Here is a 72,089-nt window from a genome sequence, read left to right as displayed (position 1 = left end):
AAAGCATTTCCATACTTCGGTCGTATAAATATGCCCGTACCTTCTCCAAATTGTGGTGTACATGGGCGCGTGACACTTGGAAATGATGAAATCCCCCAACCACTTCATTATTCGGGCAACTTTTGTTCATGGGAGCCTCAAACGGGAGTCCAGCTGTTGGATACTCAGGAGCACGAGATCTAACCTCAGTATCTACAGAATCAGTGGAGTTCTCGTCGACACGGTTGTTGCTATCATCAATCACAACAGCTGATTTCACGTTTTTCCTTTTTTATAGCATCGACGACGACATGAACATCAACCTGCGATGAAACGATGGAGTATTTAATGGTATTGACCACTGAGCATGGTAAAAATCTCAGTCGAGAAGTTATGAAATTACTTACAGACGTTCCGGCATCAACAGGATCCGACTTATACCAGGCAGGAGATTTAACCGTCCGTTTAGGTCTCAAGCTACGAGAGGAATGCTGATTCTTTTCATTATCCTGCAATAAATTCTTTTCTTTTGATCAATCATCCTGATCGAGCAAAAGACAAAAGAAGAAATTTAACTCACCGAGATGGATACTTCCACAGCATGTTCGACATGAGATTCACTCCTGGAAGAAACACTGCTTCTAGACATGGTGACGAGAGTTAGGATTGTGATAAAAATTTCTTTTGATGATACACAAAGGCAGCAGATGGTAGACTGTTTAAATAAAACCCTAAGTCCAATATGGATGCTTATCCCCTAACGGAATCATATGCGTGACATATGGGAGAAGAGTAACAATGCTGGGGACTGACGGTTCGAACGTAATCAACATTACAACTAAGGATTGATCGTCTGGTAGGCCACGTGTTTTATAGACAGCTCATGTGATTGTATTCTGTGGGTAATTATTGTCTATGTGGACATTGGTCCATCCACTGGAGATGTGAGGAAAATTCAGAAAGGAGATACTACAAGGAATTACGGTTCAAAAAATAATAATAATATCTAAAGAAACATCTCTACATCCAAGCTGCTTAAACCAGAGAACATCTACTTAAATGGAAAATAAATAATCTCAGAGAGAATCCTCTTCGATTTCTTTATCAGAATCACTATCACGGCCGTTGATGAAGTCTGGGTGGATATTAGGATCATCTGAGTCCGAGTCATCCTCTACTTTGTACTCAGCTTTGAGTTCAGATTCAACCTGCTTCGCAATCTTTTGAAGTTCTCTGGTACGCCGGTATGGCTTAATCTCGTAATTCCGTACCACCCACACAGTTTCCTCTTCAAAAGCATTAGTTTCAGAGTCGGAGGGTACACCATCAAAAAATCGATGCCTCTCTTCAGCCGCCTGTATCCTGCGCTGGATTCGATCCTTTCTACGTCGACGATCCTCCATCTCATTATCCTGGGACTTTCTCTTCATGAGCTCTTCATAAGATATCCTTAGGTCATTAAGGGGTATGCTAGCTTTAGCTCCCTCAACATAATTCGTTTTAGCTCGTGATTTGGCTGTATAAGACTTGGAATCCTCATCAGAAGAGCTGGAGGAGTAATCGCTGTTGGTGCTGGTGGAAACCATCATTGTCTGGAACCAAATCAGAAGCACATAATTACAAACGACCTAATGATATCAGTTTCAACAACGAAAATGGTAATCCCCAACTCTTACCTACTTTACGATTTCACTAGACTTTAGTGATGACGCGAAACTTCGAAAACTTTCTCAATCCTTCAAACCTGCAAAGACGAGCAAAACTTATCTTTCTAGAGTCAACACTGACTTTTCACAAAACTATGAATAGTTCACATAACCTTTCATGTGAACATTCGCTGATTTTCTACATGTGTGCATATACTATAAAATTGCCAAACTCATACATACATTATGTCATCACGAATACAATTGTTTGCTTTCAGCAATTGCTCAAAAATCATAAATTGATTTTCATAAAACCGTGAACAACCCACGTAAATTTTTACTGAGTGAACATCCACTGGTTTTTCGAAAATTGGACAGACGTCTATTCTACAATTGCGAAAACTTACATACATATATTATTTCACCGTGAATAATTATCTATTGTCAATAGTTGTTCAAAATCAAAACATTGATTTTACAAAAATATATAACGTGAAACTCATGTAACTTTGAAAATATGTATTTTCTTGGTCCCTCTCGTCGTCATCCGTCTTTGAAACGAGAGTATATTTTCAAAAACAAAATTTTTCATGAAAGATCATAGACAAAATTTTATTATTAACAGACGCACGTCTATTCAAAAAAAAAAAACTTTTCTCTCGTACGAGCATCCACCTTTGAAATGAGGGTTTATACACTTTGTGAAATATCACATATTTAAAAAATAAAATTTTGGTTTTCATGAAAGCTCATAGACAAAATTTTATGTCATTAGACTCATGGTCTATTTTGTTTATTTCCTAAACTAACGAACGAACGTCTGTTCCTAAAACAAGGATTTTCTTTTTTGGGCTGAGCCCGTAAACGCTGAACTAACCAAAATTGGATTTTCAACCGACCAAATCAGCAGTGACTCATCTCTCCACGCTCACGGGATGACACTCTATCTCACTATCAGGGTTCTCAAATGTGCATTTGCTCGTACATGACATCATTGGGGTAAATCGAGGATTCTAAAACTACCTTTGTAGACTGAGTTCAACCACTGATCTCGTCGACTGAAAATCACCATTTAATGCTTACTGCGGAACATGACTGTTCCTCACTAAGCAGGGGATTTAATGTATATGGTGGATTTTCAACAAAGTTCAAAACCGTAAAATCATGATACTGCATGTTTCTGACACGACTTCAGGGATCCATGTGACGATTCGTGTTTTACGAAGTATGATGCATATGACGCTCGAAAGGCCTCTCCGGAGCGTTTGACACCAGATATTTCATCATAGCCTCTATGTAAAATAACGTAATTGGGCGGTTCTCCGTGATATTGAGAGCTTAACGCCTTCAGGATGCCGGTGACACTCACTGTTTCCTGACTACATAGAGGAATTTGCCTCTACATAGAAGAACAATTGGGCGGTTCTCCGTAAGATTGCGAGCAATAACGTCTTCAGGACGGTGATACTCACTGTTCCTGACTATGTAGAGAGACCCGTGTATAGACTCGGGCGGTCCTCCATACATGAAATGTTGAGAGGGCGAAACGTTCTCGGGCATTAGCAACACTCGCTGATTTACTGACTATACGCAAGAGATTAAATTCTAGGTCATATTCACCACTGAATTCCTAGAAGATAACCAATCTTATCTCATTACTCCTATTTCATGATCGAAATGGTAATGGATAAATGTATTACTCCGATTTTATGATCGAATCCACGGCTGATCTCATGAATTGGTAATAGATGTTACTCTGATTTCATGGTCGAATCCACGGTTGATCTCATGAAATGGTAATATCACCACTTATTTTATTACTCCGATTTCATGATCGAATCCACGACTGATCTCATGAAATGGTAATAGATATTATTCCGATTTCATAGTGGAATCACCACGGTCCCATGGAATGGTGATATCACCGCTCATTTCATTACTCCGATTTTATGGTCAAATCTGCGATTCCATGAGATGGTGATGAAATTATCATTTTATTATTCTGAATCCATAGTCCAATCCGCTGATGATTTTATGGATCGATAATAAAATAACTACTCATCTTATTACTCAGTTTCATGAATAATTCTCCACTGAATTTCATAAATCAGTAATAAATACCCAACAACCGGACATCTGGACCATCACTAAGTAAGCCCCACAAAAATGGTGCGAGCACGACTAAGTTCTCGGATGCACGAACGAGTGTCCAAAAATATGAAATAATGAGGAATCCTTCGCAAAACAGGAGAAAATAATGAATATTAATAAAATAATAAGAGGCGGCCAAGGCCGGGCCCACCAGCCGGCCGGCCGGCCGTTCCCTAGCCATGGTCGGTCCGTGCCTCTCCCATTATTTTCCTTATTTTTTGTTATTTCGTGAACTCACGGAAACTCCTTGGTTTTAGCAACTTTCCTTGTTTTTTGCAAAACTCGTGAATTCTCCATAACTTGGTGGATTCACGAAATAATATTATAAAATAAGGAAAGGTGTGCGGGACCGGGAAACCTAACCATCCGGCCATGCCTAAGCCGTGGCCGGTCCCATACCTCACAATCCTTAGATTTTTATAATTATTATTCCCTAATCTCATGAAACTCCTCCGTTTCAACAAAAACTTGTGGATTCTCCATAACTTCAAGGATTCTCCATAACATCAAGGATTCATGAAAAATAATAAAATAGGGAAAAGTGTGCGGGACCGGGCAACCTAGCCGGCCGGCCATGCCCTAGCCATGGTCGGTCCCACACCTTGCAATCCCTAATCTTGCATAATTATTATGTTTCTCAATTCATGAAACTCCTGGGTTTGAGAAAAATTCATGATTTCTCCATATTTTCTCAAATATTTCTCAAATCACGAAAATCCAAAAGCCAACATAGTCGCACGACTGGCTAGCCTCTCACGGCAATTTTAAATATTAAAAAAATTTTATTTTAATATTTACAAAATATTGATGAATTGAGCATACATGCTCATTCCAACAAAAATCGAGAATTCTCAGTCAAGATGAAACTCTTTTGAAATTTCAGTATGTTGCTCGAACGCGCATCAGAAAATACTGAAACTCTCAGTATGGAAACACAGACACCACGACAACACGTGCATGCCTCCATGACCGACCAAAGTCATTCCTAGGGCTTGCAGAAAGCCGGTCCCACATGTTTTCATAATTCTGACCTAATTTGTTCAATTGCTCATACTGGGCCCGAACTCTCTCCAACCAACTGGAGAATCCTTCAAATGACCAACAACTGGTCCCGTGACCACCAAGAGCTGGTCCCATGCTCTCTTGTTCGGTCCTCATCTCTCATACCTAGGTTTTGTCACCTAATGCTGAATCCAGCAATATTTCAATAAATGATGAAACCTGCATTTAATCATCGTTCTTTCACCAATTCTCAAACTGAGAACCCTGGTACGTGCTCACTCGAGCACTGGGCATCACATGGACGCTCATCATGCCATGTGGTCGGTCCCTCTTCACTCATGACCAATTTTCAGTAATTCACCAATTGTTGAAGGATTGATCAAAAAATTAGGGTTTCGAACAAACGCTCCACGAATCACCATTCTGAGCAAGTTCAAACACAAAATTATGTTGATTCAGCAATCAACATCCAAATTAATAATATTCGGTAATTCACCAATATTTTTGAATAATATTTTATTGGGTCACGGCACCAGTAAATAATTCTTTGAATTAAGAAATACTTGCTCAGTTGCTCGAATATTGATCCAACCATCAATATTCGGCAATTCATTAGTAGTTTGTTGAATTGAGCAACACTTACTCAATTGCACGTCAAATTATCAATATTCAGTGTTTTGGTGAATTGAGCAACACTTACTCAGTTACACACCAAATTATCAAATTCGTCAAATTGAGCAATACTTGCTCAGTTGCTCGGCAAACTCTCAATATTCGGCAATTCGTCGAGTTGTGCAATACTTGCTCAGTCTCTAGTCAGTAATTCATTGACATCTTAAAGAACTACATGTTCAATCCATGAATCGCCGAGCATTCACTACTTATGCCGAATTCAACAGAACTAGACTCACAGTCTAAATCAGTCAACAACTGACTAACTAATACACGTCTGCCTTGCAGACTCCACGATCGTGAAATATCAATCACGTCACAAATGGGGGGATAACACTTAGGGTTTTGGTCTGGCGGTCTATGGCACGTGGATTCATCCACAATGAGAAATGTGCGTAAGTCATGTAAACGGTTGAAGGAGTTAGCAAAGTAGTGGGTGCACGATCAGTCAAGTCTCCACACGAAGTGGAACTGACTTTACCACGATCTCCCACTTTCCCACTTTTTCACTCAAGAAACTGTCACACTTACAAGGATCAGTGGTGCATTATTCTTGCAAGATAAATAAGTCTAAATCGAGGACAACATAAGGATCAACAATATAATCAATCATCGATTATTATCATTATCCGTCAACAACTCGATATAAACTTATTCATAGAATTCAACTTCAGCAGTTCAGCAATATTGCAGAAACTTTCAACACACCCACAATCCTTGATCATCACTGATCCTACATAACTCTCAGCTTCCCTCCTACAGATCAACCCATCTCCCTCTTTGCGACCGAATTTACTCTGGAACGACCATTGTCTTGGTTTAGGCCGGACTCATACAGATTTATTTCCCGAATCTAAGCACCCCCTTTGCAGTGGTGCATCTGTGTAAGGATTAACATTTTTCCCAGCTGAGGAGTCTCGACAGCACGCTCGACTCTTCACTTTCCCAAAGAACCGGCGACTCGTTTTTCCCCATCTATATCAGGTATCCACCATTATTTCTATTTGGTACTGAAAATAATCCATAATTCTAAATACGCGTCTATATCTTTGTTTTATTGCAACACCTATTATCAGTATAGTTTCTCTAATATAACTTGCATCTCCTAAGTGTAACCCATCAAAGTCTTCCAAGCATGACCTATCAAATTATAATAGGAAGCAAATTATCAAAACTATGTATTTATAGATTTACGATTATTATTTTGCGTTTTCTAAGCATAACCCATCAAATGATTTAACCTAAGCATGGATTAGCAAATACTATAACAAATAAAATTACAAAACTAGATATTTAGGCAATTAGGCTATTGTATCGTACAAAACCGATGAAGCAACAACAACTTTTCTATATAAAATTAATAGAGCGTAAATATAGAATTATTCGAATCGATTCATAATTGCCTAAAACCAAATATTATCAATTTAATCATTGTCTATTGCTAGAAATGGTTTCCACCGAAGAACCCTAGCTACAAAGAAACTAGCAAACCATGGCTTTCTCAAAAGCCATAAACATATTAGAGAAAATCACAAGCTAATTGAAATGGAAATCAAAATATAAAATTGCAAACTCTTGTCTTCCACCTCCGTAGCCGCGCCTTTCTCTGTTCTTCTCTTTGCGGCTCAGTCGCCGACCTCCAAAACCGGTCTTTGGCTCTGTGGCCGCAGATTCCTCGTTGTCGGAACCCCCTTCCTGTTTGTTTATGTTCAACTTTATAGTTGTTGCGAGAGTCTAAAACTAAGACCTAGCAAATCTACAAATGCCAGTCCAACAACTGACCCAACATCCAAAGACTCATAATATTGTCACAGTCTGGTCATCGGCCATTCTGTCCGTCAAGCTTCCCTGCCCGGTCAAACGAACCCAACCATCTGAGCTCCAGTTTCTGTCTTCTGACCCTAGCCATCAACACCGATCATATTTCAGGTCACGGCATGCTTCTTCCTCCTACGAAACCTATCTTTGCTCATCATCAAACAGCCAACAAACATCTCCATTTCCTGTTCAAGTCATGCCCAAGATTGATCACAACATCAACTTCCAGTCGCATTAAATTCAATCACAGCAGCACTTTGCTCTTCATCTAGGCCAAATAACACAACACGAAATGGAATGAGTTCAGCTAACACAAAACTCCTCCATCTTCTCCTGCATCTTCAACAGCAAACCAATCTCTAGCATTCCCTGTTTTCTTCGTGACATAACTGCAAAACCACCGGCAAAGAGAGCACTCGATGCTATTTTCTCAGCACAATTTTCAGTTCACAAACAACCCCATGTCTACACTGATTCGAAGCCGCACTTCCTTGAAGTTCACAATTAATCACCGTCGTCGTCCATGCAGCCATCAAGAACTACTCCATTCTCATAAGCACTTTTATTGTTCGACAACATAAGCACGTTCTTTGTTCCTTTTCGTGACCACTGCCACCAACTCCAACCATCATCTCTCTCGAAATTCAGTTGCTATTGTCGATAGAATACTACTCATCACTCCACTGTTAAACCCATCTTTGCACCATCAGCCATCGTTGCACTGTTAATGTCAGCAGCCAAAACTCCATCTCCTGAAGTGTATTTCCATGCAACAACACCACCGACGAGTTGCTGCCGATTTCCTCTTCATCTAGTACCAACTATGAGACGAGCCACCGCTGTCTGCACCATTCCAACCTAGTAATGAAATAGAAGTAGAGAAAATGATGTCAGCTGCTTGTGAAGATGATCACAAAAATCCTCCACTGAAATTGAGCTCAGATCCCTGTTATCTTTGAATAGAATAACACCACCTGCTTGACTTCTGTTCGTAAAAGAATGACATTTGGTGATATTGAAACACCACAAAATAAACATGGTTACACGTCCAACGTTTCTCTTGGCCCATTAGTGGAATCACATGATCAAACAAAGAAAACTCTTCTTTGTCAACGCCTCCGGCGGTGCGACACTTGAGTTGGCTTTCCAGCCATCCAGCAAACTTTAATAAAATGCCAATTTAGCTTCTAGCTAAGCTAATTTTCCTCCAATGATCGAATCTCGTTGTGCTTTCTACAAAAGCACTAAAATCGTGTTATTAATCAAGATATTGAGTCCTAGCTAATATAAATATGGGTATAAAATGTAGCACATGCGTGCTTATCACGTACCCGTTTGCATAGTTGAGTAGTTAAAATTCTAGAATCGGTTTGTTCATGAACTAATACATTTATATAATAAGGAATGAAATTTTTTCAAACCGTGGCTATAATGTTCATGAATTGATTCGAGTGAATCAAACTGATTTTGCTTCAATTGTGTTCTTGTATACTTCAATGAGAATATAGCAATTTAACAACTCTTTGACTAGTTTCATTTGAGTCATTTGAACTAGTTGTGGTTAAGATGAATAAGGTTGATATGAAAGTGTTCATATAGCTAACTTTGGTTAACTACTGTTGAGCAAACCCGGTGTACACGTTTAGGTATGGTTACTCAAACATAAATGAAGGTACATTTTATTTGTGTATAACAAGCTAAGTTCGATCTAACGGTTGAAAGATATTAGCTTAAGTCTAATCATGTTTTCATCTAACGAGGAATATTGAATGCTTGGTTACCAAGGTAACTTAGATCGCAAACCTTGATTTGAAAACTATATAAGGGAGAACTCTAGCAACTGGGAAACCAAATCCCCACACCTTATGTGTGATACTAGTTGCGACTAGAGTCGATTCTCCTTTAACCTTAGGTTTTTCACGAAACCCTGTAGGTTAATGACTTGAAGACTTCATTGGGATTGTGAAGCTAGACCCAACTATTTTCTCTGTAGTTGTGTATTCTGATCTTGTGTATTTGCTCGAGAGTGATCTCCGATAGGCAAGATAAAAAGTAGTCACAAACATCTTCGCCTCATCGTTTGTGATTCCACAATATCTTGTTTCGCTTCCATACGATTAAGATTATTGTGAGGTGATTGATAATACTAGGATGTTCTTCGGGAATATAAGTCCGGTTTATCAATTGGTTCCTGTGCACCTTGATTTATCAAAAGACGGAACAAAACTCATAGATATTTCTGTGGGAGTCAGATTTATCTATTCCAATAGACTTTTCTGTGTGAGACAGATTTGTTTATCAAGTCTTCGACTTTGGGTCGTAGCAACTCTTATAGTTGTAGGTGAGATCATCTAAGGGAGTCAAGTGCGTAGAATCCTGCTGGGGTTCAGAGACGTAAGGAGCGCAACTGTACCTTGATCAGTGTGAGATTGATTAGGCCTCAACTACATTCCAGTTCGAAGTTCATTGAAAGTAGGCTAGTGTCTGTAGCGGCTTAATACAGTATAGTGTTCAAAGTTGGACTAGGTCTCAGGGTTTTTCTGCATTTGCGGTTTCCTCGTTAACAAAAATTCTAGTGTCTATGTTATTTCATTTCCGCATTATATTTTGTTATATAATAAAAATATCATAGGTTGTGTGTAAAGATCAATCAATTAGATAATCCAACCTTTGGTTGTCGATATAAATTGATTAAACATTGGTATTTGGTACCGTTCAAGTTATTTCTCTTATTCAATCGGGCTCGCAAATTCTTATTTGTTTGATTGCGGATTGAATTGAGAAATAGAGATATTGCTCTTTGATATACTTTTCTATAGATTGAGTCTGACTGTCTAGTTGATTCTCTTGAAAGTATATTGGAGTTTTTCTTCATAGATTTCCGAACGAAATATTGGGTGTGGTTGTTAGACCCCCGCTTTTTCAATTGGTATCAGAGCAGGCAAACATGTTAAAGACCTCATAAGCCCATGATTGTAGCAATCTGATTATTATGAACCAGTCTATCTCTAATAACGTACCAGGTCAGAAATTACCAGATGATTTTCAAAGCTTGAATTCACCTGAGAGAACTGTCACATCTAAGTCAATATCGAAACATTCTCTGAATGTAAAAATTGTTGATTGGGAAACACGCCTAGAAGAACAGTTGGATGAACTTTATGATGAAGATGATTCAGATATTGATAGAATTGTTGATGAGGAAGTCTTAGTGTATGTTAAGTTTTAGGATCCGTTGAAAATTAAGAAGATTACAACTTCTCATGTCACACCTCTTCTGACTCCTCTCTGTCGAGAAAACAAGAAATTGAAAAGGATTTACGGAGGTCCTTATGGTTGGAATCGCTCTTGCGAATCGGTCCTCAAAGATTCCAAGGAAAACCTGAGTAGAAAGTCACTTTAATGTGATAATGTTTATCAAAAATACTTCTTGTTTGAAGAGAATCTTGCAGAGACTGAAGCAAGGATTAAATCTCAGCAAACAAGTTTTGATGACAAAGAAAGCGCTTTTCTCGCTCGAGAAAAACGTCTTGAGGCTGATTTAGCTGCTGCTCTTGATAAAATCAAGATGTTGGAAGATGACTTGAAAAAGTTTAATACTAGTTCAAGCAAATTAACCACTATGCTAGGAACAAGTAAAAATCATCGTGATACACGAGGATTGGGCTATAAGGGAATAGATGCTCCAAGTATTAGCAAAGAGGTAAATTTTGACAAGGCTTCTCAACAAAAGGTTTCCACTGATGGAAAAAGTGAAATATCTTCACCGGCAGTTAAGGTTCAAAATAGAAAAGTATATCAACCTCCAAAGTCACCATACATGGATCGAGGTAAGAACATTCCTTATGTTTTCCACTATTGCGGAAATAAAGGTCACCTGGAAAGGAGATGTCATTCTCTTATAAGGAATGAGAAACTTCATGATGTTCTTGTCTTGGCATCACAAGAAGTTGTGAAACCAAGATCTTATGTTAAGGCCAACCTTTAGGCAAACAAAGGAATCAGTGCTGTGACAAACTTAGATTTGCCTATAAACGTCATACGAATCCTTTTCTTAATCGTAATGGTTATCAAAAGGATAAATTCGTAAATACGAATGTTTGTACCCAAAATAAATTCTAGGCACTAAACACGATGATTTGATGATGATTATATGAATTAGGACTAGAAGATGATAGAAAATAAATAAGAGACACACGAATTTAACGTGGTTCGGCAAGTTGTGCCTATATCCACGGAAGAATCCCATAAGGTGTGATTGTATTGATATGAGGTTACAATAATTGTGGTTAGATAACCTAGGATTCCATGTCCTTTGAGTTGGATTTTGACCTCTATTTATAGGCAAAAAACCCTAATCTGGTTCCATAATAACCCTAGATTTGTAGTTATCCAAAATAACTACCTGGACTTGTACTTATCCTTTAATATTTGTGTATATCCTTGAAGATCCATGTCTATCTTGAGAGATTCTTGTATATCTTCACATGATTTGAGTTTATCTTAAAAGATCTTTATATATTTTCATAAGATTTGTATCTATCTTGGAAGATTCTTATCTATCTCCCAAGATTTGTGTCTATCCCAAAATGACTACTACAATAAGTCATTTGGGATTCTATAATAAGCTAGATTGGGCTTCCATATTAAGCCATGTGGGTTTCCTCAATAAATCCATCGGTTTCCACAATAAACCTAAGCCATGTGGGTTTCCTCAATAAAACCACCGGTTTTCACAATAATTCGTATTGGCTTCAATAATAAGCCATGTGGGTTACCTCAATAAACCCACCGGTTTCCACAATAAACCGTATTGGGCTTCCATAATAATCCATGTGGGTTTCCTCAATAAACCCACGGGTTGGTTTCCTCAATAAACCACCAGACTTCCTTAATAAGTCCGGTTGGGCTTCCTCAATAAGCCATGTGGGCTTCTCAATATACCCACGGGTTGGTTTCCTCAATAAACCTCCGGACTTCCTTAATAAGTATGGTTGGGCTTCCTCAATAAGCCATGTGGGTTTCCTCAATAAACCCACGGTTTGATTTCCTCAATAAACCTTCGGACTTCCTCAATAAGTCCGGTTGGGCTTCCTCAATAAGCCATGTGGGTTTCCTCAATAAACCCAGGGGTTGGTTTCCTAAATAAACCTCTGGACTTCTTTAATAAGTTCGGTTGGGCTTCCTCAATAAGCCATGTGGGTTTTCTCAATAAACCCACGGGTTGGTTTCCTCAATAAACCTCCGGACTTCCTTAATAAGTCCGGTTGGGATTTCTCAATAATCCATGTGGGTTTCCTCAATAAACCCACATTTTACCAATATCAAATAGCTTGTGTGGTTCGCACGTACACTATTTTAATATGGTACAAATATCGCCCCCTCTTAATCTTCAACTTGTTGAAGAATTAAGAAGTGTATAATACCGACTATCCGTCTCAGCGTGCCTACGATGACCCCGTTACTTTTACGATCATCTTGCCGCGAATTTAGCGTTGCTAACTTTTCGAAGTGCGCCCGGGTTTATGTCAACATTTCTAAGTATAGCAATTACACTTAAAATTTCCATGCACCCTCGTACTGCAGGTACCATCTAAATACGAATCTAAAAAGAATTCCATCGTTGAGGGAAATGACCTTAATACTCTTTCGTGAAATGCTCTTGTCGGAAAGCTTAAAATTTTCGATCACGAACTGAAAACAAGAGATAAACATCATCTGTCTAGTAATCATGTTACTACGCCTGATGGAAAATCTCGTCGTCCTAAATTGATTGATAATAAAAATGAGAATGTCTTTATCTCTACGTTGTCTCTGTTTATACAACAATTTAAGAAAATACTTAGACGAAGTAAAAGAAAGTCTCAAAAAGGAGCTCAATCAATCGATAAAAAGGATAAGAAAGATCAGAAAAGCTATACTAGTGAAACTGGTCCCAAGTGCTATAGAAGTGTTCATTATATTTCTAAAGGTCCGGATACAGAAGTGAGTAAGATAACTAAAGCATGGATGAATACTCTTTATTATTGTCCTGAGGAAGTCTATGATTGTTCTCTTAATCTTTTTGCAGTAAATCACAACTGTGATTCTTATACGACATGTCGAATTACTCCGACTAAGTCTCATAAGCTGTGTCAGCAAACTTCGCCTAACAGTGTATTACTCCCTAGTCATCTTGACAACAAGAGTGATATAGAAAAACACAAGATACTACCAAATCTCTCGGTTCCCTTGTGTAAATATCAGGATCATCTTAGCACTAATAATCAAAAGCAGTCATGCTCTACTAAACATTGTGTGCAGAAGAAGAAAAAGAAATCTCCTATGAAATCCTTTTTTCCTCAAAAAATTATTTCTAGAACGGTGCAGGATTTGCGAAAATCAACAATCAAGTTATTCAGAATTGTGATTAAAAGGGAAAAGAATGATGTGCATAACTCTTCTTTCCTAAAGAATAAGCAAAAACTTGAATAAACAAATAATTCCTCCCCTCGCGAAAAACATCCCAGTCCTATATTGAATTGGAGTGATTATGATCTGTAATCTTATTGTTTACGATTCTTTTGTCTATCACTCTTAGGCAAGAATCATTATTTTCGAAAGGGTTGTGTTGGAATTTGTCTGTTAAATCTCTAGGAGTGTTTGGTTTTTGTTTATTCTCATCTAGTACCGTTTTTTTTCATGAACGGTTCCTGGTTCTTAAAGACTTTTTCTTGGTATTGATGGTGGTTTTTAGCTTAGGGTTCAAATCGTAAAACCGTACATCTGACATGACGTCACTATGACCATTAGCGCATTTATTGAACCAATCAGCATGCCTACATAAGAATTACCTAGATACCTTTTTTTTACATGTGTCATGTTCCACGGCAGAACCCTTAGCATTGACCGAAATCATCTATACCAAACCTTAATTCTCATGATACCGTGCCAATGGAAAACCATGTCATCCACGTCTCCGTGTCAAGGCATGCCAACCATGCCAGCCGCACCACCGTGCCAATGGAAAACCATGCTAGCCACGTCTCATCGCCAAGGCATACCAACCATGCCAGTCGCTCCACCGTGCCAGCCACATCTCCGCGCTAAGGCATGCCAACCATGCCAGCCGCGCCACCGTGCCAATGGCAAACCGTGCCAGCCACATCTCCGCGCCAAGGCATGCCAACCATACCAGCTGCACTACCGCGCCAATGGAAAACCATGCCAGCCACGTCTCCGCGCCAAGGCATGCCATCCATGTCTCCGCGCCAAGGCATGCCAACCATGCCAGCCGCATCACCGTGCCAATGGAAAACCATGCCAGCCACGTCTCCGCGCCAAGGCATGCCAACCATGCCAGTCGCATCATCGTGCCAATGGCAAACCATGTCAGCCACGTCTCTGCGCTAAGGCATGCCTACCATGCCAGCCGCATCACCGTGCCAATAGAAAACCATGCCAGCCACGTCTCCGCGCCAAGGCATGCCAACCATGCCATCCACACCACCGTGCCAATGCCAAACCATGCCAGCCAAGGCATGCCAACCATGCAAGCTGCACCGCCGCGCCAATGGAAAACCATGCCGGCCTTTCCTTTATGGCTGCCAGAACGAACGGTTCCAATGATCAACGGAACCCTTCCATCTGAGATGCAGATCTTATCCGTCCAAGGTAACCTTTGTCCCAATGCCAAAACCCTAATTTTGGACGCACCCAAACTATGCCAAAACCCTAGTTTTGGCCGCGCCCAAACCATGCCTATCCTGGCCGCGCCTAACACATGCCAAAGCCATGCACGACACTAGCTAGCAAAACGAAGGGTTGCGATAATCAAGGGCCACCCTTTAATCTGAGATGCATATCTTAGCCGTCCAAGGTCGTCATCCGACGCATGGTAACCTTTGGACAAGCCTAACACATGCCAAAGCCATGCTTTCATACCGCTGGCTACCAAGCGAAGGGTTGCAATAATCAACAGCTACCCTTCCTCTCAAGATGCAAAATCTCGACCGTCGAAGGGCACCACCGAGCCGGGAAGTCTCCCAATATCAACTTGCCAAACAGCAGCAACATGCTACATGTTTTCCACAGAAACACTAGAGATATCAACACATATCACAAACTGGGGGATGCTCATTGGGTATTGGTTTGGAGGCTTACAGCGTGCAGCGTACACTACGCCCGTTACAAGACAGTGTCATAAGGATGAGGTGGTTAGTAAATACAGGGAGTAATGGTGAAACGCTTTCCTTCATTATGGAACATCAATTCCAAGAGTTAACGGTTACCACCTCCTCCCATTTGCTTATCTGTTTTCCATTTCTTACGAGACCACAGTACGTTTCACTTCGACTTGTATAAATAGGTCTTACCTATTTCCACCAAAAGACAAGTTTTGGTCAGGAGCATACAACACTCATAAAACATTTTGTTAGCTTTCCCATATGTTAGCTTACGCTTTCTGATACAAGTCAAACAACTACTCTTCCAGAACCAACTATTCTGGTCTCAACACTCTCTTCGCTTCCCTCCCCAAAACCAACCCTTCTCCTTCACTTTGGGACCAAAGCAAGTATGGAACGACCATTTCTTGGTTTAGGCCGGATTTGTACAGATTCATCTCTCGAATCTAAAGTACTCCCTTGCAGTACATTGTTTAGGGTTTAGACTCGTTTCTCGCCCACAACACACGAAATTACCAAAACCAGCAGAAACTGTTTTCACCCTTAAACAATTGGTGACCACAGTGGGAGATTGATCTTTCGGTTACAATGTCAATTTTCAATCCTCGATCTCATATTTCGACCGAAACATCAGGATGGTAGAATCAAACGATCTTCTCAGGGATCGATGATTCAGCTACCTGACGGTCTGATTACCAGTCGTGACACAACAAGGGATGACTGGGGACTTGCGAGGGGTTAGAAGCAAACGATCCGCCCATGGATCGACGACTTATTTAGATGGCCTGATTACCAGTCATGGCACGACAATGGATGACTGGGTACTTTCCACAGTCACGGTGGTGTTTCCCACAAAACTCGGTCTTACACGCGGGAGATTCCTTTTTCATCAGGAGATCTGAAAAACCGAGTAAGTCTTGCTAGACAAAATACATGGTATACTGCTTCAAATCTTCACAGGGGAGATAAGAAACCGATAACCATATTGTTCCCGTGTTTCATGCTCTCTACTATCACACAACATTCACAATTCCATAACTTTCCTGTGTATTCATACCACTTATAGTCATAACCAAAAATATCATTATTCTAAAACAGTTCATTCCAAATAATAATAATCCAAAACCCTCATGGGTAACAATTGTCTGACAACCCAAAAATCCAAAAAATCAAAACCATAAACTAGGCGTTTCATTTTCCATCCGTAAAAAAAAACCTAAAATAAGAAGTTCAGAATACAGAAATGCATTCAAGAAAAGTTTTTCAACAATGGCCTGATCTTCTTAGCGAAAGCCTCCTTCGTGATTTGGAGAGCCCCCCGTTTCAACTTCAGCTTCCTGGACAACCTTTCGACTTCCGCTTCCTGCTGTTTGACCATATCCGCAGAAGGACCTTCGACTGTTTTGGCCAGCAACTTTTCAACCTCAGAGAAACCTTCAATGAACCAAGGAGCATTGAACTTGAAATTTATGCACGTGTCACGATGGAACCTCTATCTTGAGATTACATCCTCAGAAACGGTACAGCCAGTCACATTGAACATATCGTCAATTGAAGACAATGCTTCTTCCACACGCTTAACCAACGCAAATCGACTAGTAATTCTCTTGGTCGTGGCGATGTGTCCATAGCTTTCCCATATCTTAGTGTATAGTGTTGCATGCTTGGCTGGCACGCTAAATCCCCCGATCAACACATGATCTGGATGAGGTACCAGATATGGAGGATTTAAGATGGCGCCCGCAACTGCATCAGTGACCGGTAAGGGATTCCTAACGACAATTGCGCCAGCATTAACAGGAGTGATCTTCATTGTCTGAGTCGCAACAACACTTTCATCTTGATCAAACTCTGTTTCAAGGTCACCAGGTGCGGCTGCCATGGTTGGAAACAAAGCTGTACCTCCACCAGTCTCCGTCTCAGATCGACCAGAAGAAGATTCAGCACTACTGTTGGAAGAACTATTCTCGTCGTCACTAGACTCCGAAATTTCTTCCTTCTCGGGTTCCCCTTCACCACGGACAGGTTCAGCATCGCTACTTCCCATCTCAAGAAATGTTGTTTTCTAACTACTTGCAAGTTTGGTAAAGACGTTCACGCTGCTGAGACCCTGGGCAAGGAATAAATACAACCGCTTAGAAAAGAGACGAGGATATGTGCAATCCAACTAAAATCAAAGAGAAAATCATACGTACTCGCATATTAGAAGAATTGAAAGTCGAAAGAGATGTCGAATCCGAATGGAAACCATCTGAACGGCTTTTAGACCTTCGCTCCTTCGCTTGGGGACTGTCCGCGTCCGGGCTGACGGATTTTTTTTTTTGGTTCAAGAAGGATCCCTCAGCAACGGATGCTTTTATAAAATCGCAGCAGAAGCCTTACCACGGGTATTCTCCACTACAGCTTTCAAAAATTTATGGATGACAAGGAACTCACTCTGCCAGAATGTGTTATACTTGGAGGTAGTCGAAGGATTTATTTCCGAAAACAAGAAAGGGAGACTTTTACCCGGCTTGAGAACACTAGCATCAAGAACGGCTGGTAACGAGTCCTATGGAGCTACCGGCTGACGAACAAGAGGGACCCCTTGGTCGAAACCAATATGCCGAGCTGCCCGGTCAATATTGTAAGAAACTGTTTGACACGAGCCTCGAAAGAAAGATGGTATATAACCAGACGTACAACTTCGCATGAATACAATCTCCGACACCCATATTCTTTTCGTCAGAGAGCAAAGATATGTTTGGATCGGAATCAAAAGTGTTGACCTAAACTATGGATGTACACATCGGGGCAAATGTATGAAACTTGACCGCGTACGCATTGTCGAGGAAATCAACCAGGTTTGAACCAGGTCTTGGGAGCTTATTCGACCAGCGAAGTATCCTCGAACCACCAAAAGACTCGGGAAGTGAAGCCAATGGTTTAGGAGCGTATCTCTCGAAATTCTCCCAAATCCATGCCTGGAGGAAAGCGGCATGAACATACGAGTCCACTTTCATGTAACCATTTGAAGCGTGCATGTCCGCAACCAGATGATCCAAGTTTCTGTATAGAGAACCGAGAAACAAGCCTCCAATGGGGAGAACGACTCATTTCACTAATATTATAGCAAATTTCATAAGTTCTGGCCTTATATCCTTCTTACCAGAGCCATCATCGAAAATATCTCTGGATAACTAAAGAGCCAAGAATGCCGCGACGTGAAGCATACTATTCCTTTGATCCGATGCCAGTTCATCAGGAAACCATTGAGACACCCACCAGCTATACAAACACTTTGTCTCGTTTTCTTTCCGAACGAACCCTTTCAACTTCGCAACCAGAGCGGAACGAATTTCTTCTTCATCATCTGACAACTTGATGTTGAGGTTTCCTGTTATGGGAAGATTCAGCAGAACAACCGCACTTTCTAAGGAGATAGTCACTTCACCCCACCTGCATATGGCCTTGTGAGTATCTGGACACCATCTGGAGATGAAAGCGGCCAAAACCGGGATATCTTTCCTAATTTGAAGTGATGCAGAAGCCGCGACAACATCAATAATTTGCGCCTTGGTCAAGCTATCTCTTGCGCAGTCTTGACTTATCATGAATTGTATCCATTTATCAAAGGAACGCAATGGACTCACGGAGATTTTGAAGTCAACAGGAGAGGCGGAATACTCTTTCCTCTGAAGACAAAACCGCAGTACGTTCCCTGGCGGAACCGACCGATCCCGTCCCTCACTCTCCGGACCGGTCAGAAGAATCGGCACATGCTTAGGATGATTTCTCCTGGCAGAAAATATCATGAAGAATTCACCATACACGTTTATCTTAGAGTTGCTAACGTCCTTTGGTACGACAGTGCTTCCCTCAAGTGACATCCTAACAAAATTTTCTTACGCTGCTTTCGCTATCGATGGGACTACACTGAAAAAACAGAACGAAGAGAAGTTACTACAAAAGTACATGGACGCTATTTTATCAACCACAGAGGATCCATTTTGGACACAAGCCAATTTGTTGCAAAGTCATAACATGCATAGGCAAAGAAATGGGGACTGACAGACCCTGCGTCACCACCTCATGCCAAGGCCGTACCCTGTAACGGGAATTTCGCGCCCGACCGAGAAGGCGCGCCCCACCACGGAAACCATCCACACGTCCACACCAAGGAAAGGGAGGAAACCCTAGAAGCTAGGTTTTCACGGGGAAGGAATGGGCGACAATTACCTGCCCATGGATGCCTACTTTGCGTAATAATTGAGGCGGCCAACATTACTACGGTATTCACGCCGAAATGTTACTACAAATTCATGGAAAGTATACCTACGGCTAGGATTCATACCAACACAGAGGAACAATATTTCTACAAGTTCATGAAAAGGTACGCACTACGACTAGGGTTTGCACTAACACAATAAAACAAGAAAAACAACTTAAAGAGGAAATGCTGGAAGACATACCTGGGATATGCTTGCTCACTTTATTACTACCACGCGTCCCGAATGAAAGAACAAAGGTGTGAAATAAAGGGAGAGGCCGGCCCATTTTACAGGCGTGACAGTTTGGAGTTTGAATAAGGAAAGGACTTCCTATTTGAGTCAAGTAAGGAAAAGAGGCAATCGGGCCCGCAAAGACAAGCCACCACCATGCCAAGCAGTCCGCACCATGCCTTGCCTCGCCAAAACCGCGCCATGCCTTGCCCCACTGTGTCGCACCATGCCTTGACACATTGATACGCCTTCCAATCCCATTCCAACAACTCGCCAAGCCAGCACCTCAGCGTTCCCTAGCCCAGCCAAGACGACGCGTGACCAGACCAAGTTGACGGTCTACATCTCACCACTTCACGGTCTACGCCACAAATAGAATCTATGCAAGGCCGCCAAACACGAGAATCATGAACTCTCATTACCTTTCGAAAAAGGTTTGCCGGGTCTTCTTGACCATCTTCCGACGCCTTGTCATTTTGATCATTTCCCGTCACCATCTTATGCTTACCTCGCAACAAAGCTCACGTTCCGAGCTAAGAAAGGGACTTAATATTGATGGTGGTTTTTAGCTTAGGGTTCAAATCGTAAAATCGTACATATGACATGACGTCACTATGACCATTAACGCATTTATTGAACCAATCAGCATGCTTATATAAGAATTACCAGGGTACTCTTTTTTTTACATGTGTCATGTTCCACGGCAGAACCCTTAGCATTGACCGACATCATCTATACCAAACCCTAATTCTCATGCTACCGTGCCAATGGAAAACCATGCCAGCCATGTCTCCGCTCCAAGGCATGCCAACCATGCCAGCCGCACCACCGTGCCAATGGAAAATCATGCCAGCCACATCTCTGTGCCAAGGCATGCAAACCATGCCAACCGCGCCACCGTGCCAGACACATCTCCGCGCCAAGGCATGCCAACCACGCCAGCCGAACCACCGTGCCAGACACATCTCTGCGCCAAGGCATGCCAGCCACGTCTCCGCGCCAAGGCATGCCAACCATGCCAGCCGCACTACCGTGCCAATGGCAAGCCATGCCATCCAAGTCTCCACACCAAGGCATGCCAACCATTCCATCGCATCACCGTGCCAATGGTAAACCATGCCAGCCACGTCTCCACGCCAAGGCATGCCAACCATGCCAGCCGCATCACCGTGCCAATGGAAAACCATGCCAGCCACGTCTCCGCTCCAAGGCATTCCAACCATGTCAGCCACACTACCGTACCAATGGAAAACCATGTCAGCCACGTCTCCGCGCCAAGGCATGCCAACCCTGCCATCCGCATCACCGTGCCAATGGCAAACCATGCCAGCCACGAATCCGCGCCAAGGTATGCCAACCATGCCAGCCGCATCACCGTGCCAATGGCAAACCATGCCAGCCACGTCTCCGCGCCAAGGCATGCCAACCATGCCAGCCGCATCACCGTGCCAATGGAAAACCATGCCAGCCACGTCTCCGCTCCAAGGAATTCCAACCATGTCAGTCGCACTACCGTACCAATGGAAAACCATGCCAGCCACGTCTTCGCGCCAAGGCATGCCAACCCTGCCATCTGCATCATCGTGCCAATGGCAAACCATGCCAGCCACGAATCCGCGCCAAGGTATGCCAACCATGCCAGCCGCATCACCGTGCCAATGGCAAACCATGCCAGCCACGTCTCCGCGACAAGGCATGCCAACCATGCCAGCCGCACCACCGTACCAATGGCAAACCGTGCGATCCACGTCTCAGCGCCAAGGCATGTCAACCATGCCAGCCGCACCACCGTGCCAATGGCGAACCGTGCCATCCACGTCTCAGCGCCAAAGCATGCCAGCCGCACCACCGTGCCAATGGAAAACCATGCCAGCCACGTCTCCGTGCCAAGGCATGCCAGCCGCGTCACCGTGCCAATGGGGAACCATGCCATCCACGTCTCTGCTCCAAGGCATGCCAACCATGCCAGACGCACCACCGTGCCAATGGAAAACAGTGCCAGCCACGTCCCCGCACCAAGGCATGCCAACCATGCTAGCCGCACCGCCGTGCCAATGGCAAGCCTTTCCTTCACGGCTGCCAAAACGAAGGGTTGCAATGATCAACGGCCACCCATCGATCTGAGATGCAGATTTTAGCCGTCCAAGGTCGCCATCCGACGCATGGTAACCTTTGGCCCAACGCAAAAACCCTAATTTTGGCCGCGCCTAAACCATGCCTAGCCTGACCGCGCCTAACACATGCCAAAGCTATGCACGACGCTGGCTGACAAAACGAAGGGTTGCGATAATCAATGGACACACTTCCATCTGAGAAGCAGATCTTAGCCGTCAAGGTCGCCAGCCAACGCATGGTAACCTTTGGCCCAACGCCAAAACCCTAGTTTTGGCGGCGCCTAAACCATGCCTAGCCTGGCCGCACCTAACACATGCCAAAGCCATGCTTTCATACAGCTGGCTACCAAGCGAAGGGTTGCAATAATCAACGGCTACCCTTCTTCTCAATATGCAAAATCTCGACCGTCGAAGGTCACCACCGAGCCGGCGAGTCTCCCAAGATCAACTTTCCAAACAGCAGCAACATGCTCCATATTTTCCACAGAAACACTCGAGACATCAACACATATCACAAATTGGGGGATGCTCGTTGGGTATTGGTTTGGCGGCCTACAGCGTGCGGCGTACACTACGCCCGTTACAAGACAGTGTCTTAAGGATGAGGCGGTTAGTAAATACAGGGAGTAATGGTGAAACGCTTTCCTTCATTATGGAACATCAATTCCAGGCGTTACCGGTTACGAACTCCTCCCATTTACTCATCCGTTTTCCATTTCTTACGATACCAGGTATGTTTCACTTAAACTTGTATAAATAGGTCTTACCCGTTTCCACCAAAAGACAAGTTTTGGTCAGGAGCATACAAAACTCAAAACACATTTTGTTAGCTTTCCCATCTGTTATCTTACGCTTTCTGATACAAGTCAAACAACTACTCTTCCAAAACCAACTATTCTGGTCTCAACACTCTCTTCGCTTCCCTCCCCAAAACCAACCCTTCTCCTTCACTTTGTGACCGAAGAAAGTCTGGAATGGCCATTTCTTGGTTTAGGACGGATTTGTACAGATTGATCTCTCGAATCTAAAGTACTCCCTTGCAGTACATTTTTTAGGGTTTAGACTCGTTTCTCACCCACAACACACGAAATTACCAAAACCAGCAGAAACTGTTTTCACCCTCAAACACTTGGAGATAACCAAAATCTGTTAGGGTTTGGTAAAAGGTCTTTTTTGGAAATTCTCCATCTTCATTCCTTTAAAAATGAATTTTTTTCCTCTTCAACATGATCATTTCATTTATCCTCTCTATCATGTCTTCCTCTAGCCTTTCAAGCAAAGAAAGTGATGTGTGGACTAATCTGTTTCTCTCTAAGAAGATTTGTTTTGATTCCTCTGACAATGAGATGTGTTATGAAAAGCGTATCTCCTTTTCTGATGAGAATTCTTTTGTCCCACAGTTCGATAAGCTCTCGTTAACCATGAATCTTTTCTTGGAACAAGTACGTGCCCTGAAAATTGAACTCGAAGCTTCTTCCAAAAGACTTGAAGAAAAGATGGATAGTCTTGAATCTAGGATTGATCTAATCGAAGATGAGCTTGATGAATACAGGAAATATGAGAAGAACATTCAAAGTAAGTGAAATGCTTCATAGAGGTTTATTTGCCTAGTATGTCTTCTTTTTGGTTTAGTTGGAAGAATAACCAGTGTTTTGTATAGCAATGATTGTGACTACACATAGCTATTATTTGTTCATCTTCTTGTTTTTTAGGATTATTTGCTTTAAATTATAAAACTTTTTGGAGGATGATGTTTTGCAGTATTAATCTTTATGATTTGTTATATTGCAATTTGTTATGGGATATTGGTGTTTACGTCCGTGGACTATGTTTGTCCCATACTTTGTCAAAAGTAAAGTCGTTCGTGATCGGTATTCACGTATTGATAAAAGAATGAATGGAATTTTGACAAATACAAAAGTTAAGCCTATATTGTCAAATATTTGATGGAAGATAGTTTAAAATCTTTTGTTTTCAAGGATTATGTCTATTAATATCGTTATGCAAATAGTGGTGGAAAATTTAATGAATCCTTGTGTATTCTGCAGTATTGATCATCCCTGATCCATATTTTATGTATTACTGTGAGGCTCCGTAATGTATCTTATGTTGAGCACTATACAAACAAGTTGATTTTTTCAAGCTTAGTTGTTGTTCCGTGAGATATGTTATGACGAGCATATTGAACTAAATTAATCATCTTGTTTGGTTATTTAGTTATTTCTCCGTAAATTTATTTATGTTGAGCAAAACAAATGACAATTAAATTGATTACTTTTGTGATTAGTTTGGTTGTATATTCCGATTAGATTAATTATGTGTTCTCTTGTAATTAATCTAGTTGAGTATTTTCATGTCTCCAGAAGTTCTCTTATGTTGATCATAATCAATTGATTTGATCACTTTTTGTGTTTAATTTGATTGTGTATTCCGATTAAATTAATCATGGGTTTACTTGTGATTAATTTGATTGACTTTTTGGATATAGGAATTCATTCTCATGGTTTTTTGTGTCCAATGAAAAATCCTTCTTTTCTTTCGAAATTAAGGTCGCTCTTGTTGTTCTTTCGGGAATGACATCAAATGGGGGAGAGTTCTTTTGAACTTGTGCTTAATGGTCATATCTTGAGGGGTGTGCGGTTGTGGAATTTTAGAGGGGTTATCTTGTATCTTTAAACTCCTTGATGAATGCATTTAGCTTCGGCTTTATGATTGCATCTAAATTAGTTGGTATGTATTTTTTTACATTTGTCATGAAATGTCTCTCTCGGAAATTTCATTATGATCTCGTTCTTGTACCTTTGCCAATTTTATTGACAAAAAGGGGGAGAACTAATATGTAGTTCACACTACAAATACATATGGTTTTCGGATCATTGTGTAAGGGGGAGTGGTTTCCATGTGAGATGGACTATTGACTAAGGGGGAGTGATACATATCACTATAGTATTATTGTTGAAGTTGTGATACAATTGAACTTTGACGCTGTGTAATAATACTATGACACTGTATAACAATGATCGAGAACTACGTTTTCTCATTGTTATAGATACGGATCTTCAACATGGGTGATGCTAAAATGAATTACAACCTTTGGGATCATTGGAGTACTTGGAAGTGACGAAGATTTCGAGGAATGTTGAAGATTATACATGTGTAATAGGAGATACTAAAGTTTCTATATAATTTTTGTATTCCATATGTATTGATAGTTTTGTCACTAAAATTGACAAAGGGGGAGATTGTTAGAGAATTGCTCGATCGAACTCGCATGCGTTTCTATCTCAAGCATGTTTGTCAATGTTAGTATCAAAACTACAAGTCTTGATTTCTAGTCTATTATAGCTAAGTCTCGGACTAGGATAGAAAGTGTAGTTGAGCTCAAGGACTTCATGGCGATTCATCATACAAGTAGAAGAACTACTCAAGGAACCGGTGGAACTTCTCGACAAAAAGGTATGTGAAGACTTGAACTTATATATCACTCAAAAGTCTATCTACTCTATCTCCTACTCTTTGAGACAAGAAGTCATATGTTATATATATAGACTTTGATTATACACATTTGGTATTTCAAGCCGAGTATACCTCGCCTATTTATATCTCGAAATATGAGTTGGTAAGCTTTTCGCTTTAACCAAGTTTATCTTTACCATGTGACGAAAGTCATGATATGTTTCAATCATCTTGAAAATTTCTTTGACTAGAAATGGTGTAAAAACTATATAACGTCCTCTAAGAATGTTTCAATGATTTAAATGAGGGTTTAGATTACATAACCAATGGTGGACATAAGCATTGTTGTGGAAACACATTTATGTATAAGTCCTATTCCTTGAACCAAAGTTTGCGAACTTTGTTGATCATGAGAATCGGAAGAATGGCGTGAGCCAAGTCCGCGAACTCAGTCCGTGAACTGCCGAAGTTCTCGAACCCGAGAATTTATGATGGAGTTGACAAACTAGTTGCGTGAAACTAAGTCCGCGAACTCATTCCGCGAACCGGCGAAGTTCTCATTCCCGAGAATTTCTGCTGGAGTTTATAAACTCTGCCCGGTAACTTAAGTCCGCGAACCTAGTCTGCGAACTTGAGAAGGTTATCTATCTAAAGATGATTTTTGAACTTAAACTTAAAAAGACTAAGGAATGCTGTTTGCAAACCGTGGCTATAAAAGTTCATGAACCGATTCAAGTGAATCAAATCATCTTTGCTTCAATTGTATCTTGTGTAGTACATGAGATTTCCTTGCAATTTAACGACTCTCTAACTAGTTCATTTGAAATCATTTGAACTAGTTATGGTGAAGAAGAACGTGGTTGATATGGAATGCTCATATGGCTAACTATTTGGTTCACTATTGTTGAACCAACAAGTGCATACGTTTGGGTACGGTTAACAAACCTAGAAGCGTGCATTTTCAAGTGTGTGTAACAAGCTAATTTTTCGATCTACCGGTTGAGAAATATTAGCTTGAATCTAAATCAGGTTTTCATCTAACGGTGGATATTGATTACCTAATTGCAAACCCTGATTTGAAAGACTATATAAGGGGAACTCTAGTATCTGTGGAAAACTAATCCCTACACCTTACCTGTGATAATAGTTTGCATAATAGAGTCGGTTCTCCTTTAACCTTTGGTTTTCTTCTTATAAAAACAGGTTAACGACTTAAAGACTTCATTGGGATTGTGAAGCCAGACCGATACCATTTTTATCATAGTTGTGTGATCTGATCTTGCATTTTCTATCGTACGAGTACAATCAGATTAATTGGATTGAGATTAATATCTCTGATAGGCAAGATATAAAAAGTAATCACAAACATCTTCGTTTCATTTTTTGTGATTCCGCAACATCTTGTTTCACTACCATATGATTAAGATTTTTGTGAGGTGATTGATAACTCTAGGTTGTTCTTCGGGAATATAAGACCGGATTATCAATTGGTTCTTGTTAACCTTGATTATTATCAAAAGACGGAACAAAACCTTTTAGGGTTTATCTGTGGCAGACAGATTGATCCTTTAACAGACTTGTCTGTGTGAGACAGATTTTTTTATTGTTAAGTCTTCGACTTTGGGTCGTAGCAAGTCTTAGTTGTGGGTGAGATCAGCTAAGGGAATCAAGTGCGCAGTATCCTGCTGGGATCAGAGCCGTAGGGAGTACAACTGTACCTTGGATAAGTGGGAGACTTATTGGGGTTCAACTACAGTCAAGTCCAAAGTTAGCTTGGAGTAGGCTAATGTCTGTAGCGTCTTAATACAGTATGTATTCAATCTGGACTAGGTCCCGGGGTTTTTCTGCATTTGTGGTTTCCTCGTTAACAAAATTTCTGGTGTCTGTGTTATTTTTATTTCCGCATTATATTGTTTTAACTTTATGATTGAAATAATACAGTATGTGCGTTTAGATCATCAATTATAATAATCCAACCTTTGGTTATTGATTGTCATTGATTGATCCTTGGATATTGGTCTTTGGTACCATCCAAGTTATTCCTTGTATTTGATTAGAACTCGCAGTTCATTATTGAGTAAATCAAATCAAGAGAGAGATATAAACTTGTTGATATACTTTTAATTGATTGAGTCTTGTTGATTCTATTAAAATTATATTCGAGTTTGTCCATACAGATTGCTAAGCGAAATATTGGGTGGTGTTGTTAGACCCCCGCTTTTTCAACTATAAGTTTTGATTTCTAGTCTACTTATTGATGTCTCATACTTGGATAGATTGTGTAGTTGATCATTAGACTTCATGGAGTTCATCAATTAAAGACGAAGATCTACTAAGGAGAGCTTGTGGAACTTCGTCAAAAAAAGCGCTACACCACATCCTGGTTTTTGCGACGCCCGAGTTTTTAGTGTGCAACGGATATAAACGTTGCACACGGAGCAACTGGAATATACGTTGCACAATAAAATATCCGTTGCACCATTTATAATTTAACTCATAATAACTGAGAGTAATTTGTGCACTGTTGATATAGGTAGCGATCCAAGGGTTATTCTAAATTGGGTTATTTCAAGGATTTTTATTTATTTATGTGTTTTTGTTTCAACTTCAAAATATTTTATTTTGATTTGAGGAGTGAATAAAATCCTCGGATTTTTGCAGATCTCTTTTTCTTTTTCTTATCTTCCTCATAAACTCCCTTCGGAAAATCTCAGAGATCCGGTCTCAACTCTCACAAATCAAAGACTAATCCTAACCCCATCTCAAAGTATCAGATTTAAAAGAAAACCCCTCTTTATAACCCTGGATTTAACCAAAAAAAAACCCTCATCTCATTTCAGCGCACTTGTTTTCTGTATGAGAAGGAGATTTATAGCCTTCATATCCATACAACTCTCATCACCGAGTCAAACCTGCCTGATTTCAGAACCTAATCCCAACCGCATCTTTGATTTAAAACCCATCTCGTAATCAAAATTTTATATCCCCTAATTTTGTAACCCTATGTTTAGAAATCAAACATAATCTTCAATAATCCAATTTTTTAAAACCCTACATATCAGAAATCAAGGGTTTTATCTCAACAAAACCCCCATGTATTTCTTTCCCTACTCGATCTGTTTGTGGAGTTGCTGAGGATGATTGGTGGAATTGTCGATAAAGTCAGTGTGGAAGTCGTCGATGTTACTGGTGGTGGTGCTCTGTTTTTATTGGAGTTGATGGCGGATGTGTTAATGATAGAGGTGAACTCCGGTGTTAGTGATAGAGGTGAAATCTGTTGATTTGGTGGTGACGATGAGCATATTTGGTGGTGCTGGTAAGTGTGGGTAATAAGTAGACATAGTATTTGATAAATTGTCCTAGAGAAATTTCTAAGTTTCGTGATTTTACTCGTGTTGAGAAGAGAACTGCATTGAAATTTTCTGAATTTTAAAGTTTTGTTGTTGTTGCTTAGAAAGTAATGATGGGAAGATTCTCACATTGGGAAAAATAGAGATACATTCTGTGTCAAAGCCAGTGGAAGTGCCTGTAATGATAGACTGATTCTGCTGAATCTTCCAACAACACTCAGGTAATACCCCTTTTCTTTTCTTTTCTTTTCCATTTTTTTCCTTTTTGGACAACCTTTGTTTACAGTATTCTGATGATATTAAAGTTTTTGTCGATGTTTCTTTTTTGCATAGTCTAATAAGGAGAAAGAAATAGATTGGGGATCTGTTTTTAATACAATGCGGGAACTTGCAATTGATGATACTTCTACTTTGAAGGATAATGTTATTATCATCAGTGTGGTTGGAATGACATGTATTTATTACTTTATCTAATTGTTAAGGTTTGTTTTCGTTTTCAATGTGTAAATGTGATTTTTGGGTTATAGTTGGTGTGAATTCTTTGTATAGCTAGGTAGTAGGTAAACAATTTTTTATGGATTGCTTGGTTCGTCATACAAGGGCATTAAACATATGGAAATTGTTTGTCAATTTTGATCCAACAGTTGTAATTTTTTAGGTGGTTGGTACACCTTGTTCGAGCCCAGTTAGATTCATTAGTAAAATGTTGTACGCCTGTAGCATGCTCGACAAGACCAGATTGCTTTTGTTTTTTGGATTTTAAGTAAACTGACGTGGCTTGGCATAAATTCTATTGTTGTTCTGTTTTATGATCCACACTTAAGTTTGACTATACTGATGCAATTCTGTAATGACCTCTCTCAGCAAACTCGAGAACTTACAGACTTGCATCGAATAAATAGTAAGGGACCACTGTTAACTGCAAATTAGAAATTTTCTCCCACTTGTTCTATAGATCCTTTAGACTTGTGTTTGCTTGATAGTGCCAAAATGACAATTGTAATCTGTATAGTATTATGATTTAGAGTTGATATGTGTGCTCAATATGAATGCTTTCTTATGTTCTTCATTTAAATATTATGACATTTGTTTGTTCCAGGTATTGAGAAGGCTTAAAGAGCGAGAAGTTGACTTAGATCAACTCCCACTGTTTGTATCCTGGTAGTTTTATAACTCTTTGGTGTTTAGTTACTTATACATTTACTTTCTGAGAATCAAGTAACTGATGGTGTTGTAATATTTCTCAGATCCACTCTGCTGCAACCGTCTTAGAAGAACAATAACTTAGTGAAATATGATCAGAAAAGTGGGTTTTTCCAGGTAACTGACCTTGATCTTTTTACTAGACAGTACTATATAAGCCACGAAACCATATTTATTTACTATGCAAATACCATCAATGGATGATATCGAGCCTTGTTGGGTGTTCTTACCCAGCAAAAAATGTAAATATGTGACAGTGAAAAAAGATGAGACCTTGCGGAGCATTTAAACCTTGTACCTATTTCTGCAAAAGAAAGCTTGGAGAAAACCAGTGCCAAATAAATGTATTGCTCAAAGGCTACATTTCGGAACTGAAGTTTGAAGGCTCGCACTGGCTTCCAGTATCTAATCTTAAATCTTGCTTTGATGGTTTACTTGTGCATCATTTTCTCTTTGTAGAGCGCTGGACGTCTTATTCTAGCAGTTTTCGAGATTGCATTGTAAAGAGGATGGGCGCAAGTAGGTGAAAAATCTTTGAACTTGTGCAAGTTGGTTGGTAAGAAGATATAGAATTTATCACTTCCATGGTATTCGGTTGTACTAAGCATCCTTGTTGCATTGCCAGTGAAGTCAATATTACGGTTCAGATATGTATCGAAAGCCTGGTGCAATTTACTGGAAGAATCTAAGTTTGTGAAATAACACCTTAACCATGCAATTTGAAAGGACCATATTCAGTGTGATGGTGTCAGAATCTCAGATTTCATCACACATCAGAGTCATGCTTCCAAAGATCCACGTACGCGTTCATACTTCAGTACTGCTGGAAGTGTGACTTTTATCACTCAATCAAAAATCCGGGACTGTAGTCTCTCTGTCCATCTAAGAGACATGATTTTTTTTGTCCACCAGTCTGTTTAGGATTTCTTAGAGTACTTGAAATAAAACTAAGTTTTTTTCTCTGCAGTACTTCAATCAGATCTTAACTGTTGTACTTGAGGTGCTTGGCGATTCTGTTTCCTCAATTAGGGAACTTCCTCTTTCTGTGATGGTTCAAACTTCAAATGCTTAATTATCAGGTTAGTGACATCTTGTCCTGCTACTTTGTTAGTTGGCTTGGTTAGTTTATAATGAAGCTCATCCATTATATGGAAGATTGAGGTTGGAATTTTTAGCGTCATGCTTCTTACTGTACGAGTAATAATTCTCATTTCATTTGTCATTAGGTTTCAAGTGAAGCAAAGGAGTGTTTGACATTAGTTTTGTCTCAGTATGATCCATTCATATGCCTAACTGTAAGTTAATATGTTTCATGTGTATAAACTTTCCAGTATTTCCTAGTAAAACCTACTTTAGCTGTGCCTAAACACTTCTCATTTAATTGAGGTTTTGCAGGTTACTATGCCATTATTAGTCAGTGAAGATGAGAAGACTCTCATTACTTGCATTAACTGTCTGACCAAGGTATCTTTTATTCATCTCTTGTTACATACCCCTATGTGCTGCCTGCATATCCTAATGTTTCTGCAGAATTTTTTGACCTGATGTGATATATAGAACAAGTAAATTACTAATCAATTTTTTGACCTGATGTGAAATGGAATTCTCCTACTCAATGGTTTCGCAGGCTGGAAGATCACACTTCTACAGTTAGAGCCTTAGCTTAGTGCCCATTCCAGGCTTACTTGCTTGCTTCTGGTGGAGGTGCAGCTGATGGATGGTAGTTAACCTTTTTAAGTTAACTTGAATATATCCTTAACGAGTTTCGAAACCCAAATCTAGGCGCTATAAATTCTGTAAGTTCTGTTGCTTATTGGAAAGAGTTGTCTATTTTAAGTTTTGTAAAATACAATTTCATAACCAATTGTATGCACATACCAATCAAAAACTCTGAACTGCCAGGAGTTGAATCATGAGGGCATTGGTAGTGCTGGTGTCAAAAAGATTGTTCAGTATAGAGCTTATTAACAATTGAAGCTGACTGATTTATATTAACTGATGTTTGATCTTTCAAATTCAGAAACTTGGGTTCTTGAGCTAAGTGATGTAATATGAAATTTAGTGGTATTATGTAGATTGTTGTTTCTTTTTTAAATCACCCCCATTTATTCTATGGGTTTGTGTTTACACTTCTAGAGTTTGAAAACTTAATCGATGAGGAATTTATGTTCTTGATGGTGATGTAAAAATGATAAATCAAATGTTCTTGATGGTGAATATTCAGGTGCAGAAATCTGCCGGAATTATGTCGGAACTTTTTTTGGTACCTGTAAATATTTTTGCAACGAATATAAATGTTGCTAAAATTAGTACAATACGTTGCCTAAATTAATGTAATCGTTGCAAATTTAGGAATCCGTTGCTCAAATTGCAAAATAAAACGTTGGTAAACAGGTTGACCAACGTGTATACACGTTTCACAAATCAATTTTTGCAACCGATTTTCGCGTTGCACACAAATTTGCTACGCCATATTACCAACGATATACGCGTTGGTGAAATTCATTGCAACGCGTATATCTGTCGCAAATCGGCTTTTTTGGTGTAGGTATATGGAGACTAAAACTCATCTATCACTTGGAAAGGCTATTTCTACTCTATCTCCTATATTGAGACAAAAGTCTTAGTGCTATATAGTTTTCTATTATGCATAATTGATATTTGAGCTTACATATTTATCGAAATATGTGTTGGTAAGCGTGACGGACCGGAAAATTACGCCTTTGGCACGTTGCCCCGCAGGCCGTAACTTCCCCGATGCGCCATGATGAAGCTACGATTCAGGCCTCAAAGCTAGGCAAATGCACGCTCATTTACCCCTCGCAGGCATGCTCGACGAGCATGATGCAGCTAACTTAGGTTCCACACTGTTCCAACTTACCCTTATTCTGCGAAGGGTTTATTAAGTAAACCAAAACATTCCTTAAAACGGAAAAAACGGCCTTTTGAAGCCCTAAACGATGGAATTTGGCTAAATTCTGGAGACCATGTGGATCTGTAGATCAACATGTCTTCATCTTTTGGCCGTTTTCCATCAAAAAGGACTCAAGTTGAGCTAATTACGACACTCGGTTTTTTAGCCTATGTCGAACGCCTTGATAAGAAGTATGAGCATCCAGTGAATGGAATGCAACTTTCCTCATCAAGTTCGGCCACAATCATCTCTTGCATCGCATCACCGAGCTTAGATGATATCAGAGGCCAATGTGTCGCAATCATCTCCAAAATAGATGATATGAGCGACAAAGTGCTGGACTAGCAATGCTGCAACTCATTGCGGATTCATACATACCCTTCCCTACTCTAAAGGGATCAAGCACAGACCGTAGTTCATCCTCGAAGAGACAGAAACTTAAACCAACTCGTTTACGAGGCCGTGGTCAAGCAATAAAGGTAATTGCCTAGTCCGTATAGGCCGTTCCGTCAAAGTGCATCCAAGTGATGCACGTTTGGTCCGAAATATGGCATAACGATGCCTAAGCATCAAATGCCCTCTTCGCGAGGCTACGCAACTATAAATGAGCCTTAGGCATCATTTATACTCTTCAGTCTAAGATATGAAGCTTATTTGGTGCATAGTACGCATATGCACCATCAACCAACTACCCCTCCCTATATTTGTTAATTTGACATTTTTACAACTCAAATTGGGGGAGAAAAAATCATTCATCGGCTCCCCAGGCCATGATGGTTGCACCTTACCATTCTGGCCAACTGCGATGTACGGCCGTAATGGATGTACATTCAGTTATGGCTCACAGACCAGTTTCAATGTCCGCCCATGACGGCTGAACATTTCCTAAGCCAGGTCCCGTGAAAGGCCGTGAAGGCTGTACTTCCGCCTTTGGCCCATAAGCCACTCCAATGTCCATCCGTGATGGTTGTACATCTCTAAGGTTATCTCACTTGATGCATGGTCAGTATATGCACCTTCAACCAAGTACCCTTCCCATATATGTTAACTTGACATTTTTACAACTTTGATTGGGGGAGTAAAAATCATTCATAAACTCCCACTTTTACTATTCATGGTCGTTGCCATATACTCAGCCATGACGGTTGTCCGCTTCCAACCCGATGTCCAGCCATGTTGGATGTTCACTGCCTACCCAATGTCCATCCATGTTGGTTGTCCGCTGCCAACCCGATGTCCATCCATGTTGGTTGTCCGCTACCAACCCGATGTCCAACCATGTTGGCTGTCCACTGCCAACCCGATGTCCAGACATGTTGGATGTTCACTGTCAACACATTGGCCAAGGGCCAATATTCCTTCTCCTATGCAACAGAGCTTTGGATGAAGCTTCATCTCGGGCCATGGCACATCTTTTAGCATGTGCCATGATAAAAACACGGGGTGTTACAGTAAGCTTTCGCTTCAACCAAGTTCATCTTATATTCTTGACGAAAGTCAAAAGATGATCATGTGAAAATCGCCGAGTAACATCTTACATGGTTTGTGTGATGCAATCATTTCGTGTAGACTTGGAATGTTTCGTAATAATTATTTCAATAACTTGAAAATTGCTTTGACGCTAATAGTTCGTGAAAATAGCTATTGTCATCCTCTAAGAATGTTTCAATGATTGAAATAGAGTTTATAACAATTGGATATAAACATAGTATGTGTTCTTACATATATGTGATCCATGTCCGGGAACCATAGTATGCATACCCATATGTGTACCTGTTGGTTTGTGAAAGTCCGGGTACCTAAGTACACATACCGATACGCGTGCTGGCATAAAATTTGAGTCCGGGAATTTTTGCTGGGTTTTGTGGTATGCGTACCCGTTGGCATACTGGCAAACCAAAACTCAGTCTGGATACTTAAGTATGCGTACCCATTTGGATACTTGAGTAGTTGAAGTTCTAGAATCGGTTTGTTCATAAATTAATACATTTATATAATAAGGAATGCAATCTTTGCAAATTGTGGTTATAATGTTCATGAATTGATTCGAGTGAAGTAAACAAATTTTGCTTCAATTGTGTTCTTGTATACTTTTATGAGAATATAGCAATTGAACTACTCTTTAACAAGTTTCATTTGAGTCATTTGAACTAGTTGTGTTTAAGATGAATAAGGTTGATATGAAAGTGTTCATATATAAAAGTGTTCATATAGCTAACTTTGGTTAACTATTGTTGAGCCAACCTAGTGTACACGTTTAGGTATGGTTACTCAAACATAAATGAAGGTACATTTCATTTGTGTATAAGAAGCTAAGTTCGATCTAATGGCTGAAAGATATTATCTTGAGTCTAATCAGGTTTTCATCTGAAGGTGAATATTGAATGCTTGGTTACCAAGGTAACTTAGATTGCAAACCCCGATTTGAAAACTATATTAGGGAGAAATCTAGCAACTGGGAAACCTAATCCCCACACCTTTTGTGTGATATTAGTTGCGATTAGAGTCGATTCTCCTTTAACCTTAGATTTTTCACGAAACCCTGTAGGTTAACGACTTGAAGACTTCATTGGGATTGTGAAGCCATACCCAACTATTTTCTTTGTAGTTGTGTGTTTTGATCTTGCCTTGTTCTATCATGATTGAGTATTATCTTCTCTAAGATTTGCTCGAGAGTGATCTCCGATAGGCAAGATAAAAAGTAGTCACAAACATCTTCGTCTCATCATTTGTGATTCCAAAATATCTTGTTTCGCTTTCATACGATTAAGATTATTGTGAGGTGATTGATAATACTAGGCTGTTCTTCGAGAATATAATTCTGGTTTATCAATTGGTTTCTGTGCACCTTGATTTATCAAAAGACGGAATAAAACTCATAGGTATTTCTGTGGGAGACAGATTTATCTATTCCAATAGACTTTTCTGTGTGAGACAAATTTGTATATCAAGTCTTCGATTTTGGGTCATAACAACTCTTAGTTGTGGGTGAGATCATATAAGGAAATCAAGTGCGTAGATACCCTCTGAGGTTCAGAGATGTAAAGAGCGCAAATGTACCTTGATCAATGTGAGATTGATTAGTGCTCAACTACATTCCAGTCCGAAGTTCATTAGTAGTAGGCTAGTGTATGTAGCATCTTAATACAGTGTGGTGTTCAAAGCTGGACTAGGTCCCGGGGTTTTTCTGCATTTGCGGTTTCCTCGTTAACAAAACTTCTGGTGTTTGTGTTATTTCTTTTCCGCATTATATTTTTTTATATAATAAAAATATCACAGGTTGTGTGTTAAGGTCAATCAATTAGATAATCCAACCTTTGGTTGTTGATATAAATTGATTGACACTTGAACATTGGTCTTTGGTAACGTTCATGTTATTTCTCTTATTCAATCGGGCTAGCAAATTCTTATTTGTTTGATTGCGGATTGAATTGAGAAATAGAGATATTTCTCTTTGATATACTTTTCTATAGATTGAGTCTGACTGTCTAATTGATTCTCTTGAAAGTATATTGGAGTTTGTCCTCTCAGATTGTCGAACGAAATATTGAGTGTGGTTGTTAGACTCCCGATTTTTCACCTGAAAGGTTGTATTATGATAATATCACCTTGTCCTTGGCACAAGGAGTACAACAAGGTGACCCCTTGGGACCCCTAATTTTTGCACTTACACTTCATCCGTCGTGAAGACTATTACCTCCCAATGCATTCTAGACTTACAAGCATGGTACCAGGATGACAGAACTATTATCGGTGACACCATGCAAGTGTACAAAGCCTTAAGTATCATTCAGGCTGAGGACGTTAGCAAAGTTCTCCATCTCAACCTTACCAGAACTGAAGTTTTTTGGCCCAATGCAGATCCCAGAAGTTTTTATCCCAACATTTTCCCTAACTGCATTGTAGGCCTACTTCTGGAGTTAAACTATTGGGTGGGCATGTAAGTCTTGACTTATAGTATTGCAAAGATATGGTGGTGCAACGAGTTAACAAAACCATTCATCTAATGAATACTGTCAAGAGGCTGAAGGACCCTCAAAGAGAACTGCTTTTGTTACGTAGAAAAAAAACGTAAATTTGAAGACATTATCAATGAAATCAACCTCATGGTCTTTAAATGGGTTGCTTTCTCTCCTTATATGGCGGGTATCTTTATGAGTGATCGAGGTAACTGGAAACTAGGAGGAGTTGTTTTTTAACCCTCATTGATTGTCTGTGCTTGATTTTCTTACTTGCTTGTTGTTTTTTCCCTAGTGGTTGGGTGTTTCTTAACATCCTAACATTCTTCTATTAAACTTTCATTTATCAAGTAATGAACATAATTTTTTTTCTTTTTTTTTAACAGTATATCTTCTAACACAAGGAAAGAAGTTGAGGTTTAGGTTTAATATAGATTGTTGATTTTTTAAGGTTAAACGTATATCTCTTTCACACACAACTTATCTCTTCGTAATTTAAAGAAAGATTACTTCTCTCTAGATACTTAGTTACCTATTAGCACTATTTCGCTAATTCTTACTAGTGTAGTAGTTTAGGATACTTGGGTGTATGTTTCTTAGATTATAGAAAACTATAGAGATGCTAATACAGTGGCTCGTATTCTCTAAAAGCATTTAACGCGCGTGGACAGAAATTACATTGCCACATGGAAGGATTGGGGAGCATGAATCCGAGAATAACGAGCTGGTGGCAAACACTGAATACTTTCTCATGAAGTATATTTTTTCCTTCTCTTGAGATATCTACCCTACACCAGAGATTAAGACACGTGGAAAGCATTAACGAATATAAAAAATTAAGTTTGACATGTGTAGTTGAGTATATAATGAGGGACCATAATGGTCAGATCATTAGTCTTCAGTATGATTAGACAGTGGCGAAAGACTACTCATCATTGTATAGAAGAATCACGACAACTTCAGCAAGGTATGGCAGACAAGCCTTGCTATGAGAACAAATGTCAGTGAAGATGAAACTTGCTGCAAATTAACTGTCGAAGGAAATGTAAATAGTGTAAGAAGGTTTGAGTTCTTGAGGGTTCATTGTGTACTAAGAGAGAAAGAAAATCTTTGTACATCACTGAGCATTTCTAATCCTCATGTAAGTTTTAATACCAAACCATGTAAATTGCCTTTGTCTTGATATCTTGTTTATGTCACTCACGAATCTTACTTAACTCTTAATCTTGAGTGCTTGACTAAGAATCCTGTTTATAGATTTAGGATTGTTCTTTGAGTATGTTGTGGATTTTCCTGCTACTACATAGGGCTCATCAAAATCTGTAATATAAAGAATTTATTTCTGATATTTCCCATATTGCATTTATTCTTTGTTGTCGAATCAGTTAGGATGATTGATGCAGATGGGTAACAAGACTATCTAGCATGGGTACCATCTTATGTCGAATAACATATCATAATTGAATCACTCAAATGGTAACCCTGCTAGTCTTAGTACCCGTCTAAGTACTTTTCTTGCTTTGGTTTCTCTTCTGTTTTTTTCATGTAATTCTTTTGTCCTCCATTTTTTCTTTCTGAGAAAATTTCAATTCAAAATCATTTAGAAATGCAACCGTAAAAAATCTGCAAGGAATGATGTAATGGCAACTGCAAGATGAAACTTAGCTTATATAAAGACAACTCTCTTTATTGATGTTTAGAAAATCTCTCAAAACTAAACACAAGCTCTAATCTTGCTCATATGATCAACCAAAACTTTGGTGATCTTATATATATAGAACTATGAATTCCTTTTCCTAGTCCTATTACCTTATTACATGTCTTTCCTTTTCTTAGAACTAGATGACTTCTAATTCCCTTAGGATTAAATCAATTTCCTAATCTTTTCCTAACCATCTTGTTAGTGACTTCTATGTTGAAGTTTAACCAACATTCTCCCCGTTAAGCTTCAACCTTACCCGTGACATATCTTGTACTCCAATCAGTTGTCTCATTTCTTCAAACTTGATCCGAGCTAATGCCTTTGTCAATATATCTGCTTTCTGCTCAGTTCCTGGTATGTGTTCCACGTTAATGACCTCCTTCTCGATGCATTCTCGTATGAAATGATACCTTTTGTGAATGTGTTTTGTCTTCCCATGAAACACTGGATTTTTAGTGAGTGCAATTGCAGACTTATTATCAATCTTGATGAGAACTTTTTCAGGTTCTCTTCCTTTGATTTCACCCAACAGTTCTTGAAGCCATATTGATTGTTTAGCTGCTTCTGTTGCGGCCATGAACTCAGCTTCGCATGATGACAGAGCTACTGTGTCTTGCTTCTGTTAGCACCATGTGATAGGTGCTTCTCCTAGATAAAATATATGACCAGTTGTACCTTTTCCATCATCTTGGTAAATATTATTATTGTTGTCACTATACCCAACAATTCCTTTTGATCCTCCTCGACCATACTTCAATCCACAGCTGATTGTTCCTCTTAGATATCTCAATATCTTCTTTATTACATCACCATGAGACTTGCGTGGACTCTGCATATAACGGCTTGCTACTCCCACAGAGAAAGCCAAATATGGTCTTGTGTGTAATAAGTATCTTAGGCATCCAACATTTCTTCTATAACTCGTTGGATCAATCTCAGCTTCTTCTTGTGCCTTTGAAACTTTAAGTCCAAACTTCATTGGTATCTTAGTTGGATTACAAGTTTCAAGTCCTGCTTCTTTCATAATTCTCCTTGCATAAGCTTCTTGTTTAATCTGAATCCCATCTACTCCTTGATGGACTTTTATGCCAAGGTAATAAGTGAGTTTTCCGAGGTCTGACATCTCAAACTTTGATGACATTTATCTCTTGAACTCATTGATCACCTTAAGGGAGTTGCCAGTCAAAAATAGATCATCTACATAGACTGCAATCACAAGAAGCGTTCCCTTTTCTTCTCTTATGTATACTGATGTTTCTTTAGAGCACTTAACAAATCTTATTTCTCTTAAGATTTGATCTAACTTTGTATTCCAGGATCGAGGAGATTGTCTTAGACCATATAGAGCTTTTGATAACTTATAAACCTTATGCTCTTGTCCTTTTACTTCAAAACCTTCTGGTTGTTCAACATACACATCTTCTCGCAATTCACCATGTAAGAATGCTGTCTTAACGTCTAAGTGGTGAATTTCCCATGAGTTTGATGTTGCCTCTGCAATTAATAAGCGTATTGTTTCAATTCTAGCAACTGGTGCGAAAACTTCATCAAAGTCTATGCCTGATTCTTGAACGTATCCCTTATCTACAAGTCTTGCCTTATATTTGTTGACAGTACCATCAGCATTCCGTTTTATTTTGAAGATCCACTTAAGACCAATCACTTTTACCCCACCTGGATTATCAACTAGAAACCAAGTCTTGTTTCTGTTGATTGAAATAATTTCTTCTCTACATGCTTGTGTCCATTTAGTTGAGACCTTTGCTTCCTGAAAATTCCTTGGTTCATCATTAATAGAAAGTAGCATAATCTCACATTCTTCTGCAGCTTGAAGAACATAATCCTTCAGATACTGTGGCTTTTGTATCTGTCTTGTTGATTTTCGCAGTGGAATGGGTTGAGTTATTTCATCGATCTCTTCTTCTTCTTCTACTTCTTCATTATTTTTAGTGTTTTCATTATTCTCTTCTTCTTCTTGATTAACATCATTGTTTCCATTGGTATTGATGATTATGGGTCCTTCGCCTTCATCAATTACTTGACCCCATCTCATGTGAAACATTCCTACATCCCTACTTGGTCCATCATTAGTTTATTTCCAGTTCCAATGTGCTGTCTCATCAAACACCACGTCGCGACTTACTACCACTCTGAATGTTTTTGCTTTTGGAAAACCTTGACGGTTTGTTTCCCAACTAAACATGACTCACAGATCCTTGATTCATCGTTTATCTGCGGTAGTCCTCGAACCATCTTGTTCTGAGATATAGTTTTTAAGGTTCTGAAACTTATGTGTCCTAACCTTGCGTGCCACTTCCATGTCTGATCTTCCAGTCTCATATTCAGACACAATGACCTTCCAATCATGAGACTTATCTTGTATAGTCTATTCTGTGAGCGTGAGACTCTAACTAAAAGTCTTCCACTTGGGTCATGAACTGTTAGATAATCTTGTCGCATTCTAACATCACATCCAACTTCTGTAGCTTGTCCTAAACTTAGAATGTTGCTTTGTAAGTTTGGGATGAAGTAGATGTTTGTGACAAGCTTCTGTTCTCTGGTCTTGCTCTGAAATAGAATTGATCCTTTCCCTTCAATTTCTACAGAAGATCCATCCCCAAACTTCACTTGTCCTTTAATTTTCTCACTGAGTTCAGAAAAGTAGTGTCTCTTACCAGTCATGTGATTGCTGGCTCCATTATCTAAATACCAGATTCCTTCTTCTCCATCCTTTGATTCGTAGTTCTTTGGTATTAGTTTCCCTTCGTTTAAGAATACAACTTCGTGCATGAAAAGAGCTGTATCTGCTTCCCTTGTTTCATTCTTGTTTGCTTCTTTCATCTTTTGTATTCTTTCAGGGCATACAGAGGAGAAGTGTCCTGGTTTATCACATCTGTAACAAATAATGTTTGATCTATCCTTCTTTTCTTTCCCTTGGTTTTGATCATTCTAACTTGTTGTTCTATCTTGTGAGTTAAACCTTCCTCCCCTTTCTCGGCCACTGTTTACTCTACCACCTCTTCCACGACCTCTTCCTATTGTCGCAGAGTTTTTTGGTAAGAGTTTGTGTACAAGAGTTTTCCTTGAGTTTCTCCATTGTTTTCTTCATCAAGGATTCTCTCTTCATATGCTTTCAATCTTCCAATTATATCTTCATAGCTAGTCTTCTTTAAATCTAAGACTTGTTCGAGAGAAGCTATGATATGAATATACTTGGATCTTGGTAAACTATTGAGAAACTTCTTTACCAGTTTATCTTCATCAATGGATTGTCCAAGTGACGCAGCGTTTGAGGCTATCTCTGATAGCTTTCCTGCAAATCTATCAATAGTATCAGTGTCTTTCATCTTCACTCTATCAAATTCAGACATTAAGGTTTGCAGACGGGCTTCATTAACTCGATCAGCTCCGAGATTACGTGCCTTTATTGCATCCCAAATTTTCTTTGAAGTTTCCTGTTCACCAACTTGTAGAACAAGACATTCTGGTATTGCTTGAAAGAGTAATCCAATGGCAACATTGTTTTTGTCTGGGTCCAATGTACCAGGATCAATTGTTTCCCAAAATTTGTAGATTTTCATCAGTACCTTTATTCTCATGGCCCATACTGTGTAGTTTGTGGCGTTGAGGATTGGAACTTGTATTGATGGTGGCGTGAACTGTTTTGCACCCACAATGGTGGTTTCGTTTCCATGGCTCAGAAACAAGCTCTGATACCAATTAATGGCAACTGCAAGATGAAACTTAGCTTATATAAAGACAACTCTCTTTATTGATGTTTAGAAAATCTCTCAAAACTAAACACAATCTCTAATCTTGCTCATATGATCAACCACAACTTTGGTGATCATATATATATAGAACTATGAATTCCTTTTCCTAGTCCTATTACCTTATTACATGTCTTTCCTTTTCTTAGAACTAGATGACTTCTAATTCCCTTAGGATTACATCAATTTCCTAATCTTGTCCTAACCAGCTTGTTAGTGACTTCTATGTTGAAGTTTAGCCAACATGATGGGTGGTAGATCATGTTGATGCGGCCTGTAAACGTCATGCACAGGAACAAAAGGTTGAGGCCATGGATGATCATGAATATGTTTTGTGGAGTCAAACTGAGGAGGGAATAAGATTTTTGGCTACCTATATCACAAGCACTGGTGCACCTATGTTGGAAGATGGTGTTGTAGCTGAAGGGGAAGATTTAGTAATTCTATCCAGAATGAGTCAGCATCTAATACTCAGAAAGGTTCAATTGTTGAGCCATAGCTAGATGAATCTGATAAGAGGAAGAGCAAGAGAACTAGGGAAGAAACTCAATGTGCCAATTTTATTCCCTATAATCCCAACTCAATCAATACCCATAACAATCTCATTTATCAAGATGAGATTCATGGGTCTGAGGAAGCAACTGATTTCAACGATCTTCCAGTTGTAAATAGGATGGAATACCAACAAAATCGTGCTGAGGAGAACGGTTCAAAAGCATTTGATAGCTCAATAGCTAAATCCAGAGCGATGGAAACACAGAATCGCTATGGGAATCCTGTTAGCTATCATCAAGTTTTTATTAAAACTTTTTGTTCCAATTGATTAGTATTTTAATTCATTGTTTTATTTGGATAATTTTAATTCTAGAGTTTGAAACAATTTTATGGTTAAATTGTGGGTTCATAGAGGTTTTATTAGTTGCAATTTTTTTAGACTTGGAAATTATGTTGCTCATTCTATGAATCCTAATCACAATTATATCTCGACTACTAGTAGAGAAATTATTTCTTGGAAGAGGGTAAGTTTAGCATTGTCTGATATCTGAATCCATTAGGTACTAGGGGTTTATGGAAAGATGCCATTATTCTTCGAGTTACAGAAGCTAGGCTAGATATTATTATTTGTTTTGTCCAAATTGATGCCAGGGGTGACCAAACTCTTTTGTCATGTATTTATGATGCTTTGGATGACTCCATTAGGGAGGACCAATGGGATATGTTACAGAGAGCTTGGCATGTGCACAGAGGTAGTTGGGTAGCTATTAGATATTTAAATTTTATTTTGTCTAATGAAGAAAAATAGGGGGGTTTGCCGATATCTCAAACTCATATGGATTATTTTGGAAATCTGGTGGCCTCAGTAGGATTTTCTGTAGGCATCAATTATTCACGTAATCCTTTCACATGGTCCAATAAACGATCAGGGATTGGACATGGATTTTGGTAATGCTATCTGGTTCCAAATCTTTTAAAATTATGTTGTTTGTCATTTAATTATAATTAGTGTCACTTGGTAGTTATCATGTGTGCATTATGCTTGCTAGTAATAAATATTCTGGTGTTGCTAAAAAACTTTTTAGGTTTAATAAATGCATGCTTAGAGATGATAATTGTAAACATGTTATTGCTAGAAATTGGGTGCATTGTACACATGACTCGTATGCTTTTAAACACTCTAAATCTCTTTTCTATGTTAATTATGGTCTGAGAGAATGGTCTTATAAGGATATGAGAGAATTTAATGTGCATATTAGAGATACTAAGGATGGAATTGAAAGGGTTAATAGTCTCCCTCGTTCAAAAGCTAATGTTGATTTGTTAGTTAACTTAAATGATAAACTGAAATACTTGTATGATATTGGGCATGATTATTGGAGTCAAAGAGGTCAAGATGAAAACTTGGCTTTTGGTGACTCCAATACTAGATATTTTCATGAAAGAGCCAATTATAGGAGAAGGAAAATGCGTATGGAAACCATTCAAAACACTATAGGCATTTGGTTGACTGAAAAGCATGAAATCGCATGTGATTTGACTACTCATCTCTAAAATGAGTAAATCTACTAGGCCCATTATTACTTCTGATTTTATGGATGATATTCAGGCATGTGCTAGCAATAAGGATAATATGGGATTATTAGTTATTCCTAGTAGTGAGAAAATAAGAGATGTTGTCTTCAAGATGAAGCCATGGACCTGTCCAGGTCCATATGGCTTCCCGCCTGGTTTTTACTAGAAAATGTGGGACATCGTTAGTAATGACATGGTGCATATGGTTCAATCTGTTTTTCATTCTAAGTACATTTTTAAACAATGTAACAATGATTAATTTCTTTAATCCCAAAAGTTACTTGTCCAAGGAATGCTTTAGAATTTAGACCTAACACCTCATACAAAATTGTGTCCAAAATTATAGCTAACTGTCTAAGGCATATTCTGAACAGAATAATAAGTCCGTTTCGTACAGCTTTTCTGCAAGGTCGTCAAATGTCTGATAATATAGTTTTAGCTCATGAGTTGGAAGATACAATGAAAAAGAATACAAAAAAAGAAAAGAAAAAAAGGGTTGACGGCTATAAAATCAGATATGTATAAGGCCTTTGACCGTGTTGAATGATGTTTTGTTATTCAATCCTTATTTAAGCTTGGATTTCATGGATATTTTTGCAGAATTATTGAGCAATGTATCTCAACAATCTCTACATATGTGTTGCTTAATGGATCACCAGGTGATATCTTCTACCTTGAGGGAGGTCTTCGTCAGAGAAGACCCTCTAAGTCCATATCTTTTTATCCTATATATGGAGTTCTTTTCAAAATGTTTGTTGACTACTAAAAGTATGTGTTTGTTGCATGGATTAGTGTTATGTCTGATTGTTCTCCAATAAGTCACATCATTTTCGCAGGTGATTGTCTGATCTTCCTAAATGCTAGGTCTAGTGAAGCTAGAATGTTACGTGATATCATAAGAATGGTTAGTGACCTTTCTGGTCAATCAATCAATTTTGATAAATCGGGATTAGGTTTTAGTCTTAAAACTGATAATAGGATTAAGAATGAAATTGCAAACATCTTAGGTATTAAGAGAATGAGCTTGCAAGATAAATTTTCCCATTGCTCTTATAGAGGAACGAAATGGAGTCATTTAAACCATTACTAGGCAAATTCAGAGACAGACTAGGTATTTGGAAACCTAAACATTTAAATTTGACTCAAAATGTTCTAGGATCATTAGCTTCACATCATATGGTTGTCTTTCCAATGACTAAGAACCTGACTAGGAAAATGGACTTTTATCAGATGCGTTTTTGGTGGAATCAAGATTATGAGTCTAGAGGTTCAATCCTCAGGAAATAGGATTATGTTGCGATACCAAAAAAAAAAATGGAGGTCTCAATTTCAAAAAAATTAACATTTTTAATATTCATTTGCTTGCCATGCTTGCTTGGTGGATGTTAAGCCTGATGCTCCTTGGGAAGTTATCCTAAGACATAAATACTTCATGAATCTTGACCCCCTTACCAATGACCTAACTATCACGATACTTGGATTTGGAGAGGTATTAGGTAAGGTTTAGAGATGGTGAAATCCAATTATTGTTGAGAAATAAGGGATGGTTCTAGAGTTAATTAGTGTATGAAAACACAAGTGGGTTCTAAGGTTGAATGGAACAGTTGACTCTATTAAATGGTCTATGAGCATTAACAAGGTAAGTGACCTTATAAATAGTGAAACCAAATTTTGGAATGTTGATCTACTAAACGCTGTTTATAATAAGCAAACTGTTAGTCAGATCACTCAAACTAGGATTCCTTTCAATGGGGATTAGATGGACACCGACTAATAATGGGTGCTTTAGTGTGAAATATGCTTATAGGTTTATACTTAATAGTGGAGTTGATATGTTTTCTATTCCTATAACCAATATCCTTAGATTAGGTTTTGGCAGGTGCAGCTTCCACTAAAGATCCTGTTTTTCCTATGGAAATGTATCCAGGAATGTATCCCAGTTAGAGATTGTTTGCATATGATCATAAACAATATGGACAACTTATGTCCTTTTTAGGAACTGTTCTGAATCTGGTCAACATCTCTGCATTGAGTGCAACTATGCTAAGGAGATATGGATAACTCTTGATCATGTTTTATATAATAGAATTCAAAACAAAAACTTGCTTGATTGGATGAGGGAATGGTCTGTAAGTCTTCCAGGCGGAAGTGCTCAGATGCAGAAATGCATTCAATTTGCAGGGATAGTTCTCTGGCATATTTGAAATCAAGGTTCCAGCTTGTATTTGATAATGTCTACATGTCTGTTTCAGCTGTGACTTCTGACTGGGAAAAGATCCAAATATCAATGCCAAATAAATGGGCACAATGTGCAAGGCACAACTGACAGAAGTGTTAGGGTATTTGAGAAAATTAATTTTAATGCCGGTTTCAAAGATGATTGTAATAAATGTGGACTTAAACTAATCATGAGGTCTTTTGCAGGTGAATATGGAGGTGCAATAAGCTGCTTATGATGAAGAACAAGCTGAAGCTCTAGGTGCTATGTAGCCAATCATATATGCCAAAGAAAATGATATTGACCACCTACATCTTGGAGATAACATAATGTGGCGGCTGCGTTGAATGGATTTTTTACGGCCGTGAGGTGGATTACGAGTTCAGTTATTGGCGATGGTTTAGTTCTTCTTTCATCTTTTAACTCTTGGAAATGTAGCTATGTTCCAAGAGAAGCAAATAATACCTAGGATTGTTACATCAGAAATCTAAAGAGCTTATAAGACATTGGGTCATGCTTCGCCAAGAAAAGAAAAAAAAGACACGGGATATTAAAATCAAACTTACTCGCAAACTCATTATTCACTTCACGAAATCAACAAAATAAATTTACACCCATTCTATATATACACACGACTACACACATACGCCCCTGTGTGTTTGAAGGAGAAATCGATCGGAATATCACAAACAACAACGATTCTAAATATTTAGAAGCAAATTTCCAGAAGTCGATTATATATGTCCGGTCCGGGTATAATTATAATCAAGCAGTTTTGATGGCACCAGCTGAGTAAACGATAATCCACACAAGGAGAAAGCATGCAAATATCGACAGTCCAAATGAAGCCCACATATGACGGCAAAACTTATCGAAAACATTACATGTTTTTGACCATCCATCATGGGAATTTCCTTTAGTTCCAATAAATAAGACAGCACCAGCAGTACCAGTGGCAGAAGCCATGAGTGTTAAGATCATCTGCATCATCACGAAACCAGAATAACAATTAAATAAGTCATTAAAATCAATATCTAGCTACTTGGTTAAGGAAAGGGATTTTGCAGAGAAAGACTTACGGCATCCCACATCAAGAGAGTGAGGATTAAATACTTGTTTCCAGTCCTCCCACAAATGGCTGAATTTATGGATGCAATAAAAGTGTAGCCAAAAACAATCCAGAGAACCGACAAGAGATACTTGTAAGCAGGATAGTTGGTATATTTGGTTGTTTTTGAACCATCAGAAAGACCATCTACCGTTTGTTTGCTTGTATGTACAACGATTGCAGCGACAAACACCGTCCAGAATAACAACTTCCGAACGGCCAATCCTGCTGTTAAACTTAGGGAGCTAGCATCAGAGCCGGTATCATTTGAGACCCCCCCTGTTTCGACAGTAGACGTATCTTTCGCCACCACTTCCTCAGTAGACATGGTGATTATTAATTAGAGAAGGAGATTATTAGAAGGTGATTAATCAGAAGTGTTGATTAAGAGATACGAGAATGTGTTGGAATTTGTTAAGGATAGATGGCTAATTTATAGACAGGAAACTAAGGAGAAGTGACTAGATAGGTAATGTAGCACAAAATTTAATAATCAAGAAGAATCAATGCCAACCTCAAATGATGATGTATGCATGCTAGCATCAATTTGTTTCGATAAGTATTATTGATGCATGGAATATGTCTTGGGTATTCTTAATTCCTGCATTATGTTTAACCCTTCACCAACTAAACACTAATGGATTAGTAACATTTATGTACCGATCTTTCCTTAGGAGTATAAACATTCTACGGATCAGATTACATCCCAAGATTGTGTACTCTTGAAAGATGTTTTACATCCCATGATTGTGATTCTACCTTTTCCTGCCAGAGTAGTTTTACAGTTACAGAATGAGTCATCTCCCACTCCATCTAGCTTGCCACGAAAGACCCAAAACCAATCTTGGAGAACAGCGAGGTTTCATGGGGTCTACTATTAGATCAGATAAACCTTTTTGTCCTGATTCATATACAGTATCATAGTATTAGAAAATGGAAATACCGACTACTGAGAGCCGGCCAGGGAGAGAGAAGTTATTAGGCTGTTTTCGGAATTGATAAAGCTAGCCGCCAGGGCCAGGCTGATGGGAGAATCCTAAATGGGGGTTATTGTGAGAAAACAGCTCTCTAACAACCTTTTCAACATATTTTATATCGGTTTTATATCTCCACTTGCAAATTGCAATCAAACATTATTGATCGTAGTAGCACAACTGATTCAACAAACACAAAGGTACGTAATATCTACTATTATATTTGACTACATATAAGTCAAGGCACGACGCTGTCATGTATTAAAAAAGAAAAAGAAATAGACCACTAATTAAATTTGGTTTGATCGGGTATACCCAATTTTAAGTGGTCTCTTTTTAAGGACTAAGGGGGAGTCCTAATGGGTGAAGTTATAATATTATCCTTTCTCTTTATAATTCTATTATCGTAATCAGTTTTTTATTTTCGTTTTATCTTCCTTCTTCTCTTCTTCTTCTCCTCCCCCAACCATACCGACCTCACCCACCACCACCATCAAAACTCGACGATTAATTGGATCGTCGATTCAAAAGTTTCGATTAATCTTCAAAAATGGAACCGCCACAACCTAGGGCAAGTCGTATGAAAGAAACTAATCGAAAACTCAATGAGTATAACTCTGGAAGTTTGGTTCAAAAGAAAGTGAAAGAAAAAAACGGTTGAAGAAGAAGAATTCGTAGTCGCTGAAACACGAGAAATGGTGGGATTGAGAAAGTAAGGGCATACTTAAACTCACTCTAGTACTTGAATTTTATGTTTGCATGTCAAATTAGGTCAGAAAAATCGAAATTGTGAATTGGCAGTTGCGACGCCGGCAAGGTATTATGTTATCGACCTTGCCGACTTTTCATATTTAGGGTTTGGCCGGAAGGCTCTTAGGTTGAAGATCTTGCCGGCTGTTGAATACATGTAACTGGTACTTGCAGGGTCGGCTATTCAACCCAGAACCCTGCCGGCGGCAGTTTTTTTATTTAGCCGAATTGGTTATAAGTTTTTAACCTGCCGGCTGTATATCAATTTTTTTGTATCTCCTGATGCCTTGAATTATGAAAGTCGGAATGGTATTTGGATAAAACCATGTCGGCTATTTGTTAGCCGGCAATGTATGGGTAAAGGAGCTTGCCGACTGGTTTGGTAAAAAATCCTTGTATCTATTGTGTTCAAATTTTTTATAAGTCGGCAGGTTATTTGAATAATACCCTGCCGGTTACAGTTTACCCGGCATGAATTTTTTAGTCGACCCTTCCTACTGTTGTGTAGACGTCAAGGTTGTATTTGTCGACCTATAAAAAAATTTCTTAATTATTCTTGTTCAGGTTGCAAAAGGCAAAGAATAAAGCTCTGAAAGCTCTTAGTCCTCCTTCAAGACCTCCTCATGTTGGTGAGAAACTCTTGACTTCAACACATCGAGGGGCATACGTTGTGCCGGGAACGCTCAAGATCCGTGTACCGAATGATTCTGAACTACCATCGGAAACCAATGATTCAGACGAGACTCCAGATGAAGACCAATCAATTCCATCTGGTAGAAGAGGTGATGATGATGATGTTGATGAAAGCACTCCGGCTGCTGGAGGAGGTAAAAATAATGATGATGATGGTGATCAAGACATGCCTAATGTTGGAGGAGGTGATGATGATGATGATGATGATGGTAATGGAGATAAAGATAAGGATATCGAAGAAGAAATTGTTGAAGAGGCAGTGGAAGAAGAAGAAGAAGAAGGCGATGGAGAACAAAGTCAATCTAATGTTCAGCAAACCGAAACTTCAACTTCAACTGAAACCGGAAAGAAGAAGAGGGTGATCACTAAACCAGCTAATTCCCACATGCCTCCCCCTCATTTTATGGTTACATTGAAAAATGATGAGGCTCCAAGGGGGACCCCAAGAGATGGTGGAGATGTTCTTTTTGGATACAAAGACTCATGGGCATGTACGATCCATAATACTATCATAAGTAATCTCAATACGTCTTTGTTTTTTATTCAAGTGTGTATCTATCTTAAATTTGCGTCAAGTGTTTGTATTTCTTGTTATTTTGTTTTGTTGGTATTGAGGATCACAAGCATTTCGTCCGTCTCATGAGGCGCCAAGCTTCATGTTCAGTGACTAAGACTTGGGATCTTGAGAATAAATATGAGGAGGTGAAAGTGATTGTCAAGAACTCCGGGTTGTAGCCTGCGGTGGAGAGTTCGAATATTGAGCATGATTGAGTTACCGTATCTGCATTCTGTGAGAGGTTCTACTGAGAGACTGATACAATGTTATTCCCATTCGGTGAGATGGCGATAACTACCGATGATGCTCATCAAATTCTAGGCCTCGAGGTTGAGGGAAAAGCAGTCAGTGAGGGCTTCAATGATGATTTTTCTTTCAAGGATATTTACAAATTGAGACAGAAATTGTTCGGATGGAATCAGATTGAGACGGAGTCTATGCTTGAGAAGAAAGAAGGTCGTCTAACCAAGAAGTTTAATCTGAAGCAGTTGAGGGACACATTATCTGGGACCAAGAAAATCTTTGAAAAGGAAGGAAGGGTGAACCCGGTGCGAATCAATGCTACCGCGTCATCTTATTTGCTATATGTCCTGGGCAAATGTATCTTCCCCGACAGTTCCGGAAGCTTGGTCGAGTCCAGTTATATGCAACTATTGGATCCCTTAGATAATATGCGTGAGTATTATTGGGGTACTGCGGTGGTCGCCTTCTTGAACAATGAGTTGACAAAGGGTTCTAGGGCACTCACTAAGAAATTTAACGAAAATATATGTCTCTTCCAGGTAATTTTATTGTCTAAATCATTTATATTTGCAAAATTCTCGTAAGATAAGATTCTTACTAAACTTTGTGTTTGCATAGGTTTGGATATATGATCACTTCCCTTCTTTGGTGAAAGCCAACTCTTACATCAAAATGGATGCGAATGTTGCGGTTGATAAGCCAAGAGCGGAAAGGTACAGTTTAAGGGTACTTAGGATAAGGAAATGCCACAAAATCTTATCAAAATCCGAATTGCCATCGACAAATTGACTGCGGATGATGTGATATTTGATCAGTATCGAGATGCTAGAAATCAAGGTTTAATCCAAAGGAGAGATGAAGTTGCATTATACTATGGACCCTTAATGACTGCGGATGGTGGATATTCAATGTACGATCCACATGGGGTAATGCGACAATTGGGTTACGTCCAAGAAGAACCTCATTTCGATGAAGATAAGCCGTTCTTTACTATGTTAAAGGCTAACTGCTCCACGTCCCAAAAAACTATTCACGTCGCTTACGCTCCAGCGCCAAATCAAGAACATTGGGATGATAGACGTGGCTGTATCATTGATGTGAGTTTTTTGGACGAGGTGACCAAAGGTAATGAAGCTAGTGAGAAATACATGATGTGGTACTTGGGTTGGGCTCGTCCTACTGTGATTAGGAAACCGACTGCTGAAGAACTGGCTCGTATCAAGAAGATGGCATCGAAATACCCAGCAACAAGTCTTAAGTTCTTAGTAAGTATTTTAGAGTTTCTCTTACTGTTTTAAGATTACATTATCGAATCATTATATTAATTGTTTTTTGTTTAATTGAAAATAGAAGGAGCAGTTGAAGACCTTTGTGAAGGTGTTGTGTTGCGCGAAAGACGGAGGAGATCCTTTGTCGATTGAGGAGCAAAGCAAGCACATTGACTATGCTTGAAACATTGACAATGAGGAGGCCCATGAATTTTTCAAGCAAGTTGATGTTGAAGTAAAGAGGGAAGAAAAAGCCAGGAGGTAAGCACAAGCCAAGATGAATGCTGACAAAAAGAGGGCTCGTGGTGGTCGTGGTGCTGAAGGTAGTAGTAGTGGTGGTGTTCCTAAACGGGGTCGGGGTCGTGGTCGTGGTCGTGAATGAATGTAGTCTCTAGTTTATTTCTTTATGTTGTGTTGGACAAATGTTAAGGTTAACGATTGGACAAATATTTTCTTTTTAAGGTTTATGGGACATGTTTTCATATTTTGGACAACAAGTGTTGGATTTCTAGTTGTTGAATGAATGGTTTGTTTAGCTATACAAAGTTTCAATACTTATGTCGGCATGTTTTTTTAAGTTACAATGTCGACCACATCTGGGCCAGCAAGGTTTTAAACTATCATACTGCCAGCCCTGACACCAGAAATTATTTGCATACCAGGGTCGGAAGGGTAATCATATCAAAACCTAACCGGCTATTAAGAATCCGGCAGGGTATTATATTATCGATCCTGCCGGCTATGTGTTGCAGAAAATACGTTCTCTTGATGCCTAATATCATCATAAAGTCGGCATGGTTAAAATTATGTTCCTCGTCGACCACATAAAAGCCGGCACTCTAGTGATCAAATACCATTTCGACGGTTAAATATAAAATTGCATGAACTCCTGATGCCTAAAAGTCATAACGTCGGCATGGGAAGAAAATTTCTACCCTGCCGACCTTATCATGGTCAGCATGATAATAACCAAATACATTGTCGGCGGATACACAGAAGAAAATGTTCTCCTGATGCCTAAAAGTCATAAGGTCGGCATGGTAATAAATTTCATGCCTTTCCGGCCATACCATATCCGGCACCCTAATAACCAAATACATGTCCGACGGTTATTCAGAAGAAAACCAACTCCTAATGCCTAAAAGTCATAAGGTCGGCATGGTAGCAAATTTCGACCTTGCCAGCCAGTGTTAGTCGTCTTATTGTGGAAACAAAAACCTCGCCGACCGGTTCAAAATTCAATATTTTGCAAGTACAATTGCACTGATTGACTTGTACTTGGACACTATAACGTCCAAATTTGGGCACCATCCTATAAATACACTACTTCTCTCTACAAAACAATACACAACTATTTGCATATACTCTTCAAGGCTCATATCATCATACACTCCATCTAACTCACCCAATAGCTCTCTACACACAAAAATGGCTTCATTTGATTCAAATGAAGATTTGGCAATCACCAAAGCTTGGTACGCGGAAACTAGAGTAATACATGCGTCCTCCGAAAGGGTGGATGCCGTTACCTTTTGGGCTAAGGTACACAACAAATTTAGGCAAGACTTTGGGAATCCTAATAGAAGAAGTGTCCAACAAGTCCATGATAGGCACCAAGTCATCGAAAATGCGATACTTGCTTTTTTAGCTCCCCAACCTCGGATTTTCAATGCTTCCCACTTCAACTTGTCCATTGAACAATTTTTAAGTATTCTTATGGTTTTTGCTACGTGATCCATGTTGTTTGATCTTCCTACTAAACACCACTAACAAAGAAATTTTGTGTTTTGTTTTTTTAGCATGAAGCCGTGAAAGCGCGCTATTTGGAAGAAAAGGAGGAAGCATTCTCCTTCGGTGCAAGCTATCACTTCATGATTGACAAAATCCCGGAGTATGCACCGGACTTCATGGAGGCCGTAGATGAATGGGATTCCTCCGACGAAGCTTGATGGTTTTGGTGTAGGTTTTGTGGGTGGACAAGGAGTTAGGTTTTATGTAATAACCAAAATTGCATGAATAAAGTGAATTACATCTTCCGATATTTTGTTTTATGTTCGGTATAAGTACATGCCGGCAAGGTTATAAATCCTAAGCATTCCGACTACAGGTCAGCCGGCAGTGTTAAAAGTTATGTGCATGCCGAACATATGATATCCGGCATTGTAGGAAATATTTACATCCCGACCGTAAAATTGTTGGCCCAAGATAGTCGGCGTAATCTTCATTCAAAGACCATTCCAGCCTAAAAAGGGTCGGCATTTTCTTCATCCACGGACAATGCCGGCTGTAATTGGTCGGCATTTTTATTAAAACGTCTACCTTGCCGGCGGAGCATAGCCGATACCTTATTCAAACGTCGACCTTGCCGACCTTTCACATTTTCAAAAACAAATTTTTTTGATCGAAATCGAACTCATATGACGGGTTAAAGCTTTAATCTACTGAATTCATAATTTCAAAATTTTAATCTAAACTCAATTAATTAACCTAATCATAATTTTTAGTGTTAATTAAACAAGGACATATTAGCCATTTAGAAAATATAAGGTTAAGGTGTGGCTTCTTTTACTTAAAAATGACCTAGCTTTTGTCTCATTAGGTATACCCCTATACCCCAATCTCGTCAGGTAATTAAATTTGAGGGAGACTTACTTACACTCACATTTCTACTTTCACACTATCTCATTTTTTGAGAGATATTTTTCCTAATAAAACTTAAATCATAACGTATTTAAACCTAATATTTTGGGGACATGTTTATCTTACAAAGCTATATATACCAACCAAAAATGAACATATACTGAAATACCAAATTTCACCATCTACCAATCTTAATTTTAATGATTGAAATTTTGTTGATCTCGGCGGTTAATTTTCAAAGTACTGGTTGGTGGAGTTATACTTTTCGGAATCTGCTCATCTCTTGTGGGAATGTAAATCTTTGTGAGACGAGCATATCGATAAAATATTAGCTCCAAAATTGTCACCATATAAGTTTTATTAGGCCAAGAACGTGAATTATTTCGCTTCGTTATTGCTTAGTTTTAGCGGAACTACTATGGTCTTCCGTGTCGCTTAAATTAGGGAAATTCCTTAGCTAAACTTTAAAGTTAATCAGATATGATACACCTTGTAGCTAAGGGAAAGCTCATGGAGGATGAGTTTTCGTTGGGTTTTTCACTTTACAGATACTCAGTCTCCATTTCTAGTCTAAATGCATACTAAGTATCCGTTTGATATTGCATGAAAACTGAGTATCCGGAAACTAACATTTGTTTGATCTTTTATTTGTTACACTCCTCTCACACCCGATCGTAACCATCCATCATTCTCAACGGCTCTATCCACAGTCAGGTCCCAACGGATATTTTTCCAATAATTTGGTAAAAATGTCCATAAATAGTAACTTAATTTTTTTTTTCCCAAATCACTCAAATGTGATTTAGGTTCTGAATAGAAACTTTTTTTCCCTATATCACTCAAATGTGAGTTGGGTTCTAAATAGAAACCTACGTACAATATACCTAATTAATGTTCATCAAAATTTTCATGACTATCAAAATATAATTTAACTTCAAACCCTAACATTAGAATGACTTATCTTTTATCTTGATGATTTTGTGGATAAAATTCTAAATTGAAGATTGCAATAGAATCATGTTTGAGTATGGATCAAACCCTTTAAATTTCCACCAACGAATCATACAAAATCACCGTCAAAATCGAGAGGGGGTAAAAAATGATTAAGAGGGTTAAGAGAAGAAAAAAAAAGTGAAGAAGGAGATGGTTGATCCACGTGTCTACTGGATGTTTATACTCCAGAAACGGGAACTTAGTATTTGTTTGGGTCAAGTCAACGCATTGACTTAAATGGATACTCAATATCAGTTTTTCACTTTTACATGGAAAATTGAGCTTCCATGTGGTTTAGCTAAGCGATGACATGCCCTCATAGTGAGGTGCGCCCGGACCCATTTCGCTTAGTTTCAAATAAGTTATAGATAAGGAAAATCCTTCATCATTATGCTTAGTCTTAGAAACGTGTCTCTCACAGTTTTAGATAGTATGAAAATAAGAGTGTGAGGGGATCTCCCTCATTAAATGTAACAAATATATTATAAAAAGAATTTCTCAAAAACCTACTCCATTAACAGGGGAAATGCAAACCCCTCTCGATAATAGTAGGTCTTACCTGGACTACCGGGGAATTCATCATTTTCATATGGAGGACGACTTATTTTATTTTTTTAAGTTTTATTTTTATGTTTGTTACTTTTTATTATAAATTTAATCAAATATTTTTCTTAGAATATAGAGAAATAATATATGAAGTGGAGAAATTATGGTTTTTGAGTATTTATAATTATTTTTGTGATGATAACACTAAGTTGCTTACAATACCTAAGATAAGGGAGATCAAAAAAGACCTTGTTTGCTATGTTAGAAAACAATAGTCAAATAGTGTCCTTCTCAAGTTCTTTCAGCATAACTAAGAAACCGTAGGCCTTGACCTCATCAAGATGGATTAAAAAAATCCATATTGGTTTTATATTAAAAGAGATGAAATATACATTTATCTCTATCATTTCGAAAGTGCAATAGCTACTTCTCATGTGAACTTCGGACTTATATATCTCTTCCACACCACCTGTAAACTGATTTCTAAGATCCAGAGAATGAAATATTTGTTGAGCAAGGTTAACTCTCCCTACTAATTTCTCACTATAATTTCTCATGAATTTATTCATAGCATGAGAAACGAGAAAGATGAGCAAAGTTGGATATGAATTGTTGATATGTCCAAGGCTTTTGACATAGTGGAATATGACTTCTTGTTGGTTTTGTTAACTCAATGGTGTTTTCCAGTATGTGGTGCGACTTGATAATGCAATGTATTTCCACCATAAATCTAGTTATTTTTCTTAGTGGGATCCCATGTGATTTCTTTAAACCTACTTGGGGAACTGGCAGGGGGATCCACTATCCTCTATCTATTTATTTTATTCATGGAAACACTTTCTACAACTCTGATGAAAGCTGAGGAAAAAGTGTTAAAAAAGCAAAGTAATTTGAGATTGTAATCACTAAGAAAAGATATTGGCCAAAGGTTTCATCTTCCCATCACTACACATGTTCATCAATAAATTAGAGTTAATGTTTAATCTTTATGATACCAATAACCCATGGGCATCTCATCGGGGGCTCACTCCAGTAGAATTCATTATATTATCAAGTATGTAAGAGACACTAGTTGAATCTTTCTTACTAAATAACTTGGCGCATGAGGAACTCAAGTTTAAGATAGTGAGATTTTCGATATTCATGAATAGAAGTACACTAAGAAACCCGACGCAAATCCAAACATATTTTACTTAGGTCAAGCTTTTGTACGTAATTGAATGGGAACATCTGGTCGTTAATAAATATGATGTGCTACGTGATCATTTAATTTCCAACTTAAACAAACAAGTATTCAATAATACATGACGATATTTAAAAGAGATAGTGAATATCAAAATTATGCATCCATATTGATTCATATAGTTATTACTTCGAACTACAATCCCTCATCAACAGAAGAAAGTTACCTACTCACGGGTTTCACAAAAAACCCCCAAAATATACAAAGAAAAGTGAAATAAGAAGAAAGTGTCATGGTTATTCCAAAAAAAAAAAAAAGACATAATCTATTCCAAGTTTATTGCTACTTGTGTACCGAAGTGTTTGGTCAATCAAAAGGTATGATGAAAAACGTCTGTTTGAAAGTACCTAGGTACTATAAGTGCCAGTGTACAATTATTTATGATAAAATTTTCCAAAAACCCAACTTAGGGATGAAATCTCATCCAAATAGCAAGTTTGGCCGCAAACATCACGTGCATGAAGCCCTATTCTATATACGTCTATCGAGCTTTAGTGTTCGGCTATTTTTCATCGCTGATTCCTTTACCAACGGAATTAAATGTTTCTCATTGAAATCGTTTTCTTCGTTTTCTACAAGATAAAGTAGTGAATCCTGGATTTAAATAAATTTTACAGTGATTTCGAGCAACAATATTGATTTCAAGCAGTTGCTCAGTCTTGAATGCACCCAAACTTGTATTACATCACCTCTTAAACACTTTTAAAGTCATTTATATTGTTTTAGGATAATTTCACCTAACATGGGATAAAATACAGAATCAAAAGCAATATAATGCAAGTTACAAGAAATATAGTAGATACGAGTATGTGTTCGACAATAAAATATGATACTTTATCTGCTTAGCATGGTAACGATAGTCTTCTCAACAAACCAGAAGTAACTCCTAAGATAATAAAGGACATGGGTTATAAAATTTATGTGCGTATCAAAGAAGTTGTAGGCTCAAACAACACTGCTGAAACGAGGTACTTGAAGGGTATATTCATTCTTAATTAATACATCTAGTTTGAAGTTGAATAATAAACAGAGGTACAACGACTTCATTAAGTGAGTGTTCACAATGGACAAGGCCTTATAGTTTTTCTACAAGATTTTGGATTCCTTGTTGACAAATTTATGTGTCAACTGCTTTTTTTTTCCCACATTAGAATTCTTATATTTATGATTGTATTGGAAAAATCCAATTTTGTATTATGTAATTATGATTTATGAATTTTGTGACAAGGGTAAAATGGTTATTTTAAGATTTAGTTTGAGTTTAATTGCAAACATTAGCCTTTTGGGCACAACACGAGTCACGACCCCATGTAGGGACTCAACCCTCTGCATCAGAGCTTCATAGACACGACTCCTAGTACATCGATGTTTGGATACACTACTCATGTCTGCTCATTATTCTCATAATAAATTCAAGGATGATTCCATGAGACTGAGAGAGAATTGGGTCTCTAATAATCATGACTCACGCCCCGGTCTAATGAGCACGACTCAATCCTTACGAGCCTAGTGATTGACATGCATGTTCATTAAATGAACATATTCATGATTGGATCCTAGTAACACCCAAGCGATATTCACCGGTAAAAGTGTTTCTTAGTTTCATATAACCAAGAGATATTCTCAGGCATATATACAAGCCTTACTCTCAGTCTCATGAGCTTGTCCCAGCTAACTCTACAAGACCCGAGCCTCAACAGCATGTCCTAGATGACTCCATGAGACTTGATCCCAAAGAGTTCTTCTCAATATTGTCTAGAAATGAGATTCAGGCGTACTAAAAATCTCAGACGTAAGCTTAATCCTCAAGTATTGGCCCGAAGTCTCTCGAATTCATAAAAAGGGACTCACCGGTGAGTTGGGACTCTAGAATGAATACATGGACGGTCGCACAAAGTTGATGCTCAACCTCATATCCTTTCATGTCTCACACTCGATCCTCAAATAATATCGTCTTCTCCACCTGACTCAGCCTAGTCATAACGCATAAATCAGGAAATATTCCTCTAATGCAGTCAATATTGGCTACAGAGGGTTTGCTACCTTAACAACACATCATCACTAAGGATGAAACAGTCACACAAATATGAGGATATCAATTAGGTTTTTGTTTGGTAGTCAGGTATGTATGGAAATACTCAACTGTATTTCTTGTCGTTAAAGAAAACAATCAGTTAAAAAGGTTAAGAAAATCAAGGGATAATCTCAACTCATCCTTAACTATTCCTCTAATCACAAAAGGAGTGTTTTTCGTGTAACTCCATCCTAATCTGACCGAATTAAGATAAATAAGTCACTTATCGACCTTGTTATAAACACATCTCACATATTATTCTTTTGCAACCAAGATTTACTATGATCCCCTTCTTTTGTATGTTTTCCTTCCCAATACCACTTTTGATTTATAGTGACCCGGCTCTCCAGTGATATTGGTCTCACTAATCAATTGCAGTCATCCGGAAGTGTGGGGTTTTTAACAGACACAACGTCGGTCATCCAGAGGCCACCCATCACATGATGACTCCCACCCAATCATGCCTAACTGCAGAGCTTTTTCTAACTCAAGATCCAATTGTGACGAAAATTCATCTATCTTTGTAAAAGACAAACTGTTTATTATTTTCCAATCGGCGAAACCAACCTGCCGAATCGGGGTATTACAATACCATCACCTTAAATTGGAGTTATCCTCGAATCCGGAATATATAACCCATATCTTAGATGTTCCCTGCCACTCATGACACTATTACCTAACATAACAGGTCTAGAGTACTCTTTTACCCTTGACAGGTGACCCGGTGACGGCTATGATACCATCTTTAATGACAGACCTCCCACTGATATTGTCTCCACTTAGCCACTGCGGTCATCTAGAAGTGTGGGGTTTTTAATGGGACCTGTGAGGTATCCAGGAGCAGCTTCTCAGGAAGTCACCCCTTTCTGGATTACTCCTTCCCAAGCATGTTTAACTACGTAAATTTTCACCAACTCTGGAGTGAATTATGATGAAAGGTCCCTGGTGTTTGTAATAGTTCAAACTGTTACTTATATTCCACTTGTTGAAACCTACCTTCCGAATTAGGGTATTACATGATCCTACTCTTTTGTGACTAATGCAGTCTTCTAACGACGAATTTATTTTTTTAGGCGAAGATTGCATCGAGCTCAATCTCTCAAAACTCATACTCAAAACCCTAAATTACAGACATAGTCATTACCAGGAGGGAAGTTGTTTCATTATTTACTTCATAACTTCTTCGTTATTCATCAGATTGACCTTGTTTTTTTATTTGATCTGTCTTATCCTCCTCTACAAGATAAAGGAAGAAATAAAATCTTGGAGAGGTTCTTACAAGATTATGACCGAAAATAATGATGTGAATCCACTCTACCTTTACAGGAAGTATATCTCAGCTGGTGACTAAGCCTCATGAGGACGACCCGAGCGTAAGCCTTGTGAGCGAGACTCGAAGGAAAAGATATGACATGGTCATAGAATATTTTCAAGGTCAAGATACTACTCCTCCTACAGGAATACATACCTGTAACGGATTTCCAGGGAACTTTATTATCAACAAGGTTAATCCAAACCGATTTTTTTGTCAAACATTAATGAGCTTGATTGATCACCTTCTAAAATAAAGACCAACCTCGATATATACTTTACTACAAAGATCCAGATGCGGCATTGCCAAGATACCTAGCAGGCAGAAGCACTACTTGGTCATGTCTACAAAGACATATGTGTTCAAGTGATTAATTAACATGAATCGTTACATATGTATCCAACGTCTAGGGTATCATTGGCTCGATATGAAGACCCAACGATCACTACAGAGGTCTTGCTCCATCTTCCAAGCACCTCCAAGTAGATAATAAAACCTAGTCATACATCCAACTCTTATGTAGTATATTGGGCATCATCCACAATAATCTTTTAGGGCATATGATAAAGTGGTAAAATCCAAATGTTCCAAGTAGGGGACTTAATATTGTACATTTTACATGATCTTTTCCTTTGTCTTCTCGCTGGACACTTTAGTCCTTGCAGTGACTTCCAAGATGTTATCACTTAGGGAATAGAACTTGAAAAAATGGGGGTCTAACACCACACCCAATATTTCATTTAGGCAACATGTACGGAAAAACTCCAATATAATTTCCAAGAGAATCAACTAGACAGTCAGACTCAATCAAGGGAAATATATCCAAGAGTTGTATCTCTGTTTCTCAATGTCAGCAAATCAAAAGATAGAATCTGTGAGACTGATTATTAAGAGAAACAACTTGAACGGTACAGAAGAACAATGTTCAAGTGTCAATCAATTTATATAAACAACCAAAGGTTGGATTATCTAATTGATTGAACTACGCACGACCTGTGATATTTCAATTATATAGAATATATAATAAGGAAAAGAAATAACACAGACACCGGAAATTTTGTTAACGAGGAAACCGCAAATGCAGAAAAACCCATGAACCTAGTCCAGATTTAGACAACACATTGTATTAAGCCGCTACAGACACTAACCTAATGCAAGTTAACTTCGGACTGGAATATAGTTGAGCCCTAACCAATCTCACACTGATCAAGGTACAGTCGTGTTCCTTACGCCTCTGAATCCCAGCAGGACTTTACGCACTTGATTCCCTTAGCTGATCTCACCCACAACTAAGAGTTTCTACGAATCAAAGTCGAAGACTTGATAAACAAATCAGTATCACACAGAAAAATCTATTGAATAGATAAATCTGTCTCCCACAGAAATACCTCTAAGTTTTGTTCCGTATTTTAATAAATCAAGGTGAATAGGAACCAATTAATACACCGGACTTATATTTCCGAAGAACATTCTAGTAATATCAATCACCTCATAATAATCTTAATCGTATGGTAGCAAAAAAAGATATTGTGGAATCACAAACGATGAGACGAAGATGTTTGTGACAAATTTTTATCTATCCTATCGGAGATTAAGTGTCGAGCAAATCTTAGAGAAGATAGTACTCAATACAATATAACAAAGGAATATCAGAACACACAACTACTGAGAAAATAGTTGGGTCTGGATTCACAATCCCAATGAAGTCTTTAAATCGTTAATCTATAATGGTTTTAGGAAAAACCTAGGTTAAAGGAGAATCGAATCTAGTCGCAACTAGCATCACACAGGAGGTGTGGGGATTAGGTTTCCCAGTTGATAGAGTTCTCCCTTATATAGTCTTCAAATCAGGGTTTGCAATCAATATTACCTTGGTAAGAAAGCATTCAATATTCACCGTTAGATGAAAACCTGATTAGAGTCAAGCTAATATCTTTCAACAGTTAGATCGAACTTAGCTTGTTACACACAAATGAAAAGTGACTTCATTTAGATATGGGTAACCGTACCTAAACGTGTACACTTGGTTGGCTCAACAATAGTTAACCGAAGTTATGCATATGAACACTTTCATATCAACCTTGTTCATCTTAACACAACTAGTTCAAATGACTCAAATGAAACTAGTTATAGAGTTGTTCAATTGTTTATACTCATAGAAGTACACAAGATACAATTGAAGCAAATCGATTTTGATTCACTCGAATCAATTCATGAACATTATAGACACGGTTAGCAAAAGATTGCATTCCTTATTTTATAAATGTATTAGTTCATGAACAAACCGATTTTAGATCATAACCCACTCAAGTATGCAAACGGGTATGCATACCTAAGTAGTCAGACTTGGTCTGGATTCGACAGTATGCGCACGGGTACGCATACTGTCGTACAACCAAACTCAGTTGAGTTCCCGGACTTTAAATGTTACACCGATGCATACGTGTATGCGTACTAAGTTCCCGAACTTCAACTATCAAACCAGTACGCATACGGGTATGCATACTATGGTTCCCAGACTTGGAATAACTTTCAACGGTTAGCATACAAGAACGTATATTATGTTATATCCAATAAATGGTTAATTTCTCTAAACTTCCATTTCAACAGTTATCATACAAGTACGCATTCTTAGAAGACGACAATAGCTGTCTCACACAAACTATTAGCTTCAAAGCAATTTTCAAGTGATCGAATGATCAATACGAAACATTCCGAGTCTACATCAAATGACTGTCTCACACAAATCATATAATATGTTACTAAGAGATTTTAACATGATCATCTTTTGACTTTTGTCAAGAATATAAGATGAACTTGGTTAAAGCGAAAGCTTACCAACACATATTTCGAGAAATATGTAACCGAGTTAAACGAAGCTCGAAGTATCAAATGTGAATAACCGAAGTCTATATAGCTATACGAATTTTGTCTCAAATATGAGACAGAGTAGATAGACTTTTGAGTGATAGATGAGTTCAAGTCTCCACATACCTTTTGTTGATGAAGTTCCACAATCTCACCTTAGTACTTATTCGTCTTCAATCGATGAACGTCGTGAAGTCTAAATCTCAACTACACATTTTATCCTAATCCGAGACTTAGCTATAAGTAGAATAGAAATCAAGACTTATAGTTTTGACAACTAAACTTGGCAAACAAGCTTGAGATAACAACACTTGCGAGTTCGACCGATCAGTGCTCTAACAATCTCCCCCTTTGTCAATTTTAGTGAAAAACTATCCATACATATGGATTACAAAATGAATAAACTTTGTAGCTTCTCATCCAAATGCTTGATTTCCTTGGTTCTTCAACATTACTCGAAATTTTCGTCACTTCCAAGTACTTCGGTGATACTGAACGTGTTCAACTCAACATCATAGTTGTGGAAGATCCGTAGCTATAACAATATATAAAAACAAGATGTTTTCATATTGTTATACAGTGCCATAGTATTATTATACAGCATCAAAGTCTAATTGTATCACAACTTTGACAAGAATACTATAGCGATATGTATCACTCCCTCTTAGTCAATACTTCATCTCACAATGAAAACCTCTCCCCCTTACATAATGATTCGTAAACCATATGTATTTGTAATATGAACTACACAACAATTCTCCCCCTTTTTGTTAATAAAAATCGGCAAAGGTACGAAAACTAACGGGATCATAACGAAATTCTCATAGAACGATGATTTCACATAGTCGAAACTTATTCATCAAGGAGTTCACAAAGATACAAGATAACTCCTACAATATTCCACAGCCGCAACTCTCCCCCATAAAATGTCATTCCCGGAAAAACAACAAGAGGAACCTTACTTTTACATGAAAAAAAGGATTTCTTTGGACATTAACAAATTACATGAAACATGAATTTGTATCCAGAAAACTTAATTAAATTAACCACAAGAGAACCTATGATTATTTTAATCGGAAATGCTCAACAATAATTTGCATAATGATGTCATAGACCTAATCTTTGTTATCAAAAGCTCATTTTAATTTCCATCAATGTTTGCATAATGACATATAATAGACTCAACTTTTGACATATATGGGACAACCATAGTTCACGGACATAAACACACATATCCCATAAAATTATTTTTGCAATATATAAAACCAATAAAAATTAATACTGCAAAATCATCTTCCAAATAGACTTTAGAATTTAAATAAATAAATCTAAAAACATTGCAAGATGAAAATCATTGGCGATAGCTATGTGTACTCACAATAATTGTTATTCCAAACCCTGGTTATCCTTCTTAAAACACAAGAATAAATTCTCATAAGAATTTTCCTAGAAATTATCTAAGCAAGTAACAAAAAAAAAATCATTTCACTTACTTTGAAGACTTTTCTCATATTACCTATAATCATCAAGCTCGTCTTCGATTAGATCAAACTTGTATTTGAGATTATCCACCTTGTCCTCAAGTCTTTTGGTTGAAGATTTGAGTTCACTCTTCAAAGCACATACTTGTTCTAAGAAAAGATTCATAGTTAATGAGAGTTTTTCAAAATGAGAGACAGTGGGATTCTCATCAGAAGAGGAATCACGTTTGTCTTGACACATCTCATTATCGGAGGAACCAAAACGAAATTTCTTAGAGGAAAAAAGAACAGTCCAGAGATCATCTTATTTATTGGAAAGACTTGATGATGACATGATGGATAAAATGAAATGCTTGCCTATAAGAGGAAATCTTTTGTTCTTATAATGAAGATGATAAAAACCAAATTACTAAAAAGACCTTTGACAAAAAACCTGACAGAATTTGGGATAATCAAAAAGGAGGAAAACCATTTAAGCACAGAAACGGTTCTTGACTTCAGACATTACAGTTCTAGAAAAAGCAGAAAAGAATAGATACAAGACAAAATAACATAAATATATTCACACCCTTCTTGAAGATTATAGTCCTTATCCAAGGTAAAACAAGAACAATCTCAGAACCTATTACAGATTGTAATTTCTCCCATCCAATAATGGGTCGGGTGGATTCTTATGAGAAGAGGACGATTTTGTTATTCCTTGTTCCTGATATATTTTTATAGGGAGACGATCCCGATTATGCGTCTTCCTTTCTTGCAGTAGACTGAAAGCCCTATTTATCGATTTTCGTAAACTATGAATGGTTCTGACAATCTCTTTCGAAAGTGATGTAGATTTCTTATGAGATTTTCTTTTCTCCTTTTGATAACATGAATTATTTGAAGGAGATTTTTTAAGAACCTTTGTGCACACCAACTCTTGGTGATCCTGGTTTTTATATAAGGGACACGGTTGATTTGTTGTGTCATTGTGTTTAATGTCTTCCTCATTACAAGAGAGATTGGAGTCATACATGATTTCAGGAGTAATCTGCTGATTTAGATTAAGAGAGTTTATCGAAGTTGATCGATTCTTCTTCTTGAAATCACGATTGTGAGATGTCGCTTTCTCTTGTCTTAATTTTTTCAGTTGATTTTCCAGATTTTGAATCCTTTAAATTCATGCTTCCTTATCCAGTTGAAACATACTCTTGATTGAGTACAAATCTTTGGGTAAAAGATCAATTTTGTTTTCTGGGGAAGGTAGATTGTTTATCATGGAACAATCAGAGTTGTTCGAGAGACAAGTGTGACAATCATCAAAGTAAGTGAGAGAACATTCACGGAATTCTTCCTTAGGACAGTAGTCAAGATTTGTCATCCATGCTTTGGTTAACTCACTAACCTCCTTATTTAAATAACTAGAGCACATGGAACAAGTTCCATTATCATAGTTTTTGTGAACTTTTCAATCCTTTTCATTGATTGGAGACAAATTCTTTTGAGACTTTCTTTTTCTCTGAGTCAGAGTTTTCTTTAACTGTTGTACAAACAATGAAAGGGTTGAATTAAAGAAATTTTCATCCTTTGTATCAATCAATTCAGGACAACGAGACTTTACTTCAGATGTAATAACAGGATTACAAGACATGTGAAATTTTTCTCTTCTACTCAGTTCAAAATCAAAAATCTTTAGCTTTCCAACAAGTGTATTTCTTCAAAGAGTGTTAAGGTTGTTTCCTTCAACAATGGCATGTTTCTTACAATCGTATTTGGATGGAAACGATCTGAGAATTTTCATCACAATGTTCTTTTCAGGAATAGTATTACCTAATGCAAAAGATGCATTAACAATTTCAGACACATTGTGATTAAACTCATCAAATGAATCTTTATCAGCCATACGAAGGTTTTCCCAGTCAGAATTTAGGTTTTGAAGCCTAGCTTCCTTTTCAGAGGTATTCCCTTAGAATACATACTCTAAGATATCCCACGCATCTTTAGACTGAGTGAACGTAGTCACATGGTGTTGAAGATCTGGGGTAATGGCATGAATGATAACATTTAAACCATCCAAATTTTTCTTTGCAGCGAGAATATCGTTAGGTTCATATCTACTAATATCCTTTGCAATAGAGACACCGTATATTGTAACCATTGGAGGATTGTAGCCATTAACAACATAAACGCATGATTGAAAATCACGCGCTTGAAGAAAGGAACGCATACCAATTTTCCACCATAAGTAATTTGATCCATCGAAGACTGACGGTATGTTTACAGAGATAACACTTCTATCCATAGATTCAGATTTCTACAAACACAAACTTATAAGGTCTTAAACGTGTTTGCCCGCTCTGATACCAATTGAAAAAATGGGGGTCTAACAACCACACCCAATATTTCGTTTAGGAAATCTATATGGACAAACTCTAATATAATTTTAAAGAGAATCAACTAGATAGTCAGACTCAATCAATGGAAGTATATGAAAGAGTTGTATATTTGTTTCTCAATGTAATCAGCAAATCAAACAGATAGAATCTTTGAGCCTGATTATTATGAGAAACAACTTGAACGGTACCAAAGACCAATGTTCAAGTGTCAATCAATTTATATCAACAACCAAAGGTTGGATTATCTAATTGATTGAACTATGCACAACCTGTGATATTTCAATCATATAGAAAATATAATGCGGAAACAAATAACACAAACACCAGAAATTTTGTTAAGTAGGAAACCGTAAATGCAGAAAACCTCGGGAGTAGTCCAGATTTGAACACCACACTTTATTAAGACGCTACAGACACTAGCCTACTGCAAATTAACTTTGGACTGAATGTAGATGAGACCTAACCAATCTCGCACTGATCAAGGTACAATCGCGTTCCTTACGCCTCTGAATCCCAGCAGGACTTTGCGCACTTGATTCCCTTAGCTGATCTCACCCACAACTAAAAGATGCTACTACCCAAAGTCAAAGACTTGAATAAGGACCAATTGATACACCAGACTTATATTCCCGAAGAACATCCTGGTAATATCAACACCTCATAATAATCTTAATCGTATGGTAACGAAACAAGATATTGTGGAATCACAAACGATGGGTCGAAGATGTTTGTGGCTACTTTTTATCTTGCCTATCGGAGATTAAATCTCATGCAAATATTAGAGAAGATAGTACTCAATACAATAGAATAAAGCAAGATCAGAACGCGCAACTACAGAGAAAATAGTTGGGTCTGGCTTCACAATCCCAATGAAGTCTTTAAGTCATTAACTTATGGTTTTAAGAAAAACCAAGGTTAAAGGAGAATCGACTCTAGTCGCAACTAGTATCACACAGGAGGTGTAGGGATTAGGTTTCCCAGTTGTTAGAGTTCTCCCTTATACATTCTTCAAATCGGTTTGCAATCAATGTTACCTTGGCAACAAAGCATTCAGTATTCATCGTTAGATGAAAATATGATTAGAGTCAAGCTAATATCTTTCAACCGTTAGATCGAACTTAGCTTCTTACACACAAATAAAACTGACTTCATTTATATATGGGTAACCGTACCTAAACGTGTATACTTGGTTGGCTCAACAATAGTTAACCGAAGTTAGCCATATAAACACTTTCATATCAACCTTGTTCATCTTAACACAACTAGTTCAAATGACTCAAATGAAACTAATTATAGAGATGTTCAATTGTTTATATTCTCATAGAAGTATACAAGATACAACTGAATAAAAATCGATTTTGATTCACTCGAATCAATTCATGAACATTTGTTGATGGTGGTTTTTAGTATAGGGCGAAAACTGTAAAAGTATGCCTACCTGACCCAGCATCAGAAGTCGTAGACCTTGATATGTTTATATTTCACAAGGAATTTGAAGAATATATCAGAATATGATGAGTGCATATGTCTCTCTTCATATTATATTTAAACTCAAGCTCCTAGATGAATTGTTCACTAGTATAGAGCCTAATGACTATTTAAGCTCCTAGTTTCATTACTCACTAATGCCGGAGCCTTCCGAGTATTCATTACATGCTATGTTCCCATAGGAACTCTTGATTTTGACATGACATGAAAATTAATATTCGTTCGCAACTAAGAAACATGAATTAACCGAAGTGTCAGGATTAAGATATGAATGAAAATACTCAATTAGTAGCACACAAAGTTATGATACCCTCTGAAACATAATTAGTGATTTCTGTATAAATATGCGAAATTCACCTAAAATTGATTGGTTTTGCGGCAACCGACAAATTTAGTTCTTTAACCTAATTTTACCAATTCGCAAAAATTAGGTTTTTGCACCCTGCGTGATAATTCGAAACCTATTGGTCGAAACTAAACCTAAGAAAACTAGGAAATTGATCCATCACGGAGCTAGTAGGAGCAAGATCCTACTAAAAATCAGAAAACAAGAAATAGGAATTGCAGCAAGTAAGAGCAGAAGAAAAAGGAGGCGTGGCCACGACACTTGGTCGGCCGATTTGCCTCCGCAGGCGCCGCTCGTGGCTGGCCGGACACGCTCTATGTTGCTACTTGTCGGCCCCCATTTCCCACCGACCAATCAGATCGCTTCAAAATTCCACGCACACTTTTAATTAAAATTGGAAGTTGGTTGGTCGATACACCTAATTCCTTAAGAAATTAAACATAGGCTGCCCATGTCAGTCTCAAAACAATCACGACTACACGACTTGACCAGCCGATTTAACAAGATTGGCCTCCTCCCAGCAAGACCGAGCAAACTCCATGGTGTCCACCGGCGGGCCGACTATCATCCCAGCTAATCATAATCCTCTTAGCCTGCCAGTAGCATCCATGATCATTGGTCAGAGTTGGGATGTTCGCGTTGTTTAAAGAGTATCTCAGCGAGCTAAGACCAACCATGACGGTATCAAACCCATCACATACGTCCGACTTATCCAGCCTAGTTGGACTGTTTAGATATTCTTTCGAACGATCAAACAGGTACTGGTGTGCTCACCGGATACTCTCCTTCATGCCCGGCCGGTCGACTTGCCCATGACATGTCAGGAGCATAACAAATTGCTTGCTCAAAGATAGGGTGATCGCGCGTTTTGAAAACCCTAAATTCGTCTTAACGGAAGCATTACACAACGTTGAATCGGTTAGCCTAAATATGGCTGGCCACACGGATTTAAAACCCTAAATTGAGTCAGCGGCATTACGCAACTACCGAAATCATCTCGTCCGTCCAACTTCACTAGTTTAGTCGGACAGTTTAGATCTGATTCTAGATGGCCAACAGGGTAACACCGTGATCACTGGCCACCCCTTTCCATGAGGAGCGATCGGCCAAGCCACATCCTGCCCATATGGCCCCAAACAATCGCTCAAAGGTGGCCAGTCGTGCCGTTTGCATAAATTTTTAATAATTCAACGACAGCCATTAAATACCGCAAATCATCTCGGACGTCCAACTTCGTTGGCCTAATTGACCGGCCTAGATTTAATTTTAGGCGACCGATAGGATGTCTCCTTGTTCGCCAGCCGTAACTCTCTTATAAGGACCGATCGTCCTGCCTTTAGAGCGCGCGAACGGCTCCTGGCAGCTTCCAGAGAATGGTCGGTCACGCTGCTTTTAAGACATTAAGCTCTGCGACTAACTTAAACGAGCATTGTAACACTATGCTTCACATATATCGATTATTTTGAGTTGCTTGCTTAAAACTGATGGTTTACATGCATCGAATACATACGATATTTTATGAGTATCGGTTTCACGAATAACTTAGTTATTTAACCTAATAGCGTTACATGCTATTCTTTGCGGAAAGTCTCATGACTTGACTCGTCACACGTGACCACCCGCCGCCTTGCTTGCGCGTTATTGGTCAAACTAACTAGGTCTTGAAAACAAGACGCACTCAGCAATCTACTGCATATTTTCCCACAAAAATACTCGAGACATAAAACTTGTCACAGACTGGGGGATGATCATCAGGGTATTGGTCTGGCGGTTTACAGCGTGCGGCATGCAACACGCCCATTATGAGAAAGTGTCAGGAAAGCGGACAGTTAGTGGTGGCAGAGAAGTAGTGGATGTAAACTGACCCGTCTTCCCCTCATAGTAGGGACGTGGTTTTCTACATATTCACATGATCCCACTTCTTCATAAATCAACTACTCCCACATCCTATGATATCAGGGTGCGTTCAACTATGACTTGCATAAATAGGTTTGAACCTATTTCAACCGACAAGAGATTTTTGGTTAAAAACACAGTATCCAGAAAAAACACCAAAGAACTGATAACATATATTCCGCAAGCCAGTTCCATATTCTGATACAAGTCATAAAATAGTCACACCTTCAGAGTTAACCATTCTAATCTCAACACCTTTTTCGCTTCCCTCCCTAAGATCAACCTTTCTCCTTCATTTTGTGACCGAAGCAAGACTGGAACAACCATTTCTTGGTTTAGGCCAGGATTGTACATATTAATCTCTCGAATCTAAATTACTCCCGTGCAGTGCATTTGTTTAGGGTTTAGATTCGTTTTTCATCAACACACCCAAATTTACCAAAAACATCTGAATCGGTTTTACCCCAAAACAACTGGCGACCACAGTAGGAGATTAATCTCTCGATTGCAAAAAATCATTTTCCCTATTCCATTTTCAATTTCCTAAATTTCTCAAGATGGTTGA

General features: G+C 38.5%; 1 protein-coding gene and 1 long non-coding RNA gene across 7 annotated transcripts; one reads left to right on the top strand and one right to left on the bottom strand.

Moving 5' to 3' along the window:
• The first annotated feature begins 28,072 nt into the window (after positions 1-28,072).
• LOC113354213 lies at positions 28,073-32,208 on the top strand. 6 transcript variants are annotated; one of them, XR_003361731.1, is made up of 10 exons: positions 28,073-28,800; positions 28,939-29,055; positions 29,168-29,316; positions 29,934-29,995; positions 30,082-30,154; positions 30,497-31,116; positions 31,264-31,332; positions 31,433-31,501; positions 31,665-31,833; positions 31,940-32,208. It is a non-coding gene; the product is annotated as an uncharacterized LOC113354213 (long non-coding RNA). The 6 variants fall into 6 exon arrangements; XR_003361728.1 differs by having other exon boundaries at positions 30,497-30,556; positions 30,663-31,116; positions 31,665-32,132; XR_003361733.1 differs by having other exon boundaries at positions 30,497-30,560; positions 30,663-31,116; positions 31,665-32,132.
• Positions 32,209-47,218: 15,010 nt separating this feature from the next.
• Positions 47,219-48,298, bottom strand: LOC113354212 (CASP-like protein 1D1). Its single transcript, XM_026597613.1, has 2 exons — positions 47,750-48,298; positions 47,219-47,651 (listed from the first exon to the last, which is right to left on the bottom strand). The coding sequence occupies exons 1-2, from the start codon at positions 48,104-48,106 to the stop codon at positions 47,436-47,438; spliced, it is 573 nt and encodes a 190-aa protein (XP_026453398.1). The 5' UTR covers positions 48,107-48,298; the 3' UTR covers positions 47,219-47,435.
• Positions 48,299-72,089: the final 23,791 nt, after the last annotated feature.

This window comes from Papaver somniferum, chromosome 2 (genome assembly GCF_003573695.1).
Source record: "Papaver somniferum cultivar HN1 chromosome 2, ASM357369v1, whole genome shotgun sequence".
Classification (NCBI taxonomy): domain Eukaryota; kingdom Viridiplantae; phylum Streptophyta; class Magnoliopsida; order Ranunculales; family Papaveraceae; genus Papaver; species Papaver somniferum.
This window is presented reverse-complemented; position numbering and strand designations above follow the sequence as displayed.

What these genes read in the sequence shown, in the direction of transcription:
- LOC113354212 (XM_026597613.1), bottom strand. Translation starts at nt 48,106, where the DNA reads ATGTCTACTGAGGAAGTGGTGGCGAAAGATACGTCTACTGTCGAAACA. An exon ending in CTCTCTTGATGTGGGATGCC is followed by an intron (nt 47,652 to 47,749) that starts GTAAGTCTTTCT and finishes GTGATGATGCAG; the next exon opens with ATGATCTTAACACTCATGGC.